This window comes from Talpa europaea (assembly GCF_964194135.1).
Source record: "Talpa europaea genome assembly, chromosome: 9".
NCBI classification, from domain to species: Eukaryota; Metazoa; Chordata; class Mammalia; order Eulipotyphla; family Talpidae; genus Talpa; species Talpa europaea.
The window spans coordinates 47,602,807-47,674,895 of NC_140076.1; the positions used below are offsets into that span (position 1 = coordinate 47,602,807).

General features: G+C 36.7%; 2 protein-coding genes across 8 annotated transcripts; one reads left to right on the forward strand and one right to left on the reverse strand.

Moving 5' to 3' along the window:
• Window positions 1–1,321: 1,321 nt before the first annotated feature.
• FUBP1 (far upstream element binding protein 1) lies at window positions 1,322–29,442 on the forward strand (the record flags this gene model as incomplete). 6 transcript variants are annotated; one of them, XM_084244302.1, is made up of 21 exons in its annotated part: window positions 1,322–1,441; window positions 7,502–7,592; window positions 8,420–8,482; window positions 9,312–9,350; window positions 9,805–9,844; window positions 10,359–10,411; window positions 10,500–10,571; window positions 10,702–10,759; window positions 12,592–12,754; window positions 12,843–12,941; window positions 13,376–13,477; window positions 13,716–13,818; window positions 13,922–14,022; window positions 14,375–14,516; window positions 15,440–15,600; window positions 17,502–17,653; window positions 17,733–17,812; window positions 20,809–20,946; window positions 22,934–23,008; window positions 27,650–27,795; window positions 29,404–29,442. In XM_084244302.1, 21 exons carry the CDS (start codon window positions 1,322–1,324, stop codon window positions 29,440–29,442), a joined length of 2,037 nt encoding a protein of 678 aa, XP_084100428.1. The 6 variants fall into 6 exon arrangements, with proteins under 6 accessions (XP_084100428.1, XP_084100430.1, XP_084100429.1 ...); XM_084244304.1 differs by lacking the exon at window positions 29,404–29,442 and having other exon boundaries at window positions 20,809–20,937; window positions 27,650–28,146; XM_084244303.1 differs by lacking the exon at window positions 29,404–29,442 and having other exon boundaries at window positions 10,362–10,411; window positions 27,650–28,146.
• Window positions 29,443–33,897: 4,455 nt separating this feature from the next.
• On the reverse strand, window positions 33,898–58,294 carry NEXN (nexilin F-actin binding protein; the record flags this gene model as incomplete). 2 transcript variants are annotated; one of them, XM_084241772.1, is made up of 12 exons in its annotated part: window positions 33,898–34,266; window positions 34,478–34,663; window positions 39,673–39,894; window positions 42,675–42,875; window positions 47,279–47,467; window positions 49,838–50,014; window positions 50,105–50,299; window positions 51,453–51,494; window positions 56,139–56,287; window positions 56,373–56,451; window positions 56,646–56,837; window positions 58,253–58,294. In XM_084241772.1, 12 exons carry the CDS (start codon window positions 58,277–58,279, stop codon window positions 33,898–33,900), a joined length of 2,028 nt encoding a protein of 675 aa, XP_084097898.1. The 2 variants fall into 2 exon arrangements, with proteins under 2 accessions (XP_084097898.1, XP_084097899.1); XM_084241773.1 differs by lacking the exon at window positions 56,646–56,837 and having other exon boundaries at window positions 58,253–58,279.
• Window positions 58,295–72,089: the final 13,795 nt, after the last annotated feature.

Genomic DNA, 72,089 nt, shown 5'->3' on the forward strand with positions numbered 1-72,089 from the left:
TATCTATTGCATACACCTGTTTATCTGACTTACTTGAGTTGGTGGACACATTAATACATTCTATCAGGAAGTCTGAAGCACACCTCTAAAGGCAACAATGGGAAAAGTACTGTTTTAGTCCTAGTTCACAACACACAATGTCAAAGTTGGAAAAGTTCACTTTAACTCATTTCTTGTTATATAAAAGGTAAGAATTTGGGGAAGGAAAGTCACTATGATGGACTTCTAACTCGTCCTAATGATTCTGGGAACTGCTACAATTAAATTACGTCCCGCGAGCAGCTCAGGGCCTGAAAGGACTTGCTCATTGAAGCAGGCATGACAAAATACAAAAAATGATCTACTCCTGGGAGGGTAATTCAGAAAATTACATTTGAATCTCACAAGCTGGGGCTTAAAAAGCCACCAAGTCAAGTTTGACCAAGGAATGGACGCTATTCTTAAGTACAAGGACCTCAACAACAGGCCGTGGACACACACGATACTAGGTTACTAAGTTTAGTTAACACTTAATTTTAGGCACACTCACATCTTTAAACAATTTTCAAAAGGGCGGTCATACTGTTACAGCCTCATCCACATTTACACAGAAACATCGAAATCAATTTGAGAATTAGCTGAGGCCTCCAGCCTGAATTCACCCCCACTTCTGATAAAAGCCCCCAAACCTGACACTCTGTAAGTGAAATACAGGGACACTTTACTACCCTGAAAATCAAGCCGAGGTGCCCCTAGGCCGGGTGGACGTTTTCGGCAACATCACCGCGCGATGTCTTGGGCGCGCTTCCCCCAGGCGCCCTCGGGTTGCAGCGCTCACGAGAAGCTGTTGCGTCGCCGTTACGCCCGCCGACGTCATACCCTTCCCCAAGAAATACACAGAATAACTCAGTGGAAAATTTATCCACACTACCTCCCTGGGGTGGCGACCGACAAGAAACTACTACTTCTTTACTTCAGGTTTTCAGCTACTCCGCGCCAATATCACCCACCACCATCACCACAGAAGCGCCACCGCACAGACGCAAACCAACAGCGCGCGGAGAGGAGGCGCCAAAACAAATCCCATTCTCGCGAAACTTCAAGATGACTCTCGCGACATCTCTGGCTCTCTTTCCACCCCCCGCCCCCGGTCTACCCCCTACACCAGCTCGTTGCTTCAAAACATCGCGAGATTTTCTTCTTTCAGTCCCCGCCCCTTTACGGCACGATGGTCGCACAAGAATGTGATACAGCCTCGACGGCCGCCATTTTCTTTCTTTCTTAGCAGTTGGCTGGGAGAAGGTCTCTGCGAAGAAGCGGTAGCGGCCACTGTGCTGTAGATATGGCAGACTATTCAACAGTGCCTCCACCCTCCTCTGGCTCAGCTGGTGGCGGAGGCGGTGGCGGTGGTGGTGGAGGAGTTAATGATGCTTTCAAAGATGCGCTGCAGAGAGCCAGGCAGGTAAGTCTGGACCGCGCGGCGGGATCCCCACCGCTCACGGTAATTGGCCGATGGCTGAGTAGGCCGCTACTCTCGCACATGAGGAAGAGGGAAAAAAGTGCCCTTCCGGGCCCAGAAATGTGCGGAGATTCACGGTTCCCCCACGTTGGTAATAGCTAGGACTGGGTTTTGTGTTCCTGGTGTCTAAGGCACTTAGAAACCCAACGCGTGCTACGCAAAAAAAAAAAAAAAAAAAAATGGCTTTAGGTCTTTCTGCCGTTTCTGCAGCCCTCGTGTTTCTACAAGGAGTTCATTTCCCACTGCCTTTTCCTGAGAATGAATATCTTCTATGGGATAAAGCGCGCGTAGTAAAACACAATAGTATGGAAGGTTCTGGTAAGGAGTTTGGGGAAGGACTGGGGTCTGCCCACAGAAGCCATAGGGAGGACAGGGTTATGTCTCTGAAGCAGTCTTGACTACTCTTTCGGGGGATCTCTCGCAATTAGTCTTTCGGGACCGTTCACGTTTACACCTACAAGGAAGAGAAGTAAGGGAGAACTGGTATCCCGGGTTGGAATCCTTCCTCGGAGCGGGATTTACGTGTCAGTCTGTTCTACCAGTCCTTCCCCCTTATTTCTCAAAATGGCTTCAGGCCCATTATATCCGAAGTTTCAATTTGAATCTGCCTCTCTATTCAGAGTCGTAAAGTAAGTAGACTTCTTTGTATTACGTAGGTGCGTACAAATGCCCTAAAGGCACTTCTTTCCCAATCTAAAACTTAAAAAAAAAAATAAAAGGGCTATGTACTTCAGGAAATTTGAAGATTGCTTAGTTGGAACTTTACCTTTATTAGATAATTCTTAATTATGATTTCAAAATGTATGGACTTGTATGTAAGCGAAAGAGTCATTCTTATGACACTGCATATTACGTGCTGGACCTATTCCGCAGTTTTATGCGATAAGTAATTAGACACTCTGGTACCTTTTGATTGCTTTAGTTCACCTCGTTCACTTGTTTCTTTACCCTGCAGTTCCATGAAATGATTATTTGAGTCAAAATTCATCAAATATTTACTGATGTAACAAATCGTTATTTTCATAATGCAACCCCATTATATAAATGTACCGATACCAGTTCATAATTACTAATATTTAGCGGGGTAACAAAAAGTCATTAATGCGAATTCTTTAGAATCAGTGCTAATTCTGATTTTTCTTTTTTCACTTTTCTGAACTTGTTTAGCGACTGAAACGGTTATATGACAGGAATTCCGTTATCGGGGTTATATTAGATTGGGCTGGAAGACTCACCTGAATTATTTTATTCATTCAGCATATTGGAATATTTGTGCCAGACACGCTATTTAGGTACTGCAGACTTTTAATATGTGGATTGGATTTCTGCCTTCTAGGAGGAATGATATAGTCAAGGAACCAAATGTAAATATATATATATATATATGTGTGCTTGATAGTTCAGAAAGGAAAGAATAAAATATGGCCAGTGTTAATTCATGCTCTTGTTCTATAAGCATTTATGGATTTCCTGCTATGAGACTAGATGAGTGCTATGAAGCAGGCACTGTTCACACCACCAGGGAGTGGGGTGCCCAGCTGCTTTAGTAAGGCACTGATAATTAAGGCACTGAAAAATGAGTGAGTTTGACCAGTTGAGCATGTGCATAGGTGAATGGGGCTTGGGAAATAGTAACCCAAGAGTGAAGTCCCTGGAAGATAATATAATGTTAGATGGAGGAGGAAGGGTGGAAAATGAGATGAGAAAGGTTTTTATGAGTGCAACTCCTGAAGAAACTTTGCGTTGCCGTGCTTGAATTACAAATTGAACGATAATTTCCTAGTTTAAGCTGGGTTTTTTTAATACAGAAATTGTCTAGGGTAATATAATCTGCCCTGATCACTCTGCTATGATGTGATTCTTTACAGATGTCTTTGCTGTAGAGATTTGTTTCTTTACAGAATTGATCTTAAATCTGACATCCCCAAATTTAGCTTTTGAGTTGACTTAAAATTCCATTGCTTGCTTTTGCAGATGACATGTTGTTAATATCTGGACCCCTTTTTCCTTATTTATATTATCGGGATATTTTTCCAAATTCCCATCAAACCTTGTTTGTTTTCTCCATGCAGAGTGTTGTGTTGTGTGGAAGGGAAAGGTTTAAAGAACTGTGTACAATGGAGGATGCTATTGGCATTTTTCGCTGGACAGTTCTTTGTTTGCAGAAAAACAGGACAAGTGATTAGGATCCCTAGTCCCCCCACCTGGTATTTACTCTGGCTGATTGTTGCCATCTGGTAGTTTAGGTCCAGTTGCCCAATAGTTTTTCCACAGAATCCTGATAGTTTATTTTTTTAGTGTGAAATATCCAGACTTTTAAAGTACTCTGAGCTAAATTTCACACAGGAGCAGATTGCTTTAGCTTAGGGTTTCCCATCTGTATACTGCCAAAATTTACATTTTTGCATTTCAAGCTGTAACTCCAGAGAGGAAGAATTGGGGTGCTTTGAGTAGGTCTTTAGTAATCATACTAAATAACAAGTTCTGTCCCTGAAACATTGGAAAATTAAGTACTCTCTTTTTTATTCCTCAGGTGTTATATGTGTATAGATAGATGTGAATAAGAGAGACTAGATGAGTGCTAGTTCATAAGCTAAGCAAGGATAGGCGGTATCACTTTCCTTCAGAGTGAAATTAAGTTAGTCATTCAGTACTCATTCTTGAAATCTTACCTGGAAATTGTAAAAGTGACTCACTGCATTATGTTTGAATGCAACGACAATTTTGTACAATAGATTTGTTGACTTGATGATTCTCACCATCAGTGAAAACTTGCATTGAGTATTTTTTTCCCCAACATTTTGTGACAGAATAGCGAAGCTTGATTATGCTAGTGAAAGCAAAAATTCCTGTGTTGTAGAGAGGGAACATTGTTAATGAAATGATGCTCTCGTAATATTTTTGGTATCTTCGACACTTCACATTTCTATTGCATGGGAACTGAATCCATCAGGACCTGGTTCATAGTATTAAATACATTGAATCAACAGGTATCTGCAGCGATTTAAAATGGTAAAGAAATTTTGTTTTGAAAATAGTTTTTTCAAATTTATTTCTTAAATGCCTACTTTCATGGCCATGTCATTTCCTAGGGATACAAAGAGAAATTGTTTACCATATTCATTTACAGGCATTTTTCACAAAATGTAACTGTCTTGGTCAGGATTAAATAAAAATTTGTTACATTTTAAAAATCAAATGTTTGAAGTCTTTTTGTGAACTTTGCTTTAAAGTTGAATTGTAAGTATGCTGATTTTTGCATAATAACTTGATATTTATGTATTGTGTACTTGGCTGTGCTAATAAGCCTGTCTTGTATTCATTTCTCACAACCATCCTACAACATAGTGTAGAAACTATTTTCCCTGTTGTACTGGTGAATGAGGCACAGAATGCTTGCAAAAATTTGACAAGGATGCAGAGCTCTAGAAAGGAGTAGGTAGATACAGAATCTCTAACTTACTGCAAACCAGTCAGTCCCTAAAGCCCAAGGAATCGTATAGTGGACTGAATAATTGCAACTGCCAAATTCTTGGATTCTAGGAATAGTTTCTGAAAAGAATGAGAAATGCCGATAAATGAAAGCCCCAAAAAAGGTTTTTTCCTTATTCAAGAACTAGAGCAAGGTCCTTAGTGGAAAACTTGAATTACTGTAAATTGAAAGCAAAGAAATTGTCAGCATTTAATTCTAATCTAGTAAATATATCTAGTTGGAGGTTGAATTTTAGGAGTTAACTTTTTCTTAAATGAACGCATTCAGTGACCAAGGAAGTGTACATTTTCTATGATTTCTGAGAGTATGGTCATATCAGTGTTTTATCATTAGTGTGTGGGTTTTGAAATTTTGAGGAGGTGTTTTTTGGGTGACCTAAGTATCAACTTTCCTTTTCATTTGGATCATTTTAGAACTATTCAGTGAATAGAGAGTTATAAATACATGTCCTTTATCTGTGCAGGTGTCCGTTGGAGTAAAGTACTGCTACTCTATGTAGACTCAGAACACTTGAGTATTCACAAGTTAAACCATTTTCCTACTGGTAGTTCTCTTTTCTGTGGCCTGGAATATTTCTATCATAGTGCGTATCTATGCCCAGCAGTGTATTGAGTGCCTAAGAAACAATTCAGATATTTTGTGCTTTAAAATGGGGGAGTGGGGGGCAGCTTTCAAGTGTGATAAGGAAAAATTTGTTAGTTATACATTTTTATATTTAATCTAATTTGTGGTAGATGTTTGCATTTACAAAGAATTCTAGGAGCCCTAGAAGTAACACTTAATATATGGGAAGTAATTGAGAGAAAAGAGAGAGATTGGACTTAATTGATACTTAACTGCATTAAAGTATTGCATATACTTTATCTCCAGTTTCCTGATTGGGTTGGGTTGGGTTAGTTACATATAAGGCTCTTGAAGGAATTCCAGTGACAAAAAGTTGAGTTTTCTATTTAATTTTTTATCGTGGAAGATTTCAAACACACTGGAAGAGTTGAAAGAATGGTAAGTGCAATGTAGTTTCATGAGCCCATTATCCATCCTAAGTGATTAACCCATAAGGTAATTAGCATGAAGTTATGTAGAAATTGGGACATCTCCACTTTTGACTTACTATGTAACCTTGATTACCTCCAGAGATTTTTTTCACTTGGAAAATGGATATCTTAATCTCGCTAAGTACTCTGCCTTATAGAATTGTCCTGTTGATTCAGTGGCACAGTGATTTTTTAGAGTGTGAGATTTGACTTAAAACTTTCACTTACTTAAAAATATTTGTTCCATTTACTCTTTCATAGAAAAAAGCAGTAAATATTCACTGATTTGTGCTCTTTGTGATTATACGATTTTTAGTCAGGCGCAAGCAATTACTTGCTCCACTCAAAAAGTAGTGACTTTAATATAATTATGGTTCTGTAGCTAAGGCTTTCTTAGAGGTGCAGCTTCCCAGGCTCTGGTGTCTTCTCTTCCACCCCCCATGTTTCCTTACAACAAGATTGTCCAATAGAAATACAATGCAGGGCACATTATTTCATATAATCTATTAGATCCAAAATAACTTTTCAGTGTGTTCAATACAAGAAATTTTGAAATGCTTTACATTTTTATATTCCAAGTTTTTTCACTATCCAATGTATATTTTACATCTCAATTTAGATTAGCCACATTTAAACTACTCAATAACTGCATGTGGTTAATGTCTACCTTGTTAGTCAGGACTTAAAATCCTACAAAGTTTCCATACCCACAGACATGTTTGATGAGTCATGAGAGAGAACTATGGAGCTATATAGAATTAGGATCACATTTTCCTCGAGCTACTTTGTTTTGTCTTTTAAAGATTCCTGAATGATTATTCTTTGTTCTTACTGAAATGTATCAGAAGCTTAATTACAGGTGATAATTATTTATTGACTGACATTATTGGTGGTAGTAGTAAATTGAACTAATTTTGTTCTATTATGTGAGAGATACTAAAGGGTATTTGTTTGGCATACACACGTGCACACCCAGGTTTCCCCTATGATCGGAAGTAGAGTGTTCCTATGAGACCTTTCATAAACTAAAATGAAGAAATAGTTACTGTTCATTTATAGGGGAAATATTTTGAGATTTCCCAGATATCCTCCCTCAAAAAAAGAAAAAAGACAAAACATTAAGTCATGTCAAATAACACGTAAAGCCTAAAATAGCACTACATATATGAGCAGGAATGGTGGAATAAATTCACAACTGTGCATAGTAGTTCTCAAGGAAGAAACTTGTCTGCACTATTCTCACTGCTCAGGGTGTGTGCTACCTCTAAAAGCCAAAAAATAAGGACATTTGTCATAAAAGCAAAATCCTAGTCAGATTTTTGTTAGCAAAACAGGTAGTAATGTGGGTCTTTGGTGAAAGTGGCATAACTTGAGCTTTTGAAAAGCAGACTGCCTGTGTGAGGAAATTTAATACCATTTTAGCATATAGTTGTTACAATGCTAGCCTTAATGGTGGTATGTTTTTATTTTTTTAAGATTGCAGCAAAAATTGGAGGTGATGCTGGTACATCACTGAATTCAAATGACTATGGTTATGGAGGACAAAAAAGACCATTGGAAGATGGAGGTAATTTAAAAACCATAATACCTTTATTTTTTATACAGTGGTTAATTGAGGTGACTTTCAATATTTTTCAAATGTTCTTTTATTGAAACATTTATCATAAGGTTCCTAAAATTATAAGGTTTATATTGGCCTCAAAGGGTAAGGGGTGGTGGGGTGGGGGAAGAAACCTAAACGAGGTAAGTAATATGAGTCATCCAGCAAGTTTTGTCTTATTAGAAAATTCTCGCTTTCCCTCTTTTAGGATTGTGCTAGATTGATAGTTGCACAGACATCTTAATATACTGAAAGAAAAAAATAGCTATATAAAAAATTTAGGAGACATTTCACTGGTTTTTCCCATCTGACATGATTTAATCTTTGTATACTGTATTTTCATTATTTCACATTTTACTTTAAAGGTTGAAGTTGCTATAGTTTGCTACTCTAGAGTGTTGCAGGTTATACCATTTTTTATGTTACTTTTTTGTTTTAGTATCTTGCTTTATGTTTCAGGTTTAACTCAAAATGTGGCTTAAAATAGACTAACAGTGCCTTGTATTTTTAAAAAATAATTGTTGAAGCTTCTGAACTTAGAAGTCTGCACATATTTTTTGTTGTAGATTTGATGTATGAATTTTGATACATTTTCTTTTTGCCCTTTTATTTGCTTTTTTTAAGAGGATTTTGAATGAGCCTATAGAAATGTATTTGTAGCTTTTGATCAGGAGTGCTTGGTTTTCTTTTATTTAAGTGTTTCCCATTTATGGTGAGGTTTTAATAAACAAAAAAAATGAGCTAATGATGCTTCAGATGTTGTATGTAATGTATTCTTTTTATTTTATGTGTAGATGGCTCTTGGACAAGTCCGAGCAGTACAACACACTGGGAGGGAATGCCCTCTCCTTTTAAAGGCAGGAATTTTTATTTATTACCTGTGTTTAGTATGTAAACGTGAAATAAACCAGTGGATTCTTAAATGGACACAAACATTTCTTGGATTATGTGTCTGAAGTTTGCTGTAAAAACAACATTCTGATGTTTAATCACCAAAGTTTCAAGGGGGGAGGCAACTGTAGTACTTTTTAGCTATAGGTTGTCTATTCTAAGGTATGCATTGTATTCATCTGTGTAAGGATGTAGATGAAGATAGTCATGTAGTTGCTTTGAGTTTTTTTTTTTTTTTTTTTTTTTTTTTTTTTTTGCTGAAGTTTATGCTGTGAAATGTTTGGTTAGGAACAGAAGAACAGTTTAGTTTGAGATTGCTTTGTAATATGATTTTTATTTATTTTGCATAGCTTTGTGGTCACTGTCAGATATACTCAACTTTTGATATGTCAGATTTTCACATTTTGATAGTTTTTTTTTCCTTCCTATCTTCAGTTCGTACAGTGGGAAGCATCATTAGCCTTTAGCATGTGAAATTTTGCTAGTAATGTTCCTAATACTTTGTCTTGTATCATTCTAAAGTGCTTAAAATACATTAAGGTCAGTGATATAATATACAAAGATTTTCTTTACTGTCTGTGCATCTTTTAAACATGAAGAGAATGAAAGAAATGTAATTTTTCTTCTTTTGATTACTTAAGAGTTTTGGCTGAGTTGACACTTTTGGTTGAAATGACAAACCATGCCCTCAGCTATTTCAATAAATGTATTTTGATATTCTTGCTTGGGCACAGGGGAGCTAAGGCTTATATTTGTACTTGTTGGCAAAAAGTTAAAAGTCTCTTAATTTTACAGATCAACCAGATGCTAAAAAAGTTGCTCCTCAGAATGACTGTAAGTATTTATTTTAAGATGCGTTAAAAGTTGAAATAAGTGGGTTAATTAGTATTGGGGTTTTCCCTATCTTTAAAGGTAGTCGAAGACTGAGTATTCTTGTAGAATATCGAGCTTGAATTTCTTTAATATGTATTTTTTTCCCTATCTTTATAATCCCCACTTTAATTATGAACAAGTAGATACTAGGTTTTAGTCTCTAAGTTACTGTATGTGTGCTCATTGTATATAAAATGAAAAGGGACAGTTTTTTTCTATACTATTGTTAATGATGTCTGCTCTTCCATTGACTTTCTTGTCCACTTGTACAATGTTCAGTTTATGTATTCTATATAAAATGTTGCTGTCTTCAAGTTGTGGTCTGATTGTCAGGGAAGGATTTTAGAATTGCTTGATTTGATTGATAGGACTGAATTTAAATTTTAAATTTTCATTTTATTTGATTTTTGGGTAGCTTTTGGATCTCAGTTACCACCGATGCATCAGCAACAAAGGTATAGTTAAATACTTTTTAAAAACTACTTTGCAAGTTTAAACTGAACTGGATGTAAAAACATGATTTTTAGTGTGTAGTAATTAGTCTGTGATCTTTTCCCTATACCTGGATTATATAGTTCCTTTCCCTTCATATGTAAACATGATACATACAGAATGATCACTTTTCCTTTTAGTGAGGTTACATTTGTAATATGGAAGGATGGGTGGAATTAGTCAACATTTTAGAAGAACCAAGGTGAATCGTTGACACCCAACATTCACACCCCAACTCCTTTGTAGTTCCATACCTTGGACTTTTCTTTTCACCGTACTCTTCTCACTTGATGTATGCCACCTTTATTCATATTTGCACTATTAACTATTTAAACCTTATTTAGACTGCAAGTTATATGTGCCTGGAAACAATTTAAGCCATTGGGAGTCATTAGACTTCCATTTTTATAAGTAGATTCCCTTTCCTATGTAAAAAAAATTATCTTTATTTGAAGAAAAATGTCTCTTATTTCTCAGCAGGTCTGTAATGACAGAAGAATACAAAGTTCCAGATGGAATGGTTGGATTTAGTAAGTGACCTAATTTTTAAAGCTTTGAAAATATAATCAAATATATTTTTACAATCTTTCAGCAAATAATTTTCTTTTTTCTTCCTAGTAATTGGTAGAGGAGGTGAACAGATCTCACGCATACAACAAGAATCTGGCTGCAAAATACAAATAGCTCCTGGTAAAGTTTTTTCTCTTGGTATTTTCAGAATGATTAGAAAAACAGCATTTTTTTAAGTTGCTGGTAGAAATGATGCTACCTGTTAATTTTATCTTGGCATAAAATTTTCTTTTTTTATTTTTAATTGTAGACAGTGGTGGTCTTCCAGAAAGATCGTGTATGTTAACTGGAACACCTGAATCTGTTCAGTAAGTATAAAAATCTTGACTAAACCAGCCCCTCCTTTTCTACTAAAGGATATTGTCCCTGTAATTGAACCTGAGTTTAGTTTTTTTCTGCTTTAGTAATGTCTAACAACACATAAACATACTTGAAAATCCTTCCATCTTGGGAAAAAAACCTATCTGAGCCCCACATTTCCATTTCTCCTTTCCAACAAAGCTCCCTAAAATAGGTCGCTCTGCTTGAAATAATGTCTCCTGGTATATTTTCATTTTCTCTTGAACTTTGTACCAGTCAGTCTTTTACTCTCACCATTGTACTGGAATTAGTCTTTTCAAGATCCTAAGTGTCCTCCACATCATTCTTCTGTCAGCATTATTTGAGGAACACATATCACTCACCTTAAGAGACCCAACTTTGTTCTTTCTCAGTCTGTCTTGGTTGACCTACCTTATGTTTCTGACCTTAACATGAAAATGTGACAGGGACTCACTCATGGCCTTTGGGTTAAGTCTCAGCACTATCACCACTGTGGCCTGAATTCCATCTCAGGGAGCTAACCCACAGCAGCAGACCTTTCCTGTCTTGTCTGCTGCTCCCCTTGGCAGTGTATTTTAGTAAATCTGCCTGTTCTGCTCCCTGTTCTGTCTCTGGTGAATCCTTTCACTCCCACACCTCTGGCCTACACCCCAGTTCTTCTACAAATCTTTAAAAAGGGGGAGGCAGTAAAATGCAGTACTTATATCTATACATACTCTTTTGATGATTTAGTGTACATTTTATATGCCTAAGCAGTGCCCTTAGTTTTGCTCACTTTCCCTAAATTCCAAACTCATTTCTTGCTCTTCACTCAGAATCTATACTTGAATATCTCTTACATATCTCAAACTTTAGATCAGTGAAAATTGAATGCTTGTTTTCTACCCCATTCCCAGCCTACTCTTATTCATCTCAACCTTTAAGTATGTTTAAATACTCTCTCTTATGGTTCACTTATCCACACGCAACTTTTGGCCATGTTTTCTTTGTAATTTATTTGGAATCCAGTGTCTTGCCATCTTCTTTACTATCCCTTTATTTGTGATGGTAATTGCTTATTTTCCAGCATATTTCCATTCTTTTTAGCCTTGTCCAATAGTCCATTCTGTATCATGGCCTGGGCAATCTGCCACATTGTTCACTTGATGTTTTACCATTCTTCACCCAACTCACTGTGTTTGGTCTCCATTTAGGTGCTTTTCTGTTATTTCAGCACCGTGGGCATGCTTTTCATTTGAATTTGTCAAACTTTCTATTCTCTGGAACATTTTCCCACAAGAATTCTCAGTTACTCTCCTACTTTCTTCAGCTTTTGTCTCTATTATCTTGTTATCAGTAAGATCTCCCATATCTAGTTTTCATAAAACACCCTTTACATACATCCTGTTTTACTTTTTTTATAGCATTTAGTAAGTGACAGGCTGTTTTTATTTTCTTGATGAAGTTTAAGTCACTGTTACTGGAATCTTCTGTTTTGGTCAGTACTGTAATCCCATTATGTACCTCACATATAGTTGACACTTTTTAAGTATTAAATGCAAAAAAATAAAATTTTTAACACATGAGAAGAAAATAGTGGTTAAAAAATGTAAATTCATTGTTTTAAGTCATAAAGAAATCAGCTTAATTCTGTTTTTAGCAGTACAGTGCTGCTTCTTGGAAATCTTTAACTGTTCTTTCAATTGAAATTGTTGCAATTTAGCAGAAAGGTGCCTTAATCTATATTGAGGTGGGAGGAGTACCTGATTATGTTATTTTATAACATAAATAGCTTTTGGGTATGATACAGCTTACTATTTAACTGTTAATTTATTAACAGATCAGCAAAACGGTTATTGGACCAGATTGTTGAAAAAGGAAGACCAGCCCCTGGCTTTCATCACGGTGATGGGCCAGGAAATGCAGTTCAAGAAATTATGATTCCAGCTAGCAAGGCAGGATTAGTTATTGGAAAGGGAGGAGAAACTATTAAACAACTTCAGGTATTATGTTTATAAAATGATTACTTCTGTTTTGTAGCCAATTTCCTTCCAATCCCATTTGTTAATACATGATTTCTGTGATTAACAGGAGCGGGCTGGAGTTAAAATGGTTATGATCCAAGACGGACCTCAGAATACTGGTGCTGACAAACCTCTTAGGATTACTGGAGACCCATACAAAGTTCAAGTAAATTTGTTTTTATTTATTTATTTATTTATTTATTTATTTATTTATTTATTTATTTATTAGGCTTTATTGATTCATACAAGCACTGGGATACAGGCCAGAGGCACGGGAGGGCGAGAGAATTCACCAGAGACGGAGCGGGGAACAGAACAGGCAGAATGACCGAAACACACTGCTGAGGGGAGCAGTGGGCGAGACAGGAGAGGTCCGCCCCGTCATGTGGGACTCTCCCTGGCCAGCTGGGAATCAAACCCGCGCCACAGAGACTGCAGACAGCTTCACAGCGCTGCGCTCAATCCGCTGCCCCACTGGGCAGGCCCCTGTTAGTATTTTTAAAAGATGATGGGGTGGCAGGCATAATGGACAAAATATGCACGAATATTATAATATTTTGAGACATTCTTTCTAAATTGGTTAATTTTTTTCTACTTTAGCAAGCCAAGGAAATGGTATTAGAGTTAATTCGTGATCAAGGTGGTTTCAGAGAAGTCCGAAATGAGTATGGGTCAAGAATAGGAGGAAATGAAGGGATAGATGTAAGTAAAAACACCTATTCAGAATGTTTGTATAGTTTCCTGTTTTGTACTATCTTTTTCTAACATTGTATCCTCTTTTCCCCATATTCTACCTTCAGTAACAATATGTATTTTTTATGCATTGTGTACTTTTCCTTTTTAATGTAAACATACTGTTGAATATATGTATATAATTTGAGATAGGTTGATTTGCAGGAAATTACTTTCTTAATACATGATTTTTTTTTCCCCCCATAAGGTACCCATTCCACGATTCGCTGTTGGAATTGTAATAGGAAGAAATGGAGAGATGATTAAAAAGATACAAAATGATGCTGGTGTTCGAATACAGTTTAAGCCAGGTGAGTACACATTTAATTTTCTGAGTGTTGGTAACTGTTACTTTTGACACTAAGACATTTAATAATACTAAGTTAACCAAATTTGTTCTTTTTTGTTTTGAAGATGATGGAACAACACCTGATAGGATAGCACAAATAACAGGGCCTCCAGACCGATGTCAGCATGCTGCAGAAATTATTACAGACCTTCTTAGAAGTGTTCAGGTTTGCTTGAACATAATATTATGTACTCATATAAAAATGTTTTCCTTCACTGAATCTGAAAGTGACTCCCACTATATTTTTATTAGAATGTGTTTGATGATACATTTTTAACTGAAATTTTAAATTACTTTGAACTAGGCATCTTGGAGCAGGAAAAAAAGGCTGCATAAGTACATTCACTTACTAACTCCAGTACAAAAAGTTAGTTATTACTGCTTGTTTCAGCAGTCACCTCCCACCTTCTCTTAATTTCTGGCTTAGGAAAATAAAAGCTGGGGGAAATAGGCTTGTAATAATTTTATTATGAAAAGAGTTTATTTCTATACTGACTTTATCGCCTCATTCTCTTTAGGCTGGTAATCCTGGTGGACCTGGACCTGGTGGTCGAGGAAGAGGTAGAGGTCAAGGCAACTGGAACATGGGACCACCTGGTGGACTACAGGAATTTAATTTCATTGTACCAACTGGGAAAACTGGATTAATAATAGGAAAAGGCAATGTATTTTAAACTCTTAATGTTTTAATGTGTGCTTAAAAATTGAACACATGATTCAGTTTTTCTGGGTACTTTCTGTTGCTGTTGTAAACAAGTAGCAGAGACTTTTCTTGGATGTAGTTTATTTTATTTTTTTATTTTTTAAAGATTTATCATTTATACAAGAACTAGGCTAGAGGCGTGGGAGGGCGAGAGAATTCACCAGAGACAGAGTGGATAGCAGAACAGACAGAATGACCAAAAACTGCTGAGGGGAGCAGCCGGTGAGACAGAGGTCTGCCACGCCATGTGGGTTTCTCTGTGGTTGCCCGGGAATCGAATCCTCACTGCAGAGGCTGCGGACAGCTTCACAGCATTGCGTTCAAACTCGCTGCGCCACCAGGGAGGCCCTGGATGTATTTTATTGAAAAAATGTTTTTCTGTGGACTGTAGTAATTGAAATATGAATTAAGGACCTTATATGCATACTTTAAAGAAAATGAGTGAGATTTGAATTACACTGACTTCTAGAGAAGACTACCAATAGTTTAATTTTTAGCCTAAAAATTCTTCCTTCTTACCATAATGTGGTTTGGGTGTTTTTGGTTTATTTAATTGTGGTAGTTTATATTTACATTGCTCTAAAATCTGTTTATTTGAAGTGAAATAATTTGAAAATATTTGGTAAGTTTATAACAATTTGAAGGTAGAGTATAGGCATACCAAGTTATGTCTTAAGATGTGTGTTTTATGAGAAGCATAAAATACTTTATATAATTTGATTTAAAGTATAGATTAAGTAGAATAGTCTAATAGAATATTGTCAGATAGAATACTGGTCACAGCTTTTTTAATGACCCATTTAATTGAACCATAACATGTGCCTTTTCTTGTGAGGAGCTCCTCTGAACCTTGAGAGAAATTACTATGTTTTAATTTTAGGAGGTGAAACTATAAAAAGCATAAGCCAACAGTCTGGTGCAAGAATAGAACTTCAGAGAAATCCTCCACCTAATGCAGATCCTAATATGAAGTTATTTACAATTCGTGGCACTCCACAGCAAATAGACTATGCCCGGCAACTCATAGAAGAAAAGATTGGTGTGAGTATGCTTTAAACTTCCAGTTTAGTGTAGACCCTGATAGTTTAAAAGGACAATAATTCATATGATCTGTAAGTACTACACAAAGAAATGTCCATTTCTATTTGAATGATAACATTATGTGATAGTTATGTTTAATATAGAAAAGATTTTCCAGTGGCAGGTGTTAATTTGGGTATGGGTAAGCATTACTGTTGGGGTCACTAGAAGGTTGTGGAACATACTTGAAGGAGATAGTTACAGAGAATTAAATATTAAAGAGTTATGTAGCCAAACCTGTGAAGCAATATGCACCCCTTACTTTATGGGAGACATTTATATATTCTGGTAATAAACTGACTCGATCATTTGGGGCATTTCAAAATGTGGACCACTTTGGCATTTGTAACACACACAATTTTGATTCAGTATGACTGGAAGAGGGCCTGGTTTCTTATTTTAGAAGTTCCAGGTAATTCTGATGCACTCCCAAATTTGGAATTTTTTTCTCTAGAAAATTTTGCTGTTGAAAGTAAAGTTCTGATTTCCTTTTTGTAAATGAGATAAATAGTGCTTTACTGTGGTCTTTTACTATTGATAAATAATATAGTGTGAGGTAGCATCTTAAATTTTTAATTAGTTTTTTAAAATTCTTGATGATTGCCATCCTTTGAAAGAGATGCAAAAGAAGTTTGAAAAATCTTGGAAATACAAAATACGATATTTTGTATTGTGTACAAAATAAATATTTCTTACAAAAATATATATAAGCATTGTAATTTGTATAGTATGGACAATGGGTATAATTATTTGCAAAATGGCATGGATAGATGCCAAGGCAGAAAAATGAATAATGTCATAGTTTTGGATTTTATTATACTTAGCATACATGGATTAGGATTTCTTCCAGGTTATGGGCCCCCCCCCCCCAAAAAAAAAAAAAGTTCCTCAGAAGTATTTAAGTGTAGTGGTTATGAGAGCATGAACTCCAGTGTCAGGTTCAGGATGCTATGAAAATGTTAACTACTATTTCTGTAACCCTTTTTTGGGAAAGATAAGTGATAACAGAATTGAGGGATAATGATAGCATTTAGAGACTTAAGAACAGAGAATTCATAAAAGGGACTTTAAAAGTCGTGAAATTTAGCTACCTGAGAAAATTGAAAAATTTGTTGTTTCATCCTTTGTGTTAAAATTGTTTTCTGGTCAATATTTGCTGCAGGGAAGAAGTGTGTTTTAGAACCATTAAATCTGGTGGTCTTTACACATTGGTTTGTCAGAGAAGTTAACCAAGCATTATTCAGTTGTGGAATGAATATTCTGATTTGTTAAATGTTGGTATTTTGAAAACTTATATGTAAAGGGCAGAGGAAGAAATTAATCTCAATTATTATTCTAAATAGGGTTCCAGTGACAGAAAGGTTGTGAGAAGGACCTTATTTTATCGAGCAAGAACTACACTATCAGGTTGTGTGCACTACACAGTTTATAATACAAGACCAGAGCAGTTGGGGGTATAGATTGTCGGGGTGATTGTCTGTTACTGGAGTAGATGCAGAGAAGACCTAAGGCTAGGGACCTCATATTTAATTAGTTGCCATGATTAAAGTCATAAAGGAAGAGTAAAAGTAAGAATTGTGAAAGGAACAGGAAGTAGTAAAAAGCAATATTGTAAAAAGACTAGACTAGAAGGTAAAGGAAATGTTTGAACTCTGATAATTTTGATTTTAATGAATTTTACGTCGTTAATAGGGCAGAGTCAAGATAGTTTTTGCAACATGGATGAGGAAAGTAAGGAAAATATAAAATACATTACTTGTATCTATATAAAAGGACAGTAATGGGAAGTTACTTGGCCATTGAATTGCTTGACCAATACTGTTCTGATTTTTTTGTCTTTTTTTTTTTTTTTTTTTTTGCAGGGCCCAGTGAATCCTTTAGGGCCACCTGTACCCCATGGGCCCCATGGTGTCCCAGGCCCCCATGGGCCTCCTGGGCCTCCTGGGCCTGGAACTCCAATGGGACCATACAACCCTGCACCTTATAATCCAGGACCACCTGGCCCAGCTCCTCAGTAAGTATTTGGGTTTAGTTTTGGTCTTTTCCCTGAGAATTTTAGCAAGTTGTATTTATGTATTGCTTACCTTTTTCAGTGGTCCTCCAGCCCCATATGCACCCCAGGGGTGGGGAAATGCATATCCACACTGGCAGCAACAGGCCCCTCCTGATCCAGGTACAAAATTTTTGTTTAATATGAATTGTTTGTTTGCCACTCCAGTTATATTTTTGAATTTTCTTCTGTTGATTTTACTTGTGTGCGTTTTCTGCATTCATTTACCTCTTTCAAAAGTGTTAGGTACTGTTCTTCTCCCATCCTGTAATTTTCTTTACTTCCTGGTCAGGGGGTCATTTAAAACCACTTAACATTCATTAATGATTGTTTTTTTCCTCACCTATTTACCTGGCTTTTTTAGCCTCTCTCATTGGCATAGTTTCAAGAAAGGTACTATATTACAGCTTCTTTTCCACACATGGTATATTTTTTGTTTCTCTAAAATTAACTAAAATCAGTTCATTAAGATTCTTTTAAAAAGCTGATAAGTTGTTTATATGCACCCTGTATTATAATTATTTCATGGAAAGAGTGCACTTTGGAGCATAATTACACAACATAACAGCTAATAGCCACAAATTTCCGCTCATTCAAGACACAGATTGAGTATACTGGAAGGCAGCTATGCTCACCACTATACCACCAACGCACCTAGGTTGAGTATACTGGAATCTTGATATGCGGTGATGAGTTCACATTCTATAGAAGAAGAGTACACTCCAAGTGTTAGCAATACTGTGATAGAAAGATTGGCAAAAGAGGGAACAAATAAGATTTACTATATAATAATTTAGAAGTCTTTTAAGAATGAAGGGACTTTGGTTTCCCTCTTATAAGCTAATTGGGGTGGCATGATTTATCAGTCTAAGAATTGGTTAATGATAATGACTTCTAACATTTGTCTTTGGGTACCAGCTAGTTAGATACTGTACTGTTCATTAGAATTAAGTAATTTTTTTATTAACATTCTGTGACTTAAAATCTGTTTGTATGAAGAATTAGTGAGCTGTTGAGAGTTTGTGTAGTAGTCAAGAATTTAGATTTCATAGTGAAAGAGACTTAGGATACTAGTCATAGTTCTAGAACTTTACTAATTGTGGGATATTAAGCAAGTTTTTGAACCACTCTAAACTGTTATCTAGGAAATGATGATAAATGAATATAATCAGTTCTCAGTTCATACTGTTTTATGTGTAGCTATGAAACTGGCTCTCCTATATGGTCATTATATTCAGGAGCACAGTATCACTTCTTAAAACCTATTTAGCCCAGTTTCTCTATCCAGTCATGGTTTTAGGTGAAAGATTTGTATTTGTATATAGGTAACAATAGTACTGAGACAGACATCCTATGTAGAAAAATAATTTTTTTAAAAAAGATTTATTTATTTATACAAGCACTGGGTACAGTCAGAAGCATGGGAGGGTGAGAAAATTGACCAGAGCCAGAGTGGGGAGCAGAACAGGCAGACTTGACAAAATACACTGCTGCAGGGAGCAGCAGGCATGGCAGGAGAGGTCTGTCGTGCCGTGCCATGTGGGACCCTTGCCGGTGGCCGGGGATCAAACTGGCGCTGCAGAGGCTGCGGGCAGCTTCACAGCCTAGCACTCAACCACTGCGCCACCAGGGGAGGCCCAGAAAAATAATTTGTTAAGAAACGTTTGGATGGTGGCATAATGCATTCCAATTTTTATCTGTAAATCTTTGCTCCAGCCCTCACACAAATTTCACTGACATCTAAGTAGCTGAGAATTGGCTGCCCATTTGAGATGAAAGCTAAACACGTTACATATAATACAGACTCTGGCTAAGAAAATAAATTCTTTTTGAGAGAATAAATTAATAAATATCATATCATGTGATACTCCTGGTAAAAAAAGAGTAAGAAAGTTTCTTTTCTTACCCAGAGATCTCAAGCTGTTAATGCATCAGTTGATATTTATGAAGGAAAGTGAGCCCAGTGTAGAAAAAGTATGTGGCCAAAGACTAGATATGAACTTAGTAACTTCTGAAAGGTACAAGCAGTTCAGTGTCACCATGACTTTTGAATGTTGGAAAGTTGACAAAGGGGGATAAAGAGGCTAGAATAGAAGGATAATCCTGGGATTCCAAATTAATAAAGATATTAAATGATATGCTGTATTTCAAAACTTTTGGGCAGCTCTCCTGTCTGCCTGTGACTACGCAGGTGCCTCTTTTTGTTTCTTTTTTCTGATAAACCTGTCCTTTTAAAATGTGGCTTTTTTAAATGCCATCGATAGTCCTGAAAACTCTGGGGAATAAATGAAAAGTTGTAAGTAGGGTAGTGACATCAAGTTTGTGTTTCAGGATTGTCACTGTGAAATATGAGATGAAATGGGGCTAATCTTTTTTTTTAACAAGATTTTTGTGTCTTGAAAACAATACAGAATGGAATTCATAGTTCTAATTGTTTTTTGTACACGTTAGTCCCTGTAAATCTTTTCCTTTAGTAATAACAGTTCTGCTGCATAGAACTGTTACGCTTGAAGCAAAATCTTGTTTTTGTTTTTTAAAGATTTATTTTATTATTTATATATACAAGCACTGGGTACAGTCAAAAGCACGGGAGGGTGAGAGAATTCACCAGAGCCAGAGCGGGGAGCAGAGCAGGCAGAAGGACCGAAGTGCACTGCTGGGGGGAGCAGCGGGCGGCAGGAGAGGTCTGCGCACCATGCGGGACCCTCCTCCGGTGGCCGGGGAGCAGCCGGGGATCGAACCAGCGCTGCAGAGGCTGCAGGCATCTTCGCAACCCAGCGCTCAACCGCTGCCCCACTGGGGAGGCCCAAGCAAAACCATTTTATAAAAAAATAGGGCACAGCATGGTTTGAGACAAACATTGGCTTTGGAACCAAAAAATGTTTATTCATATCTCAATTCTGCAACTCACTAGTTTTCTAGGAACCAGAAATGTCAGTTTCTGAACCTCAGTTCTCTTTATAAAGCTAAAGATAACAATGAAAATAGAATGTGAAAGTTTTATTTTTGATGTCCAATTAATGTTTTTAATATAAATTTGTCAGAAAAGGGGTGTTTGAGAGAGAGGTATTGATAGTTTTTGGACTTTGGGTGAAACTTTGAACTTTGGTTTATTCTAGCAAAGGCAGGAACGGATCCAAATTCAGCAGCTTGGGCTGCTTATTATGCTCACTATTATCAACAGCAAGCACAGCCACCACCTGCAGCTCCTGCTGGTGCGCCAACTACAACCCAAACTAACGGGCAAGGTAACTATGGTAACTAAAAAATTTTTTTTTTATCTTGTGAATTACATATGAAATGTTACAAATGTTAAATACTTCTAATACTCAGTTATAACTTCAGTAGTCACACTTTTCTTATTTAGTGTTACTTTGAAATAGTTGTAAACTTTCATAAAAAATCTACATAATGCAACTGTTAATGTCTTACATTCCGATTGGCTCCATTGTTTATCAAGTATGTCCATATCATTATCAGTATTTTTCAGAACCTTTAAGACCAATTTTCTCTTTATTATTTATGTTTAATGTTAATTTTTAGTATGTATTTGTAGAAAAGGTGTGTGTGTTACTTTTTCTGCCTGTTTCCATAGTCATGATGTCCCATTACCCTTAAATACTCTAGTTTTACTCCAAAAAGACTAAACTGTCATATAGCCATACAAATCAATATTACTGTCGCAGTAATATTGCTTACTCCTTCCTTACTCCATTTCACCAGTTGTCCCCAAAATTTCTATGTTGTCATCTAAGATTGCATTTAATAACATTTCATGGTTAGTTGTCAGTCCTGTTTGGTCTCACTAATCAGGAATAATTACTCATTCCTTTTCATGTAGAGTATACAGATTCCTTGCTTCATGGGATAATGTCAGTCTTTTCTTATGAAGATGAATTCATGATTTTAAAGTCTTAATTCTCGGCGAGAATACAGTAGAAATGATACTGTTAGTGTGTTATATCAAGAGTCATGCTGTTGACCCGTTTCATCTCTGGAGATGGTAACCATAGTCAGTTGGTTATGTTAGTATCTTGATTATACTATAAAATCATCATTTTTCTCTTTGAAATTAGTCTTTTCTGGAGAATTATACTGAGATTCATCTGCTCTCATGTTCATTAATTTTTGCCCATCAGTCTTAAGTTTCACTAATAACACCTGCCTGGTTCACGTACCACTGTGATGGTATTTTCTGTTTCCATCATCTAGTTTACATTTATTGGTTGGTATTTTACTGTAAGGGAGAGCTTTCTGTTTCTTTACATCAATGTGGATCCCTGTTTTATTCAGTAAGTTGTATTTTAAACTGTCTTTATTATTTTGTCAGATTGTCCAAGATTTGGCCCTTCTGTAGTGCCGTCAAGATGGTTCCTGTATCTTCTTCACACATCTGTCATTCACTAAGCAATCCTTACATTCCTTTTTTTTTTTTTTTAAGATTTATTTATTTATACAAGCGCTGGGGTACAGACCAGAGATGCGGGGGGTAAGAGGATTCACCAGAGACAGATTGGGGAACAGAACAGGCAGACTGATTGAAATACACTGCCGAGGGGAGCAAGGCGAGACAGGAGAGGTCTGCTGTGCCATGTGGGTTACTCTCTGGCTGGCTGGGGATCGGACTCATGCTGCAGAGGCTGCAGATTGCTTCATAGTGTGGTACTTATCCCCTTGCGCCACCAGGGAGGCCCCATCCTTACATTCTTAAATACCAAATTGCCTTTTTGTGTTCTTTGGGCTCCAGCCCCAGAGCCAGCCATTTTTTTTAAGGAGCTCTCTGATTCCTCTTAGTAAGAAGTTAATACTTAGAACACACTGCTACTAAACTGTTGTTTGCTAGTAGTGCCTTTCAGTGTAGAAAGCTAGGAAATAAATTTACATGTATGCATACCTACATATGTAAAAATCCCATTCGATACATGTATATTTCGAGGTTCTTTTTCCCTTTTCATCCTTTAAGTGATACCTAGTGAGCTCTAATTCCTTACTTGTCCAGTGAATTCACGAACATGGTTAGTGAAACCACTCTTAAAATAAAAGATCATCTTTTCTGTGTACCACTTCTGTATCACTAGTGTCCTGTATTTTTTCACCAGCAGGGCTACAGCTACCACACAGCACATTCCTCTTATTTACTCTCTATGGCAGGCCACACTCCCAGCTCCTCCATGCAAGAAAAAGAATCCAAGTTGTCTTGTAATACTCTTAGTCTAATTTTTTGTTATGTTTTTCTTAAACAAGGAGATCAGCAGAATCCAGCTCCTGCCGGACAGGTTGATTATACTAAGGCGTGGGAAGAGTACTATAAGAAAATGGGTATGTTCTAATTTTATAATGCATTTAGTTGAAATATTTAGTAAATACCACATTATGAGGCTGGAGGTGTTGACAAAAACATATTTATACCATGTCTTTATTACCTTGGAGTTATTTCATCTATTAACTTCAAAAATCCTGAGGTGGAAAATAATTGACAAAGAGCACATTTCAAAATCACTGGACTTTCAGGCATCAAGATCACTACAGATAATTTTACATTTGTGGTTATATAAATGCATTTTTATTTCTAAATGCATCTGTCAAGCAGTTACATTTGAAAGTAAAAATTTTCCCACTGGCACACATACCATTTTATCACCTACAGTTTTTTCAAAGACAGTTATGTGTTTCAGTAGCCTACATGCCATAAATTTTAAAGTGTTGAGCAAAAATTGGTCGCGTGTGGCATTATTTTGCTACACTGTAAACAGGTAAGAAGGTTTATAGTGACAGAAGTTAATAACATTTGCATATATGATGAAAGAGAAACAAGTATCTAGAAAGGCCATATTTCAGTAACAATAGAGCCTATATGCCAAGCATAGTGATAAATGCCAAGAATGCAATTGTGGATATAACAACTAAGAACCCTGTCTTTCTGGTTATTATATACTAATGGAGGCTCAGGTACTTCACAAGTATATTACTACAAACAGCTGTGAGTAAAAAGAGCTTATCTTCATTGGCATTTCACATGTACATATTGGGAAACATCACGCAAGTACTAAGTGGTGGGACCACAATTGTAAGCATACCTGTCTCCCAAATTTAATGTTTTAGGGGACCTTTTTTGAACCTGATGTTATATTTCTGGGCAGTAGTTTGATCTTTCCAGATGCTTATGTTTTTAGACATTTAAAGTTAACACCTATATTATAGCCAGTTGTCACAAATGAAAGCTGAACTGATAAACTTGCTCATCCCTTACTGGTATAGATAATAGGATTTTGTGATAAGATAAAGTCTCCTTGTAATGGTTAGTGTAACTTTTAGGATGTTTCTCATTTTCCACTGAAAGAAAAATCTAAGAGAGGGTGATCATATTAATTTTGTTTCATGTAAAGGTGTGGAGGTTGATATGAAGAGAAATAATTTTTCCTGTTAAGATGGCATTCCAAGATAGATACACTGCATGTTATTCCTGAGTCTATGATTTATGCTGCACACAGGTCTTTAAAATTATGCAAGAAAGAAAATACTTAAAGTTTTTTCTTTAATCGCAAAACATTGTCCTTATTTATGGTAGTCATAATATATCCAAACTGGGTTACTTTGGAGAATTGCTGGAAATGATACTAAAATTCATGTTGTAATAAGAGTAGTGGTCAGGGCCTTTGATCATCTTAACTTGAAGGAAATGCCATCCCCATTTTATAGATTTGAGAATCAAAGTAAAAAATCATTATGTTTAACTTGTATTTTTCATAAATACAAGTAAAATGAGTACTATACCAGAGGTGTTCCCTGCATTACTAAAAGTGGGTAAAAACAAAGGCCTGTTAATGAACATAGGGTAACTACTGGGAAATGAGTTTGAATTCTCTTTTATTATGCTTTTGTTTCTTTAGAGCATAGCCATTAAATAAGCTTACTGATAAACCTTTTGATCTTGTTTACCCAAAATGAGAAGATGTTGAGTGTAATTTTTTTTTTTTTGGTAACTGATTGACGTGTTCTGAATTTCTTCCTAAATGTGTTTTTTTTTTTTTTTTTTTTTAAAGAGAGAACTTAAATCATAAAACTAATATCGTTCAATCTTCCAGGTTTTTAAAATGGGGGAAAAGTCCAGCTTCCTTATTTGGAGAGGCTGAGCTTTACTCTTCCTCATGGCAGCTCTAGAATTTGATAGGATTCTGGATATCATAATTCCCAATCCAGTGCCCTTTTTAGAAAACTAGACAGCTTTTGAAGCCTAATTTCAGCATTTCTTGTGAAGAACAAGGCTCTTAAATCTATTGAAACATACAAGTTTTTTAATTAGTTTTGTTTTCTGAAATAATTCTAAATTTTGTGGGGTTAACTAAAATAGACAAATTATTAAACATGTGATCTTAAAAAGTTAATGTAGGGCCTCCCCGGTGGCGCAGCGGTTGAGCGCTGGGTTGCGAAGCTGCCCGCGGCCTCTGCTGTGCCAGTTCGATCCCCAGCTGCTCCCCGGCCACCGGAGGAGGGTCCCACATGGCGCGCAGACCTCTCCTGCCGCCCGCTGCTCCCCTCAGCAGTGTACTTCGGTCCTTCTGCCTGCTCTGCTCCCTGCTCTGGCTCTGGTGAATTCTCTCACCCTCCCGCGCTTCTGACTGTACCCAGTGCATGCATAAACAAAACAAACAAACAAATAAAATAAATAAAAAACATGCCTCTATTAAAAAAAAAGTAAAAAGAATTTTTTTTTAAAGATTATTTATCCATACAAGAGCTTGGGGTATAGGCCAGAGCTGGGAGGATTCACCAGAGACAGTGGGAAACAGAGCAGGCAGATTGACGGAAGTACACTGCTGAGGGGAGCAGCGGGCGAGATAGGAGAGGTCTGCTGCACCATGTGGATTGCTCCCTGGCCGGCCAGGGGATCGAACTTGTGCTGCAGAGGCTGCGGACAGCTTCATAGGTTGTGTCTTAACCCCTTGCGCCACCAGAGTGGCCCGGGAATTTTAAACAATGTAAGGAATGACAGCAGTTGCCATGTGGGTTTTCTTGAAGCTATAATGAAGGGGGGGGCTTTTGTAATAAATAAACATTTTACACAGAGGAAGGCATTTTGGGAATTGTTTGACTTGAAGGCCATTATAATGTTAAATACCATTAGGATAGACTGACCCATACTTTGTGGTACCTTCAAGCAAAAAAGAGGGAAGGGTAAGTGGTTATGGAGAAAATGGAGATGTTTGTGGACAGATCAATAAGAATGAAAGTCTTCAAGTAAGGCTGACTTTTGCACTGTAAAGAATGTTATACTTGAACTCGGGAATGTCATTATTTCTTTAATGAAGTAAACGTAAAACCATATATCATAAAGTTATGAATATTAAGTAATGTTCTAAAATACAAACTAGCATCAAAATAGCTTTCAGACTACTGCCTCAAGAGACTAGGTGGAAGAAATAAGTAGATTGAATAGGGAGATTCCTTTCCTTCCCTGTTTTCAGTTGGGCAAAATGTATCCCATTGACCCTTCAAGTTGAATGAGGTTTTCTTTGGACTCCTTCAAGATTGGAATGTGAAATGTTGACAGTTTACTTACCAAGTGTTTTCCTTAAAACTAACACATTTACTTTTAGCTTTCCAGAGATAATTTGAGTTCCAGGAAGGAATCGGGGACTAACAGACATTTGAGTTTGATGTTCCTTGTTGCATTTCCTTATTTTCTAACACCTTAAGTTGCTATTTAGACTTTAAAATGAGTTATCTCTTACAAATGAGATTTAGTTACTTTTGTAAGCCTGGAGTGGAAATTGTATTTCAGCCAGTTTTGACCTAAAATCAGCAGATTTTCAAGTGTGCGACTTACAAGAGACTTTGTATGGTTTCATAATACTGATACTGTGACATTTGGTGGTTGTCTAAAATATTGAAACTTGTTTGAAATGTGTCTCCTCATAAGATCAGCTTTTTAAAATCTCTTCTTCTTTGAAAGGTTATAGAAAACAAAACTGTAGGCGTTTTGTTTGTGATATGTAGGGATACTTTTGCTGTTACCCAGAGAGGAGTGCAGGGTTTTAATTTGCTGTATGTTCTATGTGTGGTGTGTGTATTTTGTTCTTAAACCATTTCAAAGCAAGTTGCAGGTAGTTTAAGTTATTTCAGTAATATCAACATATAAACTGTATTTAAATTTCCACTGGTTGTCAGAAAAAATGTCTTCTGTCACTGATTTGTTTTTAAATTGATTTTACTTCCAAGCCCCTTTGGCTCCATAAAAATTATTGCATATCTTATAGTCTCTTAATTCAGAAAAAGGCACCCTTCATGAAGCTTATTGAGTTTTGTGTTTCATTGCTCTTGTTACTTAGAACCTCTTCACTAATTGTTCTTCATCAGGTTATTTTAAGTAAAATCGTGTTGTAATTAGAACCCATCATATTTACGCCTCATTGAAAAAGAGTATCATGAAGGTTACTTTTGTGCACAATTTATAGGTTACTAAATCTCAACAGATCTTAAAATAATGGTCTTACATGCCTTTTAAATGGATCCTTTGTTTCTCAGAGAAGTTCTTTTTCATTTCCTCATTAGGCATTTGCATTTTATTTAAAACCTGCAGTATAACATCCAAATGGATGAGAGAACCAAAAAAAAAAAAAAAATGCCTTCTTCACTTCCCTCCATTACCACATACTACTTGGTGTACTTTTCAAACTCAGAATATTAAAGTTCTGTAATCAAATCAAGATTATGTCTAAATAAAACAGGAACAATTCTGATCCTCTGTGCTTTTGTCTTTATAACCTGTACTTACAGTGGATAAAATTTTGTATTAAAATTTAGGGGGTTTTTTTTAGGTCAACAAGGGCAGACACAAGATTATTCAAAGGCTTGGGAGGAATATTACAAGAAGCAAGGTATTGTTTTTATTAGAAATGAGATTCTTTTGGGCTTTTGATTGTGGTTTACAGCAACAGAGTTGTTTCATTTTTTCCAAAGGTCAAGCGGTTCCTGCTCCTACTGGGGCTCCACCAGGTGGTCAGCCAGATTATAGCGCAGCCTGGGCTGAGTACTATAGACAACAAGCTGCCTACTATGCCCAGACGAGTCCCCAAGGAATGCCACAGCACCCTCCAGCACCTCAGGTATAATAAATTTACTAATGTGTTGTTGATTTCTACTCCAATTGTTTTCTGCATGTTTACTGTTTTGTCTGTTTGGGATTATGTTTGCCTTTTTAACTTTTATCTGGCAAAGTATAACTAGAAGTACTGTGGTGTGTTGTTTGGGTTTTTTTTGTTTTGTTTTGTTTTTTAATAATGCTTTCTGGCATCTGAGTGCTGAATATTTCTACAATGTCTTTGATTTTAAAAATAAATTTTCTTCCCCCAGGGATTTGCAAATCATGCAAGAAGCCACCACCATTTATATTAACCAGTTTTTCTTTCTTAAAGGATTCACTCCTGAGTTAGCTCCATTTAAAGGATTTTCTTTAACTTTTTGTGTATTTCTTATGTATCTCTTCTGCACAGGGCCAATAATAAGAAGTGGACAATACAGTATTTGCTTCATTGTGTGGGGGAAAAAAACCTTTGTTAAATATATGGATGCAGACGACTTGCTGAAGATCTTAATTTTGTTTTTGGTTTAAAATAGTGTTTTTTTTTTTTTTTTTGAAAATGTACAAAATATCTATCACTACTGATAGGAGGTTAATATTTCTGTGTAGAAATGAAAAATTGGTTTGTTTTTAGTATTTAGTGTAGATGTACACATTCCAGCAAATGTATTTGCAACTATTATGTGGTCAATGCTTTGTGATATAAATGTACTTTTTCAATGTATACTTTCACTTTTAAAATGCCTGTTTTGTGCTTTACAATAAATGATATGAAACCTCCTGTGTCGGTAAGTTGGATATGTGGGTATTTAAAGGATTCATAATTTCTTAGCAATGATAAATTAAGATACATATACACAAATATCTAAGCTTTCCCCATGAAATATTAATTGAGTTTTTAAACACTGGCATGTTTTTTCCCCCTTGCAGTATAGTAATAGATTGGAGGATCTTTTCCGTTTATTGTATTTGGCTGTTTCAGCACAAGTAATCCTGATATCTTCATTTTTTTTCCTTCTGTTTGAGTAAAAACTGCATGTGTGTACAATGATCTTTTGGCATACTTCCATTGCATTAACAGTGAAATTTCCTTTTATACATGACCACTGTTTCAGACCTGTACTGCTGCTATAACAGTTAACCTTTCTGTTCTTAATTTGATAATTACTTGATTTCCAAATGGTTTCAGCATAACTAATTTTAAACAGTTTTTGATAGTGAATATGAGTAGTCTACTAAGAAGAGTTTTTTTCATGTAAAGCAACTCTTGCAATGTATACAATATTAGTGTGTTTCTTTCTAAATTTAGGGTAGAAAAGTGAATAGTATGCAAAAAGTATAGCTACAGTGCATCTGCCATTGAACCATTGGGGTATGGAAACGTTCAAGCTTTTTTCTTTTCCTTTTTGCAGTATAGATAAGCTTTGTTTTGTAAATGCACAAGTCCAATCATTGAATCAACTTAATTTTTTTATGTACTTGAAATCATTTTATTACTCTATAACACTCATGTTGAAGTTCTGATATTTTGTTGAAATCCATTGTTTTACTCTTTGCATATTTGTTGGCTCTTTGCATATTAATATATTAGACTACATGCAAATACAGTCTGTCTTGCCATTGTCTGTTGAAGTGCAGGTTTGATCCAGCCAGTATAGAACTAGCTCTGTAGGGGTGAGGAGGACTGTGCTGTGTATCATCCTTGATTGTGTTCCTTCAAGGAGCATTGCACTGTAAGTACATCAGAATGACAAATTGATGAACTGCAACAGTATCTTTTTGTCAATGTTCCACATAATGTAAATGCCATACTTTGTGTGAATATTATGTTGGAATACAGTGCTGATATCTTGGAAAACCATAACTGCTTCTTAATTTAACATAGAATAATACATAGGTCTGTATTTTTTTTTAAGTGAGCTTAATGGGTAAGTATTTTTTGATATGCTTTAGCTGTAGCTAAAGAAAACTGATCATTAACAAAGTTGAATAGTATTCCTCATTGGTGCTCCTGAAATATATTGTTTTTCAGTGTAAAATATGCATATCTTATATATTAATATGAAAGGCTTGAAATGTATCAGACATAAGTGGTTTTCAGTTTGCAAATATTAAGTCTTGTAGCAGTTTAACACCATTTCATAAATATATATTCTTTCATTTGTGAGGAGCACCATTTGTTGTTTTGAATATACTATAAAGGAAGATGTACAAGGACATAAATGTTGCGATTACAGGATAGAAAATAGCAGTACATTTCATTGTAGATATTTTGAAATGTTTTTGATTGTTTTATAGAACTTAGAGTGACTTCCCTTACCCTTATTTAGATATGGATTATAGTTCTAGTTTGAAATTTAATAGTTAAGGAGTTAGTTATCTGTTATCTTTTAAGAGTGTAGGGTATTGACATGAACAATTTCAGTATTTTGCATGATACTGTTTTATAGATGACCTTTTAGGAAAGTGGTGCATTTTATTGATTAACTGAAGAAATAGCTCAGTTGGAGTCAATATCATAACTCACAAATTGGAGGCTGTTGATTTTGATTCATTTAAGGTTTAAAATCTTTATTAATTGCAAACAGTGCAATTATTTATACTTCACAGTGCCTTCCCAGACCTTCCACCTTAGGTTCTGCTGCAAAAAGCAACAGGTAAGCACAACCTAAGGACATATATAAATAAATATTTCAGTACATTAATGTTGTCCCTGTGAGGTTTTGTGGTTGTGTATTCAAAAGCAATCTGCTACTGCTTCCCCAAAATGTACTTTGTTATTTATGCTACCATTTCAGTGGAAAGTCTGTAAGTTGTTCAAGCAACTGTTTACATTTCTGGGTAATGTTTTTTTATTTTAATTTTTTTTTTATTGAAACAAAAGAAGTGAGTAGATTGCTGCTATAATTGAAATACATTCAAACTTTTTGTAATCTTTTCCCGTATATGGAAGAACTGTTAAGAAAAGGCATTTACATAAGTTTTCAAGATTTAGGGGCTCACTTGGTGAGGAACTTCAACAGCCTTCACAATCTGTTTATGATTGATAGGACATTTTCTTTGCCCTTCAAAGCTCTGGAGTCTTATTCTTGAACTTTAGTAATTCAGTAAGGATATATTGAGTCAGAGTTTATTGTGACTTCTTTTTTTTTAGACAGTTGAATTTTCTTAACTTTTATATACATTGAAAAAGGAAAGAAATAAGGAATAATGGCAGTGTGTTTTGATAAAAGGCATGTGCATCAGTGAAATGTTAACTGTATAGCAAATAACTTTCATAATCTGTTTAGCAACCAGTATTTTTCTGACTTATAATACTTTAATAACTGACGCTGCATTTTATTTTTTGCCAGTTTAAAATGTTTGTGTGTTTTTATAGGTGATTTTAACTGGTACATATTTTGAGTTAAGTTGGATGTATTAAAGCAGCATCATATCAGTTTTGTTTATTCAGTTTCTAAAATGTGCTGATCCTTTTAAAACTCCTGCTTATCTCTACAACAAAGAAAAATATTCAAAAATACTGCCTTCATTTTCACACACAGTGCTGAAGATGCTGCAAGCACCAAAATCATAGCTCATAAAATCAGGTCCTGAGATAGTTACCCATAAAGAGGAATCCTTTGAGTGTATGCCATTGGTGAGCCGATGAGCATGGACCATAGAAGGGCTCAATGTAGAAGGTAAAATTGGCAAATCATAACTGAGAAATATGAAATGTATTCCCATACATAATATGATACAGGGTGTAATGTACCTGCTTTTGATCACTTTTTGTTTTAAAGTGTTATTCACTTGATCTTAAATGTTCCATGAACTGTTTCATAAGTTATGTAGTTACTGCACCACATCTGTGTGTGTATCTGTGTTTTAATAGTCGATGATAGGTATGTTAAGATTGATAATATAAAGGGGCTCTTTGAACCTTAGGAGCCTGTCAAGTTTTGGTTAGTTGTAGTTTGCATTTTTATAAAAGAAAATTTTAAATGAATGCTAATAGATAATGGGGCATTGTTTCTGTCTCATAGAATTTTTTTCATTACCATAAACCTTCACTGATACTGCAAGCATTTTTTAAATGGCGCTATCTTAACCTTGAAATAAATGGAAAGCAGAAAAGGTGAGCCAGGTGATTTGAATGCAGTGGATGTTAGGTGTGGTAGAAACAATGTTTAGTTTAGATTGAAATTATTTTAGTAAAAAACTTGACAATGTGTTGCTGTTTTTTAAAATATCTTAGTGTGGTGATACCTAGATTTCTTATGGTTTCTTGTTTTAGAAATTTGAAGTATACTTTTTAATTAATGAAAATGGTTTTGATACTAAAACTAGTGATTTAATTCTAGTTCTTTATAAACATTGTAAAATAATATCCTTATACAAATATCTTGGTAGTTAATTCATAAGGGTGGGTTTGGGTAGGAGTAGCAGAGTACATTGAGAGAAATAGGAATATATTCAGAAGCAATGACATTTCATTTGAGTACTCTGCCAGAAGAACCACTTTACTTGCAAAATTAACTGTTGTCTAGAATAAGGATGTAGAAATTATAATCAATGAGGATGTCTTATTTTTATTTTCTGAAAATTCTGCCTCATTTTAAAATGTATTCTAACAATACCTAGTTAAAGATAATTTTAATCTTTTTTTTTTTTTTTTTTTTTTTTTAGTCACTTGAGTTTTCTTGCCACAGTATAAACTTCTGAGGGATTTTTAATTGGTGCTTTTAAGAAGCAAATAAGTCCCAGGGTTTTATTTTCTTCAGTGATACCCTTATAGAAACTCTTAAATGTATTTGCGCATATATTTTTTCTTATGCATGCTCAATGCATTTTCGTCCTGAGAAAAGTGTTCTCTACAGAAACTACCCGTGTGTAAAAAGAAGATTGACTTAAAATGGCTACTGTGATGGGAACAGTGTCTTAGGGAGATGCAGCTTGGACTTGAGGTAAATTGAATACTTTACAAACTGTGGTTAAGAGTTTGCTTTAATGACATTGTATGTAAAAGGGTACATGATTACTGTAATTTTGTATTGATTATGGTTTCCTCAATAAAAAAAATAAATGTACATTGATGAATATTATAAGAAACTGTTTTGTCTCTTTTCTAAAATACTTTTTAATGCACAAGTTACTTTATTATGGATTTACAGTGTAAAATAAATTCGTCTTCCAGAAAATTAAATACAAAACAACTTGATATAATAGAACATAGTAGCTAATAATTTACAAACTCATTTTAAAGACCAGAATTTAAAATTGAGGATTGTGTTGTTTGTCCTTAAATCTAATCCTCTTAGATCAGGAAATCTTTGTGTTGGATGTATTTACTGCTGCATGAAGTTTTCTCATTAAAAATGTAATTTGTTCAGCCAAGATCACAACATAAACTTAATAAGCTTGAATATATAGTACACACATTTGAAAAATACTCTCAAAACTCTGAATAGGCAATGGTTTCCAGCAAATAGTCTCTAACAAATGTTTTAACTTAATTTCTGTCTTCCTTTCCCATAAAAGGAATGAAAACCCTCTTAAATACATCTGCTTTAGAAAGACAAACTGAACAACAACCAAAATAATGAGGAAAGGCCCACTCAAATTGATAGGTTCCAAATTCATTAGTTGTAGCTATTTCAGGCTAACCATAGATACGTAAATAGCTCATAAATAGCATTTCATGCAGTTTAATTAGTGTTCTACCTATGGTTTTTAAAAACATAGTTGCTGTAAACTTAGGGAAATATACAACCTTGTAACAGGTTCTGATAGAATAAATGACTGAGTAAATTTCCCACTTTCCTGTTAAAGACACTTCTGCACAATACAGTGATGAATCTGGTTCTCATTTGGAAAGCAAGAAGATACTCTTTAGACGACCTTGTGTTTTGAAGACTTATGAAAAGGAATAAGAAGTCAACATAGTGGCACATCTGTCTTCCTTTTTTGGCCCCGCCATGGAAAAGATGGATGCAGTAAGAAAGTTGAAGAGAGAAAGGAGAAAGTTCCAGGGAGAGGGAAGGGGAGCCTAGTAGTCGTCAGCTAAAAAAGAGAAGAAGAAAAGTGATTTTTTTTTTGAAGATAAAAATATTTAAATAGAATAAAAGGCCTAGATTAATAGTGATTAATTCTTACTTTCAATGGTAAGAATACAAGTACTAGCCGCAGAACCTTTATTGTTCACTGCTTTACACATATACTCTCCTTCATCTTCTGGGAAAGTTTCTGGTAAATAAAGGCAGTAAGTTTCTCCTCTTTCAATATATTGATAGTCTTCTCCATCCTGCAATATTTCTCCTTCAAACCACCATGTGATTTCTGGTTTGGGTTCTCCTGTTACTTTAACAGTAAATCTGACGGGCTCACTGTCAACAACTGATGTGTTTTTTAAAGGCTTCTTGAACCACGGAGCTCCTGATCTGGTTTGCTCTTCATCATCAGTAGTTGAGCCATTCATGATGCTAGCCTCCTCCTCTTCCTCCTCTTCTCTTTTCTACATTAAAATGTATGCATTCCAGTTAATGCTCATTTACACTATAGTGACATTTTCAGAACAATGGTTTAGTAAAATTTTTGAAGTTTTCAAAGAACTTATAACAAACTAAATTCCATTGACTTTAAAGTATTAAAATGATCTTTATATAAAACCTTGTTTTTAAAAGAATATCTTTAGAAAACAAAAGGCTATGTAAGCCTGATGATACCTTTTGTAGTGCTGCATCAATTTCCTTTTGTTCAAACTGCATGCGTAGTAATTTTTGTTCTTCAATTCTTCTTTGTTCTTCTTCTTCTCTTGCCTTAGCCATTCGTTCAAATCTAGCTTTCATATTCACTTTATGAGTAAATGGAGCCTCACTTTTTTTTGCAGGCTTGACATCAACATCATCTTCCTGTAAGAAAGTGGGCCAAGAAAAGAATTGCTTGTTTTTTAAAACCAGTAGTAACTAAAGCATTGATTGTAAAGGTCACGCAATATTTCTGAATTTAAGAGAGTATTTGCCCAACAAACTTGATGTTTGTTGATAGTGGTGAATAACAGAGTAGGTATACTATACTTTTCAGCAATTGTTAAAATACTCCCTTCTCACATGTCTCCATATTTTTGCTTCCCCCACAAGTCTTAGTATTCTTTACCCTATTCCATAAACCAGAAAATGCAATTTCTGTTTTTTCCAACTTCCTCATCCTTCTAGTAAATAACTCCTTGAATGAATTCCATCCAAATGGCAGGGAAGACTGGAGGCAGAAGAAAGAATGACAGTTTTTGAAGAGGCAAAATACATTGCTGGAACTTAGGGAAATAATGGAGGTGAAATAACTCTTTCAAATAAATGAGTGAAAATTGGAAGCCACAGATAATTAGGGGAGTAATTTAAAAGCAGAGTTTGAGTCTATAATACCAATCTGGTGATAGAGCCTTTGAGAGCAGTTTTAGTAGAGTAGGATCATGTGGGTACAGTTAATGATTTCTAAAGTAAGTCTTAACTCTTGCTTTCCATGTAGGCTTTTGTGGGTGTACTGGGAATACCACCATTCATGTTTACCATTACTATGAGAAAATTACTATGGGCTACCACATCCCAATTGTTTTTTTTTTTTAAGATTTATTTATGCATACAAGAGCTGGGGTACAGGCCAGAGGTGGAGGCAGGGTGCAGAGACAGTGGGAAGTAGAATAGGTAGATCCACTAAAATACATTACTGAGGGAGCAGCAGGCAGGTCAGGAGAGGTCTGCTGAACCATGTGGGTGAGCTCCCTGGCCAGGGATGGAACTGTACTGCAATGCCAGCCATTAGCTTCATAATGCTAAGACTTAACCCCTTGCACCACCAGGGAGGCCCAGCTGCTGTTCTTACTGAATCCCTCCCAGTTAATAACTTGTCTTCCTGGTTTTAGGATATAAGCTTATACAAATTTTAACTGTTCACTTAGCTATATTAAGCCAACATTAAAAAAATAAATTGCAAAAGTGAATTCCTCATGAACTGAGAGAAACTATGAATCTTTTTGGTTATTAAGTATAATTGTTGCCTTTCCTTGAATCCTTGAAAAGCTAGGTTTAAAATGTTTACTGGCAATGAGAGTGCTAAAAGAGTGATACTAAGTTGAATGACCTTTGTTCTCCAAGTACATTCTTACTAGAACACAGCTATCCCCAGCACATAAATATTAAAGGAGGAGGGTCCCACATGGTGTGCAGACCTCTCCTGCCGTCCGCTGCTCCCCTCAGCAGTGTACTTCGGTCCTTCTGCCTGCTCTGCTCCCCGCTCTGGCTCTGGTGAATTCTCTCACCCTCCCACGCTTCTGACTGTACCCAGTGCTTGTATAAATAAATAAATCTTAAAAAAAAAAAAAGAATATCATTTAAAAAAAATAAAAAAATAAAGGCAACACAGGCAGTTAATTTGAGATAAAGGGAAGCACAATGGGTTTTAGGGTGCCTTATCAGAAAATTGGAGAGGCCCACACTATAAGGTAAATGAAGTACCAAATGAGTGCTTCAGGAGCTGGGATGGAATTCTTTGATTAGGGAAGGTTACATGAATGAACTAGGTCTTGAAAGATACCTAGAATGTTAAGACATTAATCATTGACATTTTAAAAAGGAGGAAACTGGGCCTCCCCAGTGGCGCAGCGTTTGAGCGCTGGGTTGCGAAGCTGCCCGCTGCCTCTGCAGTGCCGGTTCAATCCCCAGCTGCTCCCCGGCCACCGGAGGAGGGTCCCGCATGGCTCGCAGAACTCTCCTGCCGCCCGCTGCTCCCCTCAGCAGTGTACTTAGGTCCTTCTGCCTGCTCTGCTCCCTGCTCTGGTGAATTCTCTCACCCTCCTGCCTTTCTGACTGTACCCTCCCGCCTTTCTGACTGTACCCAGATTTAAAATAAATCTTTAAAAAAATAAAAAGGAAACTGATCAGATGAAAGAGGTGGGTCCTACTCTGGAAGTACACCCTGCCAAAACCATGCTAGCACAAGTTTTTAAAGGCTATATCAATGAGCTTTAATCTGAAAGGGCATGATAGGAATGTCAACATTCACAAAAAATTCCATTCAGGACATCTTCTTGGGTTACAGGAAGTCCACCATGCCCTAGTCTCAAATCCATTTATACAAAAAGAGCCAGTAATAGCAATAAAACAAAAGTACCTACCTCATTTCTTTTATCTTACCTACATATTTTGTAGTGATAGGTATGACTGCTCTGAGGTTTCACTACCTTTAATAAAAAAAAGGAAGCAAGTGCATACTGATTGAACTTTACCTTCTATGATACATTTCTCTCTAAAGAATCAACTAATCTGATCTTGGTGTTCTCCGGGGTTTTATTCACCTTCAAATTATTAACTCTTCCAAGATGGCTTTATGCTTTCTTCATATAAGTTATGTAGCTCCTGCCTCTCACCTAAGTTCTATGCCTATGTTTTAGACTCCCTTTACCCTGTCCATATACAGCCCAAACTATTACTCATCACCATACACCCACCCCACCTGCATTCTCTCTAGCATCGTCTAGTTTCCTACATAATCGAAGTAAGGTTAGGCTTCTTGATAACCACCTTCCAACAGGCAACCTGTTAGCCAGTTTTGTTTAAATTGGGTCCATTTTTCTCCCTTGACCCCATCTTCATGCCTTGTGCCTGTCTCCCAGTTCATCCTCCATGATCCCAGAATTCTTTCATAAACAAGCCTTCTCCCCCAAGGCTTTGATTTTTAACATTTTCCCAGGCCATAGTCTCTGCAAGGTTAAAAAGGTCCTTCAGTAGCTACAACCTAATTTTACGACTTTTTATCCAGTCATTCATTCAGTGAATCTTGTCTTTGAACCTATTTTCCAATCTCCAGCTACCTTTAACCACCTCTGTGTTGACACTGTCCCATGTAGAATGCTTCCCCTCTTAAACTCTTCACCTTCAGTCAGTTTAAATACCATTTTCTCTGCCCTCTTAAGCCATTCCAAGAAATATTGCATCTTCCTTGATTTCATAACATTAAGTATATAATTATTTTAGCTCTTTTTAACAGTTGTAATTGTCTTCATACTGCACCTTGGGCTGAACTTCCTGAGGCCATATTCATTTTATGTACCCAAAACTTAACAGAGGGCCTAACACAGCAGATATTAAAAAAAGGAAATGATGTTTGCTTTCAACGCTGATAAAAAATGGTTTATCTCCAACTAGACAAAGCCCTAAGATCTTATATCTTAGTGAATTTCAGGTGTGTATCAGTTTGATTGATGAACATCTGGATGTTCCTTAGTATCTCCATTTGTCTAAAACAGCTTGTGATCACTTTAACAAACTCCCATTACTTTATAGTCATGTATACACAGTCACTTTATTCCTCTCCCTCTCATTCTGCCATCATCTCCAGGTCTTAACAATTGTGTATCCTACACACTTGTCCTTTTCATTCCAGCCCTCATTTAAATCATCAGGTCTTCTCCAACCACCCTCCACAAATTAGTACAATATACTCTATTTTCCTTACCCTGTTTTTTTTTTGTTTTCATAGCTTTCATTTACCACCCAGTAATGGCTTTCTATCTCCCCTACCTCTTAGATTCTAAACACTATATGATTATATACTGCAGATTCATTCACCAATGGTGTAGTCCCAGAAAAATCCCTGGAACATAGTAAAGTAAGCAAATAATTTTTTAGTGCATGAATCTAAAACTATCTTTACCACACAAATGTATGAGAAAGGATATCATTAGACTTTTAGTGTTGAACTGAATGTATATACACAAGTTGATTTTTAAGTGATTTCACCTGAAACAATGTTATAACTGTTACTTCAATTTAAAAATAAGATTATTGCTCATCAAAAATTAATAAAACCATCTTTAGCTTCAGCATGATCTAGCTATAAAGATGCCTATTTGATATCATCACTCCATGTATTAAAAATACCTTCAATCCACCCCTGTTAAAAAAGTTCCTTAACATGACATTTACATGGTTATGTCACCTGTGCTTCCATCTTAATCTCTTATTCTTACACTCTGCTTGTCCCCAAAATATAATGAGAATTTACACATAACTTCTGTTTACTCAGTCTCTTCTGAAGGCCCTCATAACTTCCCACACCTGTTTTGCTAATCAAGTATTTTATGAAAATGCACTTTTAAGAGAATACAGTTTAAATGCTGATAGCATTACAAAATGGTGATCTGGCAGAAAAAAAATTCCCTACCCTTTTAAACCAATATTCATGATCATGGAACTAATCCTTAGACTGGAAGGGGCATTACAGATCATCTAAGGATTGCCTCTCTATTTTATAAATGGTACTTCAAATACATGTCATCTGAATTCTGACTTAAGCTCTGCCACTGAACTATTGACATGATTTTGAGCCAATTATAGAGGCTTTATGGACCTCATTTAAAGTTAGAAAGTAGGGCCTCCCCTGGTGGCGCAGTGGTTGAGCGCTGGACTGCGAGTCTGCCCACAGCCTCTGCAGCACCAGTTCGATCCCCAGTCACTGGCGAGGGTCCCACCAAAAATAAATAAATAAATAAAGTTAGAAAGTAGTCTGATCTCTGGAGTTTATCTTCTATTTCAAACTAAAACTTGTGCTAGTAAATTTGAAATATTCTTGCTAGAATGAACCATTTGATAGTCACTGTAGGCTATTACTGATAAGTCATTTTGAATATTATTAAAAATACGAAACTCATGTTTCATTTTCTTCAAAAAATATTTTGAAACAATATTAGTGGGTAAGTCTTTCATAGTCTCTTAAGATCTTAATGTGATTTTGCTATTTTGTTGTCCAATTGTTATATATACTTATTAATTGTAAGTACCGAAACTTATTTTAAAGTCAGTGTTATTTTCTGTTAAGTTTGTTATCAATACTATACCATAACAATATTAAATACAAAATGGTATACCTCATGAAAGTTTTCTGCTTCTCGCTCTTTAATTTCAAGGTCAATTGCTCTCCTCCTTGCTCGCTCTTCTTCTACCTTTTTCTGGATTTCTTTTTCAGACAATTGACCAATTTTTTCAAACTTGCTTCTTAAGTTTTTAGCTTGAATAGACCCACTCCTTTTCAATTTGATTAATTCTTCATATTCCTTGCTCAGCTCAAAGGTTTCATTTTCTTCTTCTTCCTTCAAAAAAATAAAAATTTATATACTAACTACCATGTAATTAATTTGTACAATAAACCATTCAGTGTCTACCATTTTCTTATTTAAAGCCAAAAATAAAGCTTAACCGCCCCAAATACAATGCCAAAATTTACTAATTAGAAGCAATGCTATACATTTCAGAGTTTACATAACATCTTATTCCTTTTAAAATATTTCATTACAGAATATGGCTCAAAACCTCATTTAACATTCCATTGTAAGGGCCTCCCTGGTGGGACAAGGGTTAAGATGCAGCACTGTGAAGCTACACACACACACACGTGTGTGCGTGTGCGCGCACACGAGGGAGGTGACCCCATGGTGCAACAGACTTCTCCTGTCTCCCCTGCTGCTCCCCTCAGCAATGTATTTCAGTAGATCTGCCCATTCTGCTCCCCTCTCTGTCTCTGGTGAATCCTTTCATTCCCCGCATCCTTGGCCTGCACCCCAGCTCTTGTATGCATAAATAAATAAATCTTAAAAAAAAAATTCCATTATAACCTAAAACTAAAATATGCATGCGAAGATTAGGTCTTATCAGGAATTAAAAGATTTTTGTTTAAGAGACAGTAAAGGAATATGGTTAAGAGTCAAATATAAGTTCTAGTTCTAACAGTGTATGACCTTTTGCCCACTTTTGCCACTAGAATGATTTCTTCATCTCTGAATAGAGCCAGAATATCTAAAATTCCTCTTGTCTTCCATTTCATAGTCTAATAAATATCAGTACTCAAGCCAACTGAATTCAACATTTCTGCTGATACAGTTTCAGGATATATATCCTGTGTTCTCAAGAAGGACTTCCCTAATGGCACAAGGGGTTAAGCACCACACTATGAAGATATCCGCAGCTACTGCAGCAAGAGTTCGATCCCCAGCCAGGGAGGTGACCCACATGGTACAGCAGACCTCTCCTGTCTTGCCTGCTGCTCCCTCAGCAGTGTATTTCAGTAGCTCTGCCTGTTCTGCTCCCCACTCTGACTCTGGTGAATTCTCTCACCCCCACCCCCGCACCTCTGGCCTACATCCCAGCTCTTGTGTGCATAAATAAATAAATCTTAAAAAAAAAAAAAAAGTTGGCAAGAAGCCCCCACCAAGTCACCTGCCAAACATGCCATGTCACTGCCAGTCCAAGGGACAGTCACTGTCCGCCTCACCTCATGTCAAGGTGGGCTGCAACCCAGTCATATTGCTGCACATGTTAAAGGACAAAGGAAATGGTGGAATTTCTTCCTCCCTATTTCTTCCCCTTCTTCATATCCACTGGCCATCCAGACAAAGGAGGGTGGCGGAGTCCAGGACTGGGAAAAAGGGCCTTTGGGCATCAAGAACTGGGAAGAGGGCTACAGAGAACCTATTCCGGGGAGCCAGGGAGGCAGCAGGAGGTATGATTGAGCTAAGATTCTAATATTCTAGCACACAGTCTGTTGCTCAATCAGCTTTCAATTATAACAAACTAATTCAAGACAAAATTATTGAAAATTTGAAGATGGCAACCTCATAGCATTAAAAACTAAGTGTGGCCCTTCTGAGCATGGGGTCTTATGAGGGTATGAATTGCATGCCCATAAAACTGTTCCTGTATGATCTACAGGGTTGAGTATTTTTTGGGGAGTCAATCAAGAGGGGGAAGAATCAGGGTCTAGGCCAGAGTCATGGGGGTGAAAGAATTCACCAGGACAGAGTAAAGAACAGGAAAGGCAGATTTATTGAAATAAACTAAGAGAAACAGCAGGTAAGATCGGAGAGGTCTGCTATATGCTACAGGATCTAGTACTGAAATGAATTATTTATATATATATAGTATGTAGTATTATATATAATTTCATTTTACATGTAATCATATAATTATGTAATTATATATTATGTATATTATATCTAATCATTTAAATACTATAGAAATCACATTAAAATATTTAAAAGCATCAAAGTTCTATCTTAGATTAATTTAGCACAATAAAATGATTCAAATACTTGCAAAATTAAATCTTATTACTATTCGGGCCTCCCCAGTGGCGCAGCGGTTGAGCGCTGGGTTGCGAAGCTGCCCGCAGCCTCTGCAGCGCCGGTTCAATTCCCGGCTGCTCCCCGGCCACCAGAGGAGGGTCCCACATGGTGCGCAGACCTCTCCTGCCGCCTGCTGCTCCCCTCAGCAGTGTACTTCGGTCCTTCTGCCTGCTCTGCTCCCTGCTCTGGCTCTGGTGAATTCTCTCACCCTCCCGCGCTTCTGACTGTACCCAGTGCATGTATAAACGAAACAGACGAACAAACAAATAAATAAATAAAACATGCCTCTATAAAAGAAAAAAAAAAAAATTTAAAAAAAAAATCTTATTACTATTCATTATACACCTGTAGTGTATCTTATTTTGATTAAATTTGTTATTTTGATTCTGTTTGATTCGAGGAATATAAGAATAAATGGGTATATTAAATACTCTATAACAATAATTCTCAGTCGCGATGTAATCATACAGTTGTGAGGTATAAAGGAAGAAATATTAACTTAAGGTACTATAGTAATATCTCAGAGGCATGCAATTTTATTTACTTATTAAACTGACAAGAAATGAGCAGTATTATAGCATGCTAGTGAGTGTGCACAGCTATGATGCCACTTGTACCAGGTACCCTTCACAGGAATATATTGAGTGTCCTAATGTGAATAATACTTAGAAAGTTACTGCAAGGTACTATGTGTAAAATACTTAGACTTAAATATTTGTGAACTATAAATGGATATTTCTTAAAAATCTTACCTCTCCCATTTCTTGTCTTAGTTGTTCAAATTCCTGTTTTTCCATCTCTAGCTTATGCTTCCTTTCCTCCTCTGTTCGTCGTTTTTCTTCTTCCATTTTTTGTTTTAATAATTCTTCGAAATTAATTTCCAGTTTTCCCGGTGTCAGAGATTCTTGAGAGATTGCTTTATACATCTCTGGGGTGTCATCATCATCTACCACCTATTTAAAATATTTCTTTTATCACTCTTGCCAGAATTAGACATACTGTTTAATGTCTAATTAAACAGTTTCTTGTAGAAACTGTGATTTCTTGCATAGAAAGGTTTTACCTTGAATTAAATACAGGAGGCAAATTTTCTTCTAAAAACTCATAAAACAATAAACAAGGAAGGAATTAGAAAATGTAAAACTAAAGTGTTAATTACAAAGCAGATGATCACCATCTAGTCTCAATTCCAATGAACATAAAGAAATACTCTATACTGTGAGTAATCTGAATTAGATGTTAAGATTTTCTAATATTAAAGGATAATTTTTGGGCCTCCCAGGTGGCGCAGCGGTTGAGTGCTGGGTTGAGGGGCTGCCTGCAGCCTCTGCAGTGCTGGTTCTATTCCCGGCTGCTCCCCGGCCACTGGCAGAGGGTCCCACGTGGTGCACAGACTTCTCCTGCCGCCTCCTGCTCCCCTCAGCAGTATACTTTCTGCCTGCTCTGTTCCCCGCTCTGGCTCTGGTGAATTCTCTCACCATCCCGTGCTTTTGACTGTACCCAGTGCTTGTATAAATAAATAAATAAATCTAAAATAATAAAAATAAAATAAAATAAAGGATAATTTGTTTTGTTTTGTTTTGTTTTTGTGGGCCCCTAGCCGGCGGCCAGGGAATGAACCGGCACTCAGGCAGCCTCGCAGTCCAGCGCCACCTTGAGGGATAATTTTTAATTGGATAAAATGAATCATCATTTTGATCATTAAATCGTGGTTTTGTCTGAATGAATTAGATAACCCATCATCATCCCTTCATTATCAGGCACATAGCACTCTTAATGTGATTATTTTATTGTACTGATTTACTTACTATCATGGTAATTAAGAGTAGATAATACTAATTTAGAGCTATCAGGTACAATTTTAAACACTTCAGATGTGTTAACAGTAGGTATTATTAATCTCCCCATTTTATAACTAACGAAACTGAGCACTGATAAGAAACTTGTCCAAAGCAACACAAATACTGAGTGACAAAGCTCAGATTCAGAACTTTGAAAGTCTTCCTAACAGATAAACAAATAGTGGGTCTCCCCTGGTGACTCAGGCAGTTGAGTGCAGCACCGTGAAGCTGTCTGCAGCCTCTGCAGCGCAGGTTTGATCCTGGCCAGCCAGACAAGAATCGCACATGGCGCAGCAGACCTCTCCTGTCTCGCCTGCTTCTCCTCTCAGCAGTGTTTCAGTCAGTCTGCCTGTTCTGTTCCCCACTCTGTCTCTGGTGAATCCTCTCACCCTCCCAAACGTCTGATCTGTGCCCCCAAAAAATAAACAGAGTGATACAGACAACATTTTCACAATTTCATGAGTTACACATTTGATTGCCATTGAGTTGTGACCTTGGGCACGTTACCTAACCTGTCTAAGTCTGAGTTTCCTTATCTGGGACAATCTTTGTAGAGTTCTCATGAGAGTTAAATAAAATTTGGAAATACGTTGTACTGTGCCTTATGTCATGGGAAGCTCTCAAAAGGTAGTTTCATTATTTCATTGTCATTCCTTTTATATAGGCAATCTCTAAATTCCAAATAGAAATTCTGCTTTAAAATCATTGGGATGGACCTCCCTAGTGACGCAGTTGGTTGAGTGCACTGTGAAGCTGTCTGCAGCCTCTGCAGTGTGAGTTCAATCTCAGCCGGCTGGCGAGATACCCACATGGCCCAGCAGACCTCTCCTGTCTCACCCGCTGCTCCCCTCAGCAATGTATTTCAGCCAATCTGCCTGTTCTGTTCCCTACTCTGTCTCTGGTGATCCTCTCACTCTACTGCACATCTCGCCTGTACCCCAGTTCTTGTATGCATGAATAAATAAATCTTTAAAAAAATAAAAATAAAATCATTGGGACACATTTCACCATGAAAAACAATTATTTATATCTGTTTTTCTATACCCTGCAGATATATACATAAATCTGTGGCTTGAATTGTCACCCTATGACTGAAATACGCATATTTCAGAATATGTATATTCTAAGAAAAAGAACAAAGGATAATTATTTGATCCAAGTTTTATATATGACAGACTTTACCACAGAACCAGTTCAACTCAATATTTGCCAAAAAAAATTGTAATATATGAGTTAACTGAGCATTATACGTGAAATTATGATACTTGACCCCAGCTGAGCATATAACATACGTGAAAGGGGAAAAATTCACTGTTTTTTCATGATATAGAAATGTCTCCAGAAAGTTAGAGTTTTGTTATGAGTTAGTTTTCCTTCCCTAAACTTTTTCCACTAGTGAATCATGGTAAATGCACAGACAGAACACATCTCTGGATATTGTCAGAAAAGACTTCCCAGAAGAAATAGAATGTGTAAATACGAATAGCACAGCTTAAGGACAGAATGGAAATGTCTCACACAGCATTTATCAAAGTCAAGAAAAGAGACCATAGCCTTTTGAAGAAATGGAAAGAAATTTCCTATGTCTAGAACAAAATGACAGAAAGAATCAAGAAATGAAAGTGAAGAAAAGCACTAGGGCAAAAATCGTCTTAAAAATGTTTGAATTTTGGGGGCCTCCCTGGTGGCGCAAAGTGTTAAGTCTCAGCACTATGAAGCAATCCGCAGCCACTGCGGCTTGAGTTTGATCTGGCCAGGGAGCTACCCACATGGCACAGCAGACCTCTCCTGTCTCACCATGGCTCCCCTCAGCAGTGTATTTCAGTAGATCTGTCTGTTCTGCTCCCCACTCTGTCTCTGGTGAATCCTCTCATCACTCCCCCCGCCCCCGGCCTACATGCCAGCTCTTGTATGCATAAATAAATAAAATAAATCTTTTTAAAAATTTTAATTTTTGCTTAAGGGAAATAGTAGCATATCACATTAACTCTTTTTTTTCCCCTTTGTTTTCTTTAAGAAAGATCACTCCTGGCTTACAGGGGAGAATGGACTATAAGCAAAAAGCAAGTTAATCAGAAGTTGGCCCAAGATGAGGGATAACAGTGACCTAGATTATTGTAGTGGCACTGGGAAATGGGGGGAAACTGATCAGTTTTTAGAGTGATTTAGAAAGATAAATACATGAGATAAAGAATGACAGAGTGTTTGTGGGCATGAGTGAGAAGGTGAAAGTGTTCAGGCTCCCAGGTTCCTGATTTGTGCATCTGAGTGAGTAATGACGTCAAACACTTGGCTTTCTGTGTTCACGCAGACATAGGAAGAAAACCAGGTCATGAAATCACTGCAGTCAAGCAAAATATTTGAATGGATGCAGTCTTCACATGTAATTCCAACTTGTTGAAAACAATGTCACATACCTCTACATTTTACAAGGTATGGACAGTTAAACCAAACTATAACAGTTGTACCAAAATGGTGTAGTTAGTATAACACTATGACAGAGTTAGTTCAGTATCAATATCCAGAAATGATGGATGAGCATTTTGCAGAGTTAGGTAATTGTGATTAAATGGCTTTGGTCATTTAAAATATACTAGATGGAACGGAAACTAAAATGAAAGAAGGAAAGGTAGGAGGAAATGGAAAGGGAGTGGAGAGAGAGGAAAGGTAGGGATAGGAAACTCCTATGTCTCTTCCTTAATACTTAGTTCTGGAAAATATCCCTTCCTAAAAAGAAGGAAGACAATATTCAGTCTTCTATACCAATAGTAGCAATTTAGTCAGAAACTTCTCAACACTACATTGAAGCGATCACCTTTTACTGGTTATGCCATGGGAGACTTAAAAGATTTTATTTTGGGGGCCTCCCCTGGTGACACAGACGGTTGAGCGCTGCACTGTGAGGCTGTCCACAGCCTCTGCAGTGCCGGTTCGATCCTGGCCTACCAGCGAGGGTCCCAAATGGCTCAGCAGACCTCTCCTGTCTCGCCCGCTGCTCCCCTCAGCAGTGTATTTCATCAGTCTGCCTGTTCTGTTCCCCGCTCTGTTTCTGGTGAATCCTCTCACCCTCCCGCACATTTGGCCTGTACCCCCTGTTCTTGTATAGATAAATTTAAAAAAAAACGATTTTATTTTTGCGTAGAAGAACTGGGGTGCAGGCCAGAGAGGTGTGGGAGGGAATAAGAAGATTCACCATAAACAGAGAGGAGAGTAGAACAGACAGATCTACTGAGACACTTCTGAGGGGAGCAGCAGGTGCGACAGGAGAGATCTGCCGCGCAATGTGGGTAGCTCCCTGGCCAGGCATGGTACTCAGGCTGTTGCAGTGGTAGCACTGAGACTTAAGCTCTAGGACACCAGGATGACCCTATAAGAGACTTTAAAACCTATTTGCCACCCCTACTGTTGGCACAAATTCCCAAAATAAAGGGTATTGCCCAAATTTTAATTATATCCATTAACGTAGCCAAAAAGCTGAATCCTAATGACATTATTCAGTTACCCTTTTATCTTACCATGCTCTTCCTTGCTTCAGCAAATGCCTTCTTTTCTTCTTCTATTCTTCTTCTGGCCTCTTCTTCTGCTTTTCTTTTTTCATCTTCTCTTCTTTGTCTTTCTATTTCTTCAAAACTGAGCTTGAGTTTACCAGGACGGTATGCTTTAAAAACTTTTTCTGTGTCTTGATTTTCCTCGTCTTCATTTACCTAACCAAGGAACAACTCATTACCAAGAACTGAGAGTCATCAAAGACAGGAATGAATGAACAATCAAATGACACAGAATTATCCATCTTACATGGGACTGTTTCTATGCTTTTAATATACCTGACCAAAACCCTTTCCTTTATAATGTCTTATATAGTAAAATATTCAAATTTGGAGCAATTCCCAATAAAGATGTACTCAAAACTTCTCAAGCCAAATGTTTAAATAGATAAGATGGAGTGTGGTCATTTAAGAGTTCTATTAAACAGTAACTCCTAGAACAAGGACCTCCCCGGTTGTGCAGCTGGTTGAGTGCAGCACTGTGAAGTTTTTCGCAGTCTCCACAGTGCCAGTTTGATTCCCGTCAGGCCGGGGAGATTCCCACATGGTGCGACAGACCTCTTCTGTCTTGTCTGCTGCTCCCCTCAGTAGTGTATTTCAGTAGGTCTGTCTGTTCTACTCCCCGCTCTTTCTCTGGTGGATTCTCTCACCTTCCTGCCTCTGGCCCATATCCTAGTGCTTATATAAATAAATGAATCTTAAAAAAAAAAAAAAGACATTAGCTTCGATTAAAAAAAAACAACTCCCAGAACAAGCATAAGCTATGTGTGTCTACTTAAAGTGAGACCCAAGTGTACCTACAAAGTCATTGGTAGTAAAATAAAGTTTTCATTTTGAACAAATGGTGGTTAGCAGAGGAAAAGGGATTTGTAGTGAGTGAGTAAATTGTGTAAAAAGGGGTCAATTATATGGTAATAAATGAAATTAGACTTTTGGTGGTGACGAGGATGTAGTGTATACAGATATCAAAACAGAATACCGTACATAAAACCTATATAATGTTATAAAGCAGTGTTACCTCAAAGAAATTAAAAACTAAAATTCTCATTTTGTACTTTTCATAGATTTTTTTTACTACTATGCTGCTTTTTATAGTAACCAGATAAAAGATTGTTATCTGAAGTTATTTTATAGAAAATTCAAATTTTTATTATTTGATTTAATATGAAAAAATTAAAACTCATCAAAATTTATTATTTTTTTAATTTTTAATTTTTTATTTATTTATACAAGCACTGGGTACAGTCAGAAGCGCGGGAGGGTGAGAGAATTCACCAGAGCCAGAGGGGAAAGCAGAGCAGGCAGACTGACGAAGTACACTACTACTGAGGGGAGCAGTGGGTGGCAGGAGAGGTCTGCACACCATGTGGGACCCTCGCCCGGTGGCCGGGGATCAAACCAGCGCTGCAGATGCTGCGGGCAGCTTCGCAGCCCAACCCTCAACCGCTGCACCACCAGGGAGGCCCCCAAATTTATTTTTTGATTACTTAATGATACTTCTATTTCTTTCAATGAATTGACCATTAGTGATATCTAAAATGTACAGGTAATTATGCCGCAAACTAGTATCATTTTCAAACAACAGTCTATGAAATTAAAATTTTGGAAATATAGTCCTTAGGATATCATCAACGAAACTTGATAAGAAATTCTGAAAGTTTTAAAATATTATAGGTGTTCCATTTTTAAATTCTTATTATGAGATTTGGAATCAGTGTTTTGTTATTTCACTCTTATTTTTATTAATATATCTAATCATCATAATGATAAACTTTTAAAACATTATATGCCAGACACATTTTAAGTGCTTTCTATGTATTAACTCATTTTAAGATTTGAAAGTAAGCACAATTTTTTTCACCATTTTAAAAAATAAGGAAGTTAAGACATAGCAAAGTTAAATAAGTTGCTCATGGTCACATACTTAATAAATGGCAGCAATCTAAATCCAGGCAGTCTGGTTCTAAAATTAAGGATCTTAACCACTCACACACATACACACACACACACACTCTCTCTCTCTCTCTTTCTCTCTCTCTCTCTCTCTCTCTCTCTCTCCCCTTATGTGCTTAATTGCATATTCCATAGTAAACTTATTTAAATATCTTCAAACATTTGAAGGACTGGACTGGAACTAAGTATACTTATAATTAGATTTGAAAGTATGCTGCACATCTAACAGGTGATGAGAAACCAGATTCACATAATATTTTGGATACTTTCAACAATTAAAAAAATTAAAAAGTTAAAGCAGAATATATAAATACTTCCAAATCAGATCCCTTTATATAGAAACTTCTTGACTTTATAGGAATGAACTTTACCTAAAGCCAATTACCTTCCCTAGTATTAAACATTTTATTCATAACATTTATGTTATACATAATCATATCATACATATTATAATATGATATATGATATGATAATCACATATAACATTTGATGTGCTATATGACATACATAATTATATATAATATTATATACCATATATATAATATGGTATATAAATAATTTACATGTTTGTTTTACCATTTGCCGCCTTGCTTCTTCAAAGGCACGCTTCTCTTCTTCTAAACGTTGTCTTGCTTCCTCTTCAGCTTGCTTCCTTCGGTTTTCTTGTCTCTGTCTTTCCAATTCTTCAAAAGTTAGCTTCAATTTTCCAGGAGAAAGGGACTCTTTTTTTGCCTCACTTTCCAGTTCATCATCCTAAGAAATCATTATGAAAACCAATCACTTAAGTGAAAGTGCTGTTAATGAACTTAACTGCTTTGATTTGTTTCTTAAAAAAAAATTTACCATAACTAATGAAAGACACTTTGCCTCCTTGAGTGATCTTCGTTCTTCTTCATATCTTATTCTCTTATCTTCTTCATACTTAATCCTTTCTTTTTCTTCTCGTTCTTTTTCTAGATCCTCAAAATTCTTTATTTTTCCAGACGCCTTGTGTGACTTGACAGGTACAACTGTTACAAGTAACGAATCATCTCCTTCCTAATTTATAAAATAGATAATTAGTTATTTCTTCCTAATCAAAATTTAAGTTCTACAGGACTTTACCTCCATCATTGGTGAACTTCATTACATTGTCATCAATGTTATAAAAGATAAAAAAATGTACATTTTTTTTACAGGTCACTATTTGATATCTTCTCTGCATTCATTGTACATTGTGAGTTAATTTTTAAAAAATCCACTGCTGACAAAGTCCAAGAGCATCTTACTTCCTAGAAGATGATATTAATACAGCTGTTTGGATAAAACTGCATAACATTTTCTAAAAATACCTGTGCAATAATCTCATCAAAGGTGATGTACATGTGAGTGTATCCTAAATCAATTTGATGGTAGATGGATTCAGTTTAAACACACAAAATAGTTTTTCCATTTGATTTTTATCTCCATGCAACTTTTTAAATACTAGTTAAAACTAATATTTAACGAAGAAAAAAAAAAAAAACACCAGAGTACTTCCTAGCAATCTAGAAAGCGTTTATATTATAGACAAAACTCTGGTATTTGATCCTATTAAAATATTCTTAAGTTTGTTGTTTTTTAAATTCTTTAGAATTCTACTGCATAATCTAATGTTGCCTCTCAGCCTTTTCAAAAATGAAGTTATAATATATAACACATGCTCGTAACATAAAATCCCTTCCAATTCACATGGCTATAGTTTTAGGCATACCATCAAATTGATTGATTTTTAACCTTCTCTGTTAGATAGAAAGGATAACTGAAGTTTTTGTGGTTGTCCAACATTCCTTCATAGTAATGGATACCGCACTCTCTACCAGACGTAATAACCAAAACAAACTATAGGAACTCTGAGTAAAGAAGACAAGATGAATGTTAGCTTTCAATAATCTAAGTTAGCAACTGCTCAAGAAATACATAGTCTTGGCAGAGTATCTCAAAATGAGACTTTTCTCTCTCATTTAATCATGAAAGCAAAATCATACTTTAAAAAAAAACACTAAACTATAGTGTTTGAGTGTGCAAAAGTATGATCTTGCTTTGCAAAATATTTTTATGCTTTTTGTTATTTGTAATAAAAAGAAGTAAAACCTTTAATTTTTTTCATTAAAAATTATTTGTGAATCAGATAATTTTATGTGAATGTTTCATTAAAGGAAATGCCATTTACCTCTGATGCTGATTCAGTCCCCGTATTGTTTATGTCCTCAATCTATTGAATGAGAATTTCATATCATTACATTACATTGAATTTTTGCTTTTTGCCTTTAAACATACAAGTGAAAATTAATTTAGCTGGTGAATTTATAATTTTGGAAATATTTTTATGTTGCTCCAAATTAATCTATTATATCCTTTATTAAATGCAGAGTCAATAAAAATATTCGTTTTTGCCTTTTGTCATCCATATCAATAGCTAGGGAATAACATATGAAGAAAAAATTAAAGTGAAACCTACCTTTGTAAATCTGAAATTTGAATAATGAACAAGACTCATTACCTAGCTGTGAGCTTAGAAACAATTATTAAATTAGTGATTTAACTTGAGATACAAAAACATTTCTCTATTCTCTGAATCTGCTCCAGCAAAAGGAAAATCAGCAATCAAATAATCATATGGTTATAATTTACAATATAAATATATGGCAAAAATAGAACAACAAAGTGCAGTGAGAGGTACAGACTTCCAGGTGGATAGTTCAGAGAAGAAAATAGTTCTGTAATCATAATTGTTTGTAATTTGACCAGCTTTAAATAGGGAAGATTCTTTTTTAAAAAGGGAGCTCAATTTGGCTACTACTCATAAGAAACATTAGGTTGCCTTGAGAGGTAGGATGATAATGTATTTAACAAACCAAGAAGATCATGATTCAAACAATGTAATGTTTGAGATATCAGAAAAAGGAAACATAAGCAATGGAAAAATGGGAAACATTAAAATTAAAATTTCAGATTGATTACTGTTTTCATTTGATTTTTAACACCAGTGGAAGAGTCTAGAAGTAGTTTGTTCCAAATTCAGTGTAAGAGAATTTTATTGTACTGAGGTGAGGTTCATGCTCAGACCTGGGTTGACTAAGTTCCTGATCTCTCATCATCCCACTTTTCTTTATTCTCTGTCAAAGAAGCAATAATACATTTTATTAATATACCAAACTTCTTAAAAAATAAATTATTCTGAACAAATAATTTATCAAACTATATGTTTTGTAGTTATCATTAAGTTTTGTTCAGAATAATTTGCTTTGCTATAGAATTATTATACTGACTTACTGTGTAAATGGTGAAGGTTTTACTGAAAGAAGTACTAAGAAAATTTTGAATGAATTTATAATAAAATAATTACAAAATTATTTCCCTTCAAAAGAATGCTGACAATTCTTCTACAAATCATGTTACTCTCTCAATAAAAAGTTCTAGAAGATATGGTGAGAAGAAAGAAAAGACATTAAAAGAATAGGGAAGAGAAATTCTAAATATCTTAACCCCAAATTTCCTTTTCTTGCTGCTACAACCTCCTCAGCTTTTTTTATTAACTTACAGTAAGATAAACTATATTTTGAGGGCTGTTTCTTTTTTATTTTTTTTATTTAAAATTTCTCTTTTTTTTAAGATTTATTCATGCATACAAGAACTGAGGTACAGGCCAGATGCGCAGGAGGGTGAGAAGATTCACCAGTGACAGAGTGGGGAACAGAACAGGCAGAAGGACCGAAGTACACTGCTGAGGGGAGCAGTGGGTGAGGCAGGAGAGGTCTGCTGCGCCATGTGGGTACCTCCCTGGCCAGGGATCAGGCTCATGCTGCAATGGCTGCTGATAGCTTCATAGTGCTGATGCTTAACCCCTTGGACCACCAGGGAGGCCCTCTTTATTATTTTTTTTATTACTTCTTTGCTCAATTTAAACCATTACTAAAGCAAGAAAAAATGGAATAATATTTTTTCAGTGGGTTTCAACAAATAAGAAAAAGATTAATTTGTCTAAGTAGCCATGGTATCCATACATTCACAGAAAACATATTCATTTCATTATAAATGTAAACTTTCAAAATCTGCTTTTGAAGAGCTATTTCTCAACTATATAATTTTTGGAAAGAAAACTACTTTCATTCCTTCTCAAATCAACTTCCTTTTCTCTCCTTTCCTTTCAACATCTCAGTCCCTTACCAATAACTTCTCTTTTTGTAAGTGTATAGTTAATGTTGCTGTTCATCAGAGTATTCCTCAAAGATAACCAGATTATAATAAAACAAAAACTTCCCCCCAAACTTCAGTGGTTTTTGATCTTAACATCCAACAGGAAAAGTATGCCTACTTGTAATTCATTATTAGCTCCTAGTATCTGTTAATTATCACAGGCACTTATTCATTCACCCTCCTGATTAAGGACTCCCTTCTAAAGCATTTCTAATATGGACTTGTACAAGTGAATTTTTCAAACAAACATGAGACTCTTCTTGGTTACCTAGGACATATATTAATTCTTGTATTCAAAGATAAGGTTCATTAGATTTGAGTGAAAATATATTTAATTAGGTGTTAAGGGGCCTCCCTGGTGGTGCAAGGGGTTAAGTGTCAGCATTATGAAGCGATCAACAGCCACTGCGGCATGAGTTCGATCCCCGGCCAGGGAGGTGACTCACATGGCGCAGCTGACCTCTCCTGTCTCACCAGCTGCTCCTCTCAGCAGTGTATTTCAGCCAATCTGCCTGTCTTGTTCCCCACTCTGTCTCTGGTGAATCTTCTTACCCCCCGCACCTCTGTCCTGTACCCCAGTTCTTGTATGCATAAATAAATCAATCTTTAAAAAAATAATTAGGTGTTAAAATTAGACTTTATTTGCAAGATGAAATTACTGCTAATAGCTTATTTTGCTCCATCTACACATTCTTACACTGTAAATGGCCAAAAATTTTATTAACAAGGATAACATGGTATCCTACTCTATAGTATCTAGGGTCATTAAAGAAATAGTTCCTTTTCATAATTATACCTTATTTCCATCTCTCTATCTTATCTCTGCATCATATTCAAATTCACCTCTTCAACACACAAGTTTTTCTTTAAGAAATCTCTGCCCATACATTCATTTCTTAGGGTTATAGTGATGTTAAAGTGTAGTGAGTAATCAGTGCTTTTTGAGAAAAGCCCCAAGACTTGAAAGTAGACTAACTCTCTGTGCATAGTGATTATATATATTTGTTGCCAAATACTTACTTAATTTACATTATAAATGTAATTATAATAATAAATGCAATTACATAGCACAATGCAATTTTTATAATTTACAATATTCACCTATTTTAATTATAGTCCTTTATTTCATTGCAAAATGAATATTAATCTCTGAAGACTGGAGATAGCAGAGACAAAGTATATACTATCATTTCTTCAGATAAGGAGCAAAATAATGTAGGAAATTCCAATTCCTTGCTATAATTCATCTCACATATGTCATTATTTCCTAACACACAGGTGGCTATTTGTGCAATAGCAACAGTAATTTGTACAGTTTGGTTAAATAAATTTTTTTGACTTTCAAGTATGGAGCAAGTTTTCCCATCTTTGTCACTTTTTTTAAGAAAGATAGTGGAAACTGGATGAATCATAGCAAATATATTTAAAGCAAATAAAAAGTAGGTAAAAAGTCAACTACAATCTCACAGTAAAAACAGTTATTAAAGAGACAATATACTGTGATAACTATGTTAGGATATTTGGTAAAATATTGATGAGAGGAGGAGAAATTAAAACGATTTCATGACCACTTATCTATACATCTAACATTAAGTATTTAGAGTCCACTTACTTAGTACCAGGCACTGTTCTACGTGCTTTGCATTTATTAACTCATATACACTTAAAAACAGCAGTAGAAGACAAATGCTATTATTATCTCATAAGCTCAGTACTTTTATCTGTTTTGATCTTACTGTAGACCAGGTAAAAGTTACATGAAATACACAATAACCGTCTTTTGTCATCTTTTCATCTTTATGACTACAGATAATATATAATGTAAAAGAAATTTCAACAATTAAGGAAATTTTTCTGAATTGATCACTTCTTAATATGATATAATTATAACTTAGTATTTCAAGTTATAATAATTAATCCTTTGAGATATTAGCTTTTTCTGAAAATTAGATCTGATTCTTAAGTATTTTAAAAATACTTGCCAGCTTCTTAGTTTTCATGCTCTCAGTTAAAATATATGGGAATTCCAAGTTCATTAGGAGACTACATAAAATCATAGCAATAATATTTTTCTCTCTCCTAATTTGTCCTCTACGGTTATGGAAATCAGTAACAGCTATAAAAAGGAAATGGTTATCACACACTTCTCCCTCTCCTATTACCATCCCCAACTTAAAAAAAAAAAAAAGTTGATGAACTAGTTTTTAAAAATGTAATTTGACTTGTTTCAAATTCTTAAGTAGGAAGATATCCTAATTATGCCTAAGTATTTGGTAACAATAAACAAGTATTCATTGATTGCTGTTGAAAGACCAACATTTTGCCAGCTGCTTGCCAACAGTTTATGTGCGAAATTGCCTTATAACTTTGTAAAATTTTCTAACATGCCAAGAATGGTAAATAGTGAGAGATGTAAACAGAATGACAAAACGGTAAACAACAAAAGTCATCTCATTATTCAATGTTAAAATATGCACATTCTGTCTTTATTCTTCAAGATATTTGATAATAAATGTGTGCTTAAGATTTTGTTTTCATGTTAGCTGCTTTTTAATATCTTACATTGTATTAAAATATTTTAATTAGGCAGCATACCAATTGGTTTTACTCCGTACAATTGGTTTCTGAAGCAAATGCTAATTTAATATTTAGTGTATACCTGCTGAGCCTTTTTTGCTAATTCACGTTGTATCTTCCTCTTTTCTAACATATCCTGCTCAATTCTGCGTTTTCGTTCTTCCTCTGTTCTCTTCCTTTGTTCCTCTTGTCTTTGTTTCTCCATTTCAGCAAATCTACCTTTAACGGTTCCTAAGAATATATGAAACATGTTTGATATATTGCTATGTTTCCTTTTTTGCAATTTCATTTGTAATTTACCCCTCAGGTTTCTTACCTGTGAGCTTGGGGACATAGGCCTTTTCTACTTTGGAAGATGCCTCCTCCTCGTCATCAGAAGCAAGCATTTCTTTAATCTATATGGTTAAATAAATTAATATGAACAAGTCCAAATTGTACACTAAATCAGATGTAGAATATGAAATTAATTTGATAATATAGAAAATTATTTTAATTTAGTTAATATGAAATGTGGTTAATGTAAGTAATGAAAATGTAAATTAAAGGATAAAATGAATATTTACACACAAATAAAATAAAATAAGATAACCTCCTGCTTTCTCCTGTTCCATTCTCTCTCTCTAATATATTGTTCTTTTCTTCTTTGCTTTTCGTCTCTAGATCTCCTTTGATTTCTTTCTTCCCTGGCTTTCTGCATGGCTTCAAACTTATCCTTTACATCACCCTTGCCAAGCTTTGGCACATAGGTTTTTGGGACAGGTTTAGATGAAGAAAGCAGAATCTTCATTAGAAGAAAATAAAGAGAAGAATGTTAAAAAAAAAAGCTAAGAAGAAATTAGGTAAGGATAGATCAGAATAAGCATATCAGAAAATACCTATTGAAATAGAAAATAGAAATGAATTGCAACCTTTATTTGTACCATCAAGATTTGATTACTTCCTATAGTTTCAATATGAAAAATGAAATTACTGGAAAATATGAGTAAAAATGTTATTAATATATGAGATAACTTCCATTCACACAAAACTGAAGACTAGTGTAAATAAAAATTGAATGATAGATTCTAATTTAAAGCAGCCTGTTTTTTATTGTCCTAATCCATTATTAAAGATTCTGGTATTACATCTCTTGCCTAAAGGATTCCAAACCAATTTCAATAAATTAGACGAAGTTGAAAACTAAGCAAATTTTTAAAGTTTAAGCCTAATTCACATATTAGGTTCTTACTTGTTTCTAATTCTAATACTAACAAGGCTGAAGGTTAATCCTTTATAGCTCTGGTGGACTTTATAGAAACTGGTGGACCCAGTTTCTTGATACAAGCAGTGATTCACATAGTTACTACAGTTTATACTGCCCACCTGGAACTTCCTTAATCAACATTAAAATTACTGTTTATCTGGAACTTTAAGTCAATATTAAAATATGTAAGAAGGCTATTGCCAAGAAGCATAGAAAGAGTAATCTAGCCAAAAATGAGGAAAAATTTCCTCCACTCTAAAACCAGGAAAGCAAGTTATTTTCATCCACTTGAAAATTAAGCTTATCTCTAAAGGATGTTTCAGTAAACAAAAATTCAGTGTCTCAGAACACCAAACACTTTCGCCGAGTGATAATGGCAAATATTTATCATTAGGAAATAACACTAATGATCATCGCTTAATTAACTTGTGGCACACCAGTCTTTATTTTATTATTTATTATGGTGTCACTGGTCATTTAAGGTTTTCTTAAATTTATAATTTGGGGTGTCAGCAACTAAGCGCTTCTTATAACTCTTAATAACTATAGCCAAGAACCAGGAAAACGATGAGAAGTTTTACTGCAGTTACTACAAGTAGCTAAGAAAGTATCTGCACCTGAGAGTGAATCATTGCTTTATCCCAGTAGCATAGGTTAAATCTGCTTTTCTAATACTGAAAAAGTAACTTCTAAAACTTATCAATATATTACATTCTATTCAAGACGCTAGCTATCACATCCATTTCATTATTATTCAAAATAATCTTGCTTCCTAGATTAAAATCCAAATGAAAATACTAGGCCCAAGACTAGCCAGTAATTTTTCCCTCTTCTTATATTTTATTATGATTCTATGGACTTCTGACTATGACCTTTCCACTGAAGAACTGATTTTCAGAAATTCTACAGCCGACCTTGTTTCCCCCATTTAAAAAAAAAAAAATGAGACTTACCTCTGCCTTTTGGGAAATATCATTCATGTTTGCTCAGTGTGGGGGTCAGTCAGATGATTATGAATCTTTGTATATTTTTGCACCTGAAAATATATTTTAGTATTGAGTAAGACTTGTTTCAGGGAGATGATGTAATTTTATTGAGATTAATGAATTGCAAATATTCTTAACATAATCTAGGAATGATTTTTCTATGTTGTATTGTTATATAATGGTTTGTTTACAATATTGTAGCGGCAGGAAGCATACAGTGCAGGATCTCTATGACCCGAGCAGAAGGAGTAAAGGAGGAGTCCTGGAGCCCTCAGTGGCTTATCAGGCTTTTATTGGGATTTACCAGGTACAGGGCAGGCAGGGGTGTGGGGAGGGAGGGCCAGAGGGCCCGCGCGCCCCACGCTGGCAAGCCTCCCAGCCCCCAGCGAGAGTCACTCTTTCTGGGCTCTCTAGCCTTCTTTCACATCCTCTTGTGGTTCTTCTGGTGTCTCCATGATGCTGCCCTTATAAGCCCAGTCTCTCAGCCCAGGTGTACCCACTTACACATGCCCACACCCCACTCCAGGCATGCATTCAGGACTGCAAGGATCCATCATCAATCCTAATGGTGGGAGGGCAGAAAAGCCTGATACTTTTTATTTACCCTACAAATGTATATCTATTAAAGTCTTTATGCTCTTAATATAGCAGGCATATAACCACTATATATGGAAAACTAAAAAGGGAATCCAATGTCACTACCATCCTCAAAAAAACTAAATTCTTGAGACATTTTTAGATATCTTAAAATTCTCTATTTGACCTTCACTCAACCCAAAGCTTAGTCGAGCAACCATTGAAGAATTTCAGTAAGAGGAGGGACATTTAAAAAAAAACCCAGAGGGCCTCCCCGGTGGCGCAGCAGTTGAGCGCTGGGTTGTGAAGCTGCCCGCGGCCTCCGCGGAGCCGGTTCAATCCCCGGCTGCTCCCCGGCCACCAGAGGAGGGTCCCACATGGCGCGCAGACCTCTCCTGCCGCCCGCTGCTCCCCTCAGCAGTGTACTTCGGTCCTTCTGCCTGCTCTGCTCCCCGCTCTGGTGAATTCTCTCACCCTCCCGCGCTTCTGACTGTACCCAGTGCATGTATAAAACAAACAAACAAATAAATAAATAAATAACATGCCTCTATAAAAAAAAAAAAAAAACCTCTACAAAAAAATAAAAAATAAAAAAAACCCAGAGACTCACTGCTGTGTGGCTTAGAGGTGATGTGAAAGGAAAAATGAAGTTGATGGGGACTTCTTTTAAACAAGGCTAAAGGTCTCTCTGTATGTTCAGAGCAATAGGAAGCCTTCTCAAACTACGTACAGTGAGAGTGGTCAAGATGGCGAGGACCTAAAACGAGGTATTTGGCACTGGTGCCAGAGACCAGAATTAAGACATGCATGCCAGTAGTCCCTGAAAGATGTAGTCTGAACCAGTGTTTTGCCAGCAAGCACAGGGCAGGTTCTCTATCCATCCAGGTAGAGTGATGAAGGAGCATCCCAGAGCCCTCAGTGACTTTTTCAGGTTTTTTTTTTTTAAGATTATTTATTTATGCATACAAGAACTGGGAGTAGAGGCCAGAGACACAGGGGTGAGAGGACTCACCAGAGACAGAGTGGGGAACAGAACAGGCAGACTGACTGAAAACACTGCTGAGGGAAGCAGCGGGTGAGTCAAGAGAGGTCCACCGCGGCATGGGGATCGAACTAGTGCTGCAGTGGCCTTGGACAGTTTCACAGGTTACATCTTAACCCCTTGCGCCACCAGGGAGGCCCTACTTTTTCAGATTTTAATGCTTTTTTTGTTTGCATATTATTTATTTGGGTTTTATTTATATCTATTTTACGTTATTGTTCATTTTTAAACTGTTTGCTTCCCTCCTGCACTCCCCCACCCCGGAGTCCCCATGGAATTTCCTTCCCCAATGCACCAGTGCACCATCACCACAGTCCCCTGTGCCCCTCCCTCTCTCTCATCCCTCTCCCTCCTCCTCCCCTGCAGGATGTCTCTGGTTTATAACTATTTATTTTAATGCTCTTTCTACACCAGTTGTTGTGCAGCAAGCCCACAGGCTGCAAGGCAGGGAGGCCGGCATCCCAGCCCCAGGCAAATCTTTACTATCTCTTTGAGCTCTCTGGCGTTCTCTGGAGGTCTCTTCCTCTAGTAGCTGTCACTGGTCCTCTCACAGCCATTCTGCCTTAACCGTCCTCCTGTCTCTGTGTGACGCTGCCCTTATAGCCTTGGCCTCGAGGCTCAGGTGTGCTCACTTAGGCATAACCACACCATGCTCCAGGCATGCTGCCCAGCACCCACACTCCCAAGAGCCTTCTGCATTCAAGGCCACAGGTGATAACCACAGAGGCCAGGAGCAATTCATTTGCCCTACAGTGAGGTGGATAATTGAAAACTAGTAAATATTTATGAGACTTAGTGTGAATGACTTGGAGACACTATACATGAAAGCCCTCCACCAAACACTCTTTTGGAGCCAAATCACTGATTACCAGGGCAGTTCCTGGACTTGCTAACTCCATGACTTTGCCTTTTAGGACTGCTGAATGAATTAAAACATGTGTAGAATGAATTTAGCATAGCATTTCTGACACATGGTCAATGTGCAGTAAAGAGCTCAATATTCTTTTTGTTGTTCCATAGTGTAGATAGACCACATTTTGTATTATTTTTTTTCTTTACATTGTTATTCATTTTTGTGCAATAAATGAATAAATCCCCATAAATCTCCTACCAACTCATCACACATTAACCATCACCATAGTCCCTTGTGCTCATCCCTTCCGTTTTGGCCGCACCCTCTCCCCACTGTATGTCTTAGAGCTACAGCTTGCTTGCAAATTTTTTTTAAAAGATTTATTTATTTATGCATACAAGAACTGGAGTACAGGACAGAGGTGTGGGGTGGGGATGAGAGGGACAGAGCGGGGAACAGAACAGGCAGTCTGACTGAAATACACTGCTGAGGGGAACAGTGAGTGAGACAGGAGAGGTCTGCTGATCTAACTTGTGCTGCAGTGGCTGCTGATAGCTTCATAGTGTTGAGACAACCAGGGCACCAGGGAGGCCCCAAGTTTTGTCTTTTATTTTTTTACCCTTTTTTTGGTTTCCCTATATTCCTCCTATGAGTGAAACCATTCAATATTTTTCTTTTCCTTTCTAACTTATTTCACTGAGCATAATCCCCTCTAGCTCCATCCATGTTGCCACAAATGGCATGAGTTTATCTTTTTAATTGCTGCGTAGTATTCCATTGGCTATATATGCCACTTCTTCTTGATCCATTCATCCATGAAAAGTGCTCAATATTCTATGGCAACACACATTCCTGGGGTATGTTTACAAAAATCCTCTGTGGTCTTCCTCTCAAAATCCCTTAAACCCACCTTAGTCACAAGAAAAACTCAATCCAATGGGACACAGGTTGTTTTCCATTTTGTGTATTCTTAAAACTGGTACCACATTTTTGTGTCCCTTTGGAGCTTGCAGAATTTATTCCTCTGGATTTTATTTTCCTGATTAAAATCTGAGATAGGATGAAATCTCATTGCAGAATTCACTGATAGTAGTCTCTTTCAACCATTAGATGTGTGTCATACAGGGTTGTCAGACAGCTGAGTTCCTGCTGAAGGCAAATTTCTCACTCAGATAAAAGCATCTGAAAGTGCCATACACAAATCTACCTGCTGCTAATTTCCTCTCTTCAGGAGGACCAAGTATGCCCTACTTTCAAGTCATCTCACATACATCCAGAGGTTAGCGAGGGCACTCCAGCCAGAACAAAGGCCACAGGGGGTAGGGACAAGATTTTTTAATGAGTTAATTTTTAAAATAGTCTATGTATTTTTGTTAACAGATGTAACACATTAGTTGTCCCTCAAAAAAAACCTGACATAATCCAAACAAGTAATAAATTATGATACCCTCAGTTCTCTTCCCCAAGATTCATGGTATAGATAGAACAAGACATATGGTGTTAAAAGGATCCTTTAAAGTTTACAGCTCTTCACTATTTACAATAGGTAAAACCTGGAAACAACCCAAATGCCCAAAAATAGATGACTGCATCAAGAAGATGTGGTATATATATATATATATATATATATATATATATATATATATATACAGCAGAATATTATTCAGCAATCAAAAAAGATAAACTCATGCAATTTGCAGCAATGTGGATGGAGCTAGAAGGAATTATGCTCAGTGAAATAAGCAAGAAGGAAAAAGAAAAATATCAGATGGTTTCACTTACAGCAGGAATATAGGGGAATCAAATAAGACATCAGTGTAAAAAAATAATAACAGTACAAAACACAACAAAGCAATAACAGACAATTATAAATCAGAGACATCCTGCAGGGTTGGAGGAGGGAGAGGGATGAAAGGGAGGGAGGGAGGAGCACAGGGGACTGAGGTGATGGTGCATGGGAGCATTGGCAAAGGAAATTCTATGGGGACTACACCAAGGGGTGGGGGGAAGCAAATATTGTTTAAAAATGAACAATGGTGTAAAAAAAATAATAATTATTATTTAATTAAAAAAATAAAGTTTGCAGTTCTAGTCTTGTTCTCTTAGCTGAGCCATTGTATCATATCCAAAGTTACCTATTAGATATATTCATTCTTGTATAACCAAAAAACCCCCTCAAGCTTATAGCTTTTCAAACCTTAGAGTTATTTCTTGATTATTTTTCTACATCTCCTAAATTTTAGCAGATTTTCAAGATTTGTGAATAGTTCTTTCAAATTTTTTCTTATGCTATTTTGCTATTTCCACTGCCACCATACTAATACAAGTCTTCATCAGCTTACACTTGGATTACTACAATTTGATAATCAGAGCTAAATCTAGGGTAATCAGAGTAACTGTTACTTTTTAGTTAGGATTAGAGAAGATATGAAAAACTAGAATAATTCCTAACATTGGTAGGTATCAGTTAAGTTTGATTAATTTCATTATTCCTAGTCTCCTTCAGTTCAATTACCCTCCTGTAAAAATCTACATATTATTATTAACATATTATTAACATCATTGTGTAATTTAAAAAAATAATGCCAAAGGATACCAGGAAAATTTGTGCACACTCTCATAGGATTATAGGGGTTGATGATTTCAGCTGAATTTAAGAAACCTTTCTTTTTCTAGTGAAATAAAATAAAATTGTGTGACTTGATAACAGTGAAAAATTAGGCTGTGAAGAGTAGTCCTGGAGTATAAATGAATCCACTAGCTCTCTTCATTTTTTTAAAACTCAAATTATGCCTTTACCTATTTATAAATTGAGACAAAATGATTTTTTAGAATTTACTATGAGTAAATCACTTAAAGCCATTTCTAAAATGTCGATTCAGTATTCTGAGTTCACATTTTAAAAAAATCAGTAAAATATGAACAGTATTATCTTGACTTTTTTTGGTTAAAATATAAGCAAGTGATTCTTTACTGACCTTCCAGGCCTTGGGCTGTGTCTCCTGTAATCTCCCATCCAAGTACTAATCAGACTGGACACTGCTTAGCTTCTGCTATTAGAAGAGATCGCGCGCATGTTCAGAGCAGTACGGCTGTAGACAGCCTACAGCCTCACGTCAACTTCCACCTCTAGGCTATTTTTAAGCAGTACATGTAGCTGGGCACGGATTGTAGTTGATACTGTGTCACAGGCTGGGAAAGTCTTATGCTGGGGTGTTGGCCCCTGTGTTAACAGATGCTTACAATCTGGTTTGTGCAAGTGCTCATTTGTTGTCTTGGATTTCAGCCCCTGGATGGCTGGGTGGCAGGTGAATATCCTAGCCTCGGTTTTGTAGTAACCACGTTTAGGAAGACTCACAGGTGATCCAAACTGTTTCTCCCCTCTAGTTCAGGTTCCAATTATGCTATAGCGAGAGCCTCAGGTTTAAGCCATTAATCTTTGATCTGCCCCCCTATTCCTATAGTTCTCTAGCAGTGCACCTCTATCCTGGGTGTCAACTCTGTGCACCCCTTACCCAAAGCAGTGCCAGGTCTCAAGAGTCCCCAGTGTTGGCATGTGCCCCTGAGCCAGCAACTGTAGGGGGCTCCAACTGCTGCCCCTCCCTCTTATGTAAACACAATTCACTAAAGGTTTCTCCTACCCCTTTCCATTAGACCAACGCTCTTACTATGTGCTGTGGTCATCCATTTTTCCTCAGGAGTTTTGACTTTGTTTTCTTGCAATCTAGTTGTAATGGAGGTGATAAGCCCATTGCCTTCATTCTGCTGCCTTCTTCCCAGACTCCTTCCACAATTCACTTCTAGTTACAGATGACAGTGAGACTTTTGTTTTTATGCCTGACTCCAACAAAATCATGGACTCTTTGAAATATTTGAAAATGAATCACATATCTTTGTGAATCTGAACACTAAATCATAAACCAATTATGGAAATCCCTGTGGAAGGAGTCACAGACACTGACCGTTAGTCCAGGAGCGGAGCCATAATGCTTTATAAACTGAAGCTGAAATTTTTCAGTTTTCTTGTATTCTCTCCATTCAGTCTATTAATATTTTCAATCCTCACTCCACAGTGCCCTAACTGCCCATGGTCTTCCTCCTAGAAGGACACAGTCACCTTCAACTCTGCCAAAACTGGCTCCCTCTCTTATCAAACAACTAGGGACAATGACCTTGGACTGAGTAATATCTGCTCAGTATGTAAGTGATTGTATTATGTGAAATGTGCATTGTGAAATAAAAACTTTGGAACAAATGGCATATATGGATCCAATCTCTTCATAAACAAAAAATTTACAAGCCCATGTATTTTTTCAATTTGATAAGATTAATATAAAGATACTTAAAAAATTTTTTTAAAGAATTTATTTAATTTATGTAGAAGAACTGGGGTATAGGCCAGAGGTGTGGGGATGAGAGGATTCACCAGAGATAGAGTGGGAATCAGAACAGGAGGATCTACTGGAAAATATTGCTAAGAGGTGCAGCAGGCGAGACAGGAGAGGTCACCATGTGGGTTAGTTCCCTGGCCTAGAATAGAACTAGGCTGTTGTGATAGCACTGAGACTTAACCCCTAGGCCACCAGGGAGGCCCAAATATAAAGATCCTTTGAAATCTTCCAAAATATTTTGCTTAGAACATTTGTAGCAAAATATTCAAATTATAGCCTAATGACACTGTCTTAGTTATTTGTTGATTTTTCAGAAACATTAAGAATATAGAGCCTCCCCTGGTGGCGCAGTGGTTGAGTGCTGGGCTGCGAAGCTGTCCGCAGCCTCTGCAGTGCAGGTTTGATCCCAGCCGCTGGCCAGGGTCCCTCATGGCGTGACAGACCTCTCCTGCCAAGCCCACTTCTCCCCTCAGCAGTGTATTTCGCCAGTCTGCCTGTTCTGTTCCCCACTGGCTCTGGTGAATTCTCTGACCCTCCTGCGCTTCTGACTGTACCCAGTGCTTGTATAAATAAATAAAAATAAATAAATCTTTACCAAAAAAAAAATTAAGAAGATAGTGATGGTGGTAGAAACACTGGCATTTAAGTCAGAAAACTTGAATTAGTGTTTTTCTTTAGGTTGATTTTTAGATGCATGGGCTTGGAGAAATGAGTCACTTCAGTTTTACTGTAAAAATAGGAATAATAATGCTTTACTCGTTACAAATAAAATGGACAGTTCCCTCTTTCTGAAATTTCCTGTTATATCTAACATTTTCAGTCACTACTTTGTTCTTGGAATCCTCCTTACTTAACTCCTTATTCTTTCAAGTCTCTGACCATTCCTTCTCTGTCTCCTTAAGGGTTTCTTTGCCTCTCTGTGTTTTAATGTTCTTTGTCCTGCAATGTCAATCTTTACCTCTTTTTTTAACTGTACATTTTTTCTTTAGGGATTCAATAGATCTTGGTAGTTTAAATTACCTCTTTAGGGCCTCCCCTAGGCAGGCAGTTGAGTGCCGCACTGTGAAGCTGTCCACAGCCTCTGCAGCATGGGTTTGATCCCAGCCAGCTGCGGGAAACCCACATGGTGAAGCAGACCTCTCCTGTCTCTCCCGCTGCTCCCCTCAGCTGTGTATTTCGTTAGTCTGCGTGTTCTGTTTCCCGCTCTGTCTGGTGAATCCTCTCATCCCTCCCGCGCATCTGGCCTGTGCCCCGGTTTTATTTAAAAAATAAATATTTTTTTAAAATTACCTCTTTAGCTTCATCTCTCTCCACATCTAACATCAAAACTGAAATATTATCATAACTCAAGTCTTGGCAGAGTTAGCTCCCTCAGTTTATTTTTTAAGTTTTATTTATTTATTTATTTATTTATTTATGCATAGAAGACGTGGAGTGTAAGTTAGATGTTTGGGGAGTAAGAGGATTCACCAGAGACAGAGTGGGGAGCAGAACAGGCAGATCCACTGATAAAGTGAGGGGAGCAGCAGGTGAGACAGGAAAAGTCTACTGTGCCATGTGGGTCAGCTCCCTGGCCAGGGATTGAACTCATGATAGCTTGGTAGCACTGAGACTTTAACCCCTGGGCCAGTAGGGAAGCCCCCAATGACCCCTTTCTTAACCATTTCCTCTACCAATGTGTGAGATTCTTGATAGTAAAGGCTACACTTTGTACACCATTAGATCCATAGCACTTAGCATGTATCTAGCAGATAGAAGATATATGTATAATAATTATTTACTGAATATGTAAATCCTTCCAGGTTCAGGTGAAGTACTTCATAGACAGTTAAGAATTTTCTGGACAGGGCCTCCCCTGGTGGTGCAGCGGTTGAGCGCTGGGCTGTGAAGCTGCCCACAGCCTCTGCAGCACTGGTTCCATCACCAACCACCGGCGAGGGGCCCACATGGTGCACAGACCGCTCCTGCCGTGCCCACTGCTCCCCTCAGCAGTATATTTCGTCAGTCTTCCTGTTCTGTTCCCCGCTCTGGCTCTGGTGAATCCTCTCACCCTCCTGCACTTCTGACTGTACCTAGTGCTTGTATAAATAAATAAATAAATCTTTCAAAAAACTAAAAAAAAAAAGAATTTTCTGGACATAATATATATCACTATTAGTATGATTTTTTTAATGCAGGAACACAATATAAATAGACTACACCATTCATTACACAAATACTTATTAAGCATCTACTATGTGCCAGACACTTTACCAGAGAGTAACTGAAAAGAGGGTGGACATTTACAGAAGATTTTTAAACTGAACGTTTGGCAACATTCTGCAATTACAAATATCCATTCAATCTTTCACTCATTTTATCGCCTCCCACTTTCATACATATGTTAGTCAACATTTCACTTACTAATCTATAAACTTGGGTGAAAATGGATGCTTTAGCAATGGAACTTTCAAACATATATTTATTACTTTATTTAAACTAACAACAAACTCATTATAAATCAACATAAAACATTTTATGAAAATAACTATTTTCAAGAATAAAAATATTAGAATAGCATTGTTTTACATTTTTGTAAATTTCTTTAATACATGGCTTAATAAAAGATAGGTAATATATGGCTTAATAAGTAGGTGTTTGTGTGCAAACTATTGTGATATGTTGTTTTGATTAAATACAGAAAGAAAATATGGCATCATACAGATACATAGTTGGAAAAGGATGAACACATAAAGAGTCTTGATACTCCCAGGGATTCTAAAACCATATTCTAAAATTTCCAGGATTACTGGAAAGAGCATTCTAGCAAATCACGTCAGTTTTCATTCTAGAAAGTAGACTGAGATCTCTCCTGCTGTATTTTAGAAAATTCAATGAAGATAGGTATAACAACTTAATTTCTATACTCAATAACCTGAATGACAAGGGCTTTAATGCCTGCAATCTTAGAGACTTTTCTGAATCTAGTATTAAGTGACTTTTCTTGAGTAGACAGATGCAATGTTCTCGGTGACCTAAAAGGGGCAGCAGCAGCCCAACAATTCGGTCCCACTATACTTAAGAGCCTACGATCTCAGTCAGGAAAGCCTGTTGAATTGTTATCAAGAACTGGAAGAGAGGAAACAGAGACCAAAGGATAAGGCTGAACATATGGTTAGTCAATAAGAGCCTGGTCATAATAAAGAAGACTGAGATGATGAAGGGGTTTAATAACGTTGTGCACTTATATTAAATGAAAACAATTAAGTACCCATCATAGGTTTCAAAGGGAATATTGTGATATTACTATAGCCTGTACATGACTTATTAAAAATAAGGCTGTATTTTCTAGGTCTGTATTTACAATATAGTATTTTTGTAAGGAGAATCTACGCAGTAGCAGACATTATGCCTAATGAAGGAATACAAATGTATGAGAGTAATTTTTTTGGAAAAACAGATGGGATCACAGCTAATTATAATACAAAGTAGTGCTAAAATAGGAGTATAGTAGAGTTACAGAGCATGGGAGAGTTGTGGGAAAGACTATGGTTGGCTTAAGGACGGTTTCACAGAAATAGTGATGTTTGAGTTAGATCTTGAAGGAAACATGGTAAAAAAGATGGTCAAGGCAGGCACACAAGAGAACCAACAAGAGCAAAAATACCACACTTGGTGATTCATTGCAGTTTTGGAGAGCTATAAGTTCTCCAGTGAATCTATCGTAAAACTGGAAATACAAGCTGGGCACAGCCTGAGAAGATTCCTAAACCCCATATTTGGAGAAAATTGAGACTTGATCCTTAAGGCAACATGGAGTCAACAAAGGATTTTTTTAAGCAAGAGTGTGACTTAATCAGATATGTATTCCTGAAAGAAAAAAAAGAGACTCTGGTAGCAGAGTTGAAAACAGAGCAAAATAGGGAAAGACTCCAGAAGAGAGGACAAGCACAATAATCCTGACAAGAGCAGATCAGGGTCTGAATAAAGACAATGACATTAACAATGACAAGTTGGAAGAGACATTTTAGAAATGGAAGTTACAGGACATAGTGAACCATTCATCCATTTATTTTAAAATATTTGTTAAACTCCTACTGAATGTCTGGCACTATCTTAGATGGTGGGGAGAGGAAAGTGAACGAAAGACAAAATTCCTGACTCCAAGGAACTTACATTATAACGGCGGCCTTATTACAAGATCTTATTTGGAGGTAAGGCACCAAATTTGTCAGATGTAGGGGGTAGATGTGAGGCATACTGTGGAGAATTAACTCAAGGTTTCTAGTTTGAGCAAATGAGTGGACACAGTTACCATTATTTTAGACCAAATTTAAACACAAGTTTGAGGGGCAAAAAATGAGTTCAGTTTTAAATAGACTTTTACTTGTCAGAATTACATTTTGGGTTTGATTATACATGGCTAAAGACTCATGGATTTTTAGAACTAATTATCTAAGGACTTTAAAGATCATTTAGTCCAATTCCTTCGTTTCACATATAAAAGAAAGGGGTGGCAGAAAGAGTTTCAGTGATATCCAAGGTTGCAAGCTGCTCCTCAGTAGCAGAACAAGCAAAGACTCCAGGTTTTTTGAGTCTTAGTTAACTACTTGTTTCATACTATCATTTGTCATTTTTACCTAAGTGCATAAAACATTTCATATAAAAATATATAGAGAGGGCCTCCTGATGGTGCAGGCGGTTGAGCGCCGCGCTGTGAAGCTGTCCGCAGCCTCTGCTGCGCCGGTTCCATCCTGGCCAGCTGGCGAGGGTCCCACATGGCGCAGCAGACCTCTCCTGCCTCGCCGGCTGCCCCCCTCAACAGTGTGTTTTGTCAGTCTGCCTGTTCTGTTCCCCACTCTGTCTCTGCTGAATCCTCTCACCCTCCCTCGCATCTGGCCTGCACCCCGTCCTTGCATAAAAATAACTATACCTTAAAAAAAAAAAAGTACAGAGAAAATAAGACTAATTCTAGTATTAGTATCAACTAGCATAGTAGCCAGTGAGAAGTTTCAAGAAGTTTTTGAAAATGACTAATACCCTGATAAAATATATTTTAAGAACAGACTATTCTTTTGGGCTGTTATAACTTCCAGATTGAATATCATGAAGTTAAAGCTGTGAGAGAATATGTAAGTCTCATAGTAGAATACAATGCCCAGTACAACAGATTTGTTTTAAAATATGCATGCTAATGTATCTGTTCTGGAATTTCACTGGACCTGTGTTTGACCTGTCAATTTTCCAAATTCGATTAATTTTCCTTGATTTTTATGGATATACAATTAAAATATTTCAAGAATAACAAATAATGCAGGAATCAAGTAAAGGAATTTTAAATCACAACTCTATCATTTACAATAACTTTCATTGTGTTAATGTATTATCTCCTTTCTCAAGGAGAACAGAATTATCAAGACAGTGACAGTTTTAAATCTGCCTTTTATTAACTTAAGTAAATTCTCTGTTTCAACTTTTAAGGAGATTGAAAAAGAAAAACTTAACTATATGCTAAGTAAATATTAAAACCCACCTCTTTATATCTTTGGAACAAGCAGCAACATAGTTGTTTTTTTTTTTTAAAGATTTATTTATTCATTCATACAAGAGCTGGGGAGCAGGCCAGAGGTGTTGGGGGTAAGAGGATTCACCAGAGACAGAGTGGGGAACAGAACAGGCAGACTGACTGAAATACACTGCTGAGGGGAGCAGCGGGCGGGACAGGAGAGGTCTGCTGGGCCATGTGGGTATCTCGCCAGCTGGCAGCAGAGGTCTCCTGCACCATGAGGGCAGCTCCCTGGCTGGGGATCAAACTCGTACTGCAGGGGCTGCAGATAGCGTCTCAACCTTGCACCACCACGGGAGGCCCAACAACATAGTTTTGAGCTTCATAAAATGTGAGCCTAAATTTTTATGATTTTTCACTTGTACAAGGAAGATAAACTTAACAATAATGTAACTATTACATTTGATTAATGAAGGCTATGATACTTGAAAAAATAGATTATAAAGCCTATCATAAATCTCATCACAATACAAAAATATGAATTAGATCCTATTTAACCTATTTGAAATTCTGGTTTTTTTCCTACCAATATACTAATCCTCACTGATAATCAAGATCTTATTTTCAATTTGCCTTGAATTCAATCAAGAATACATTCTTCTGTAGAAATTATAAAGTCTTGCATTCAGACGATTGCATAGAATGCTTTTGAAAGTCTATTAGCCAGCCTAAGCCTCTGAAAGAAAAGAACTGTGCTCTATTCTGGTCTTTATCCTTAGGGTCTCACACAATAACTAGGACACAAGACAGTCTAGATTCATATTTGAGTATTTGCATAAGTGGATGAATAACAAAGAGATAACAGGAAAACTTTCTGATTCAAAAATGGCCCAAAGGAGCGTGCAGGGGAGCGCGTCCCCGGCACCGGCACCGGCACCGGCACCGGCACCGGCACCGGCACCGGCACCGGCACCGGCACCGGCACTGGCACCGGCACCGGCACCGGCATTTTGCAGTAGGGACCTTTCTTGCTGGAGACTGTGTGAACCCAGCAGAAGGCTCACCGAGGAGACAGAGGTTAAGCTGGGAGGCTTGCCCACACCAGGCACCTTCTAGCCTGCAGTTCCAGCCCAGAGGGGAGCAGCACCCACAGCTGGGGCAGACCGGGCGTGCAGGGGAGCGCGTTCCTGCATCGCCATTTTGCAGCAAGGACCTTTCTTGCTGGAGACTGTGTGAACCCAGCAGAAGGCTCACCGAGGAGACAGAGGTAAGCTGGGAGGCTTGCCCATGCTGGGCGCCTTCTAGCCTGCAGTTCCAGCCCAGAGGGGAGCAGCACCCACCGCTGGGGCAGACCAGGCGTGCAGGGGAGCGCGTCCCTGGCACCGGCATTTTGCAGCAGGGACCTTTCTTGCTGGAGACTGTGTGAACCCAGCAGAAGGCTCACCTAGGAGACAGAG